This window comes from Agelaius phoeniceus, chromosome 6, assembly GCF_051311805.1.
Source record: "Agelaius phoeniceus isolate bAgePho1 chromosome 6, bAgePho1.hap1, whole genome shotgun sequence".
NCBI classification, from domain to species: domain Eukaryota; kingdom Metazoa; phylum Chordata; class Aves; order Passeriformes; family Icteridae; genus Agelaius; species Agelaius phoeniceus.
The window spans coordinates 588,837-649,784 of record NC_135270.1 but is presented as its reverse complement, the minus strand read 5'-3'; the positions used below and the strand labels follow the sequence as shown (position 1 = coordinate 649,784).

Below are 60,948 nucleotides of genomic sequence, written 5' to 3'. Positions count from 1 at the left end.
CAGGAGGACGACGCTTCCCCGGAGCAGCCTCTGGATCGCGGCTGGCAGCGGGAAGGACACCGAGACCGCCCGTACCGGCCCCGGGACCCCATGGGCATCGCCGCTCGCTCAGCGCCGCCGCCCGCCCCGCGGGGCGCCCCCTGGCGGACACGGCGCCGCCCCGCAGCCCCCCCGGCCCGGTAACGCCACGAGCGCCGCGCTCCCCTACGAGCCCCAGCGCCCGCAGCCCCTGCTCCGTGCCCGCAGCCCCTGCTGGGGGCTGCAGCTTCCCAGCCACGAGCAGCCGCTCTGGGACGGCCGCTGGGGCCGAGGCGTTGCTGCTCCCGCTGCCATTGTGCCTGGGGTGGGACTGGAGCCCCAGGGAAACGCTAGGAAAAACCCCATGGGTTAAAAAACCAGTGCAAACGATTTGTTCTTTATTTCCAGAGCCGTGGGAATCATCAAGTCAAATGTGAGAAGTGACTGGCCCAGCTGTGTATCAAACCCAGAATTTTGGCCTTCTCAGCACCCTGCTCCAAACACCTGGGCCAATCCCAGGGCTGTTCCAAAGGCCCTGTGTGGGATGGCAATGACTGCTGCCACTAAGAGAACTCCTCTGCAAATGCAGCTCCTTCCCTTCTGCTACTGCTGCTTTGCACAGCAGCCCCTGCAATGGCTGTGGGGCAGAACTGGCTGGCACTCAACATGGCAGCACCAAACTCTTCCCCATAGCCCTGATTGTTCTGCCCTTGCCAGGATTTCCCCAGCAGCTGTAAATGTGCTCCCACAATGTCCCTTTGTTTCCCCAGGAAGAAGCCAACAAGACAAGCCCTGAGGGTTACCTTGCTCCATGGCCAAAGCTCTTCTGGAGAGTGCCGGGGGGCGTTGCCTGCAGGTGAGTGTTGCCAGCTCCAAACGATGCTGGCTGCTGAGGCCAGGGCTGTTTTTCTGGCCCAGGGGCCTCGGTGTCTCCTGCTGGCTGCCAGCCATGCTCCTTGGTGTTCCCTGGCTGTGTCCCAGCTGGCTGGGAGCGCAGGGCAGGAGGAGGCCAGGAGCTCCTGAAAGGCAGCAGCACCTCGTGTCTTTGGCATCTGCAGGGGAGGAGCTGTGCCTGCACCGTGGCTCCTGGGCCAGGGGCTGCTCTGAGCAGGCCCCTGGAAATGCTTCAGCCCGGACAGAGACCACCAGCAGCCCAGCAGGACCCCAAGGAGCAGCTGGCATTGCTGGGAATGGAGGCACGGGCCCTTTGCAGAGGGGCTCAGCAGCAACTCCTGGCTCAGAGCTCCCACACAGCTGCCAGCTGTGGCCCAGCCACCCCAAATCCCTTCCCTCCTCCCCAGCCTGAGGCCATCGGCCATCAGCAGCATCAAAGCCAAGGCCATCTTCCCCCACAGATGTTCAATCCCAGGCAGCAGCCCTCAGAAGTACCTGAAAATCAGTGGGATGGAGTTCAGAGTTTTCCAGGGATCCAGCTGGAAGTGCAGAAGTGATGGAAAGCTTTCCCAGGTAGGTGCCACTGGAGGTGTGCTGAAGACAAAGCTGTGCATCCCTTTCCTGAGAGAAAAGAATTTGTAGAGGCCCCTGCTGAGGCTCTGAAAGGAGCTGAGCTTCTGCAGGGAGAGATGTCCCCCCCTGGGCACAGGGGCTGCCTCAGCTCAGGCTGGGAGCACATCTGGCCACTGCCTTCTCCTGCTCTAAACCATCCACTGGATCTTCTCCATCCTGGAGCTCAGGGGGGTGAAATGGGCTCCATTCCAGGCAGCTCTGGCCAGTGAGCCCAGGGACACCACTGGGCTGAGGGTTCTCAACAGCCACTTCTATGGAATAGAACCCTGGCCTTGGCCCTGTGCTGCTGAGCTTCCTTGGAAGCTCTGCTGGCTCCTGACACAGCTGCTGTCCAAGGCAGCAGCTCTGCATGGGAATGCCCACACTCCATGGGGCACTGGGAGGTTACTGCAGCGGGAATGGAGCAGGGAATTTGGGGCTATGGGTAGAATTCATCAGAACTGGCACAGCTGACAGGGAACCCCAAATCTGGGCACCACACAGAGAACAATCTTTGTCCTGCCCTGTCAGCTCCAACCCCTGGGCTGAGAAGTTTTGGGAATTAAATGGATGGAATGATACAAACCACAGCAAGTGGCATCACCCAGAGGGACAATCCGGGTCCCAGACAATTGCTCCACAATCCACTATGGGGGAAAACACCCTGTGCCTGCCAGGAGCTCTGACTCTGCTTCTCTACCAGCTCCTGAGCAGTGTCAGGGCCACCATGAGGGCTTTAAAATCCAAACAAACCCCCTATCCCACACAGTGAATAATCCAAATAAAGAAATGCATTCTTGGCATCAAAGCTCCAAACTGTGTCAAGAGCTCTGCCAACAAGTTAATGGGATTCCCAAGAATCTCATTAATGCTCTTGGTTTCAGTTTTATGTATTTTTAATCCCTCAGTGGGCAGCCTGTACATCTTATCCTGGGATTTAGAGGCTGAGCAGGGCTGGCTTTGGGTTGACCCCCACCTCTGGCCCCAGCCTGTGCAAACACACCTTGTGCCAGGCTGGGTGAACTCCTCACCTCAGCGTTTCCCTCCTAAATATCCCCTCCTTATCTCTCTGGAGATTCACTGACATTTTGCCCAAACCATGCACTCCTCACCTCCATGTGGCCTCCAAGTGTCCATTCTGTTCCTCACAGGTGCCCTGGTGCCACCGTGTTGGTCCCTTGGCCTTTCTCCAGCCCGAGGCTGCTCCTCTGCTCGCTCTCTGCAGTCTCATCCCACAGGGATCCTCTTCTCCCTTCCCTGCTGGCTGCTGCCAAGGAAGGAGGCCACAGGGAGTCTCCAGTGCTGCCCCCTCAGCCCTGGAGAGTCCTGGCTGTGGGCCCGAGGGGCCTGGGATTTCCCAGGGAAATTGTCTGCTCGTCTCCCTTCAATGACCTCAGCAATTCCCTCCAAAATGCCACCTCACTGCCCCTGACATCCCCTCACATTCCATTGCCCTACACAAACAGTTCTTGGATCCCCTCTAGATCACACCAGGTTTTCAGCCACATGAATGGCATCACCTGTGCCCACTGCTCGTTATTCACCCAACCAAAAGCAAGAGCAAATGTTGGTTGGGCTTTAATAACAACTTGAAAGAACTTTACAGCACAATAAATCACCTTTTTCTTCTGTGGGTTTTTTTTCCCTTCAGCTGCTGGGCTTCCCTGTGAGGATGTGTGCTGAGCTCTGGGTGGAGGGGACTGTCAGGCTGAAGGGCTGTGGGTTTGTGTTCTTCTCCCTGGGCATCAGCTACTGCCCCAATCCCTTTGCCCAGGCTGTTCCCTGTGCCTGTGCTCAGGCTGGGGCAGCACAGGCAGATGCAGCTCTCAGCACTCCCTGCTCCAAACACAGCTCTGGCCTCCGCTGCAATCTGGCTCTGCTGGGAGGTTTGCTCCTAGAGAAATCCAAGAATTGCTCATGGCAATGTGGAGAATCAATCTCCACAAAGGGAGGTAAGGAATAAAATCCTGCTCTGGGAGCCCTTGGGATCTGCAGGGCTGCTGAGGGAAGGGGACATTCCCTGCCTGCAGTGCACACAGCCCCACCTGCAGCAGCCAGCCCAGCCTGCCAGCTGGGCTCTGCCAGCCCCTCTCTGAGCACCCTCCCTGTGCTGCTCCCTCTCGGTGCCTTTGGCAATCCCAGCCTGAGCCTGAGCAGCCCAAAGCTCTGGCTGGCAGCCCAGGGACAAAGGGACGCTCCCAGGGATGGGGCACATTCCCAGCAAACGCTCCCAGCAGGGCCCAGAGGCACCCCTGGAGCTCCTGGCTGGGGCTGGCAGGAGGGCACAGCCCCCAGCTGGGCTGGCAGTGACAGCAGTGACAGCAGCCAAGTGCCACGCTCTGGTGGCACAGCACAGACACCCAGGCCAGCACTGCCCGTGGGAGGGGCACAATGAATGCTGCTCCCTGTGCTGCCCCATGCCAGCAGGAAAGCTCCAGGGGCATGGCAACTCCTGCCCCTTCCCCCCAGCCCAGATGAGCACTCCTCAGCTCCCAACACCCAGTTCTCACCTCCAGCCTGCTCCCGGGGCTGCTGCCACCTTCCTGACAAGGTGCCAAAGGCCCCTGGGCACAGGGCTCCCTCTGTGTCTCAGGGCTTGGGCACGGCAGGGACCAGGCTGCTCCAGCAAGGACAGCCTGGAAGCAGAGCAGATGTCCCAGGGCTGGCAACGGGCTGGGGACAGCAGTTCTGAAACCCAGAGTGCTGAAAACAGCCCCCAAAGTGTTCTATGGTCACACCTTGAACATGGCTCCAAAGGGCAGCAGCTCTGGTGCCAGAGCAGCACCTGCACCATTCCCTGTGCCAGCCCTGGCTCACTGAAAAACAAAACAAATCAACCACACCCAGGCCTTGTTTGCACAATTCCTGATCCAAACCCTCACCTTTCCTGCCCAGCACTGAGGCAAATCTGACACAGCATTGAGAAGTGACCTTTGCTGAGAGCAGCCATCATCCCAGTCCTCCAGCCTTGGCAAGATTGTGCAGTGAATGGACCTCAGCTCTACTCCTAAACCTCAATTTCTGTCAGTTTTTGTTAGAAAGATACTGGACAGTAAATCATGCAGCAGAATTTGCAAATTGCACAAGGAATAACAAGGCCCAGAGCAAAGCCAACCACCCCCATCACTGCTGCAGCCCAATTCTGGGAGAAATGCTGATCTCATTTCTAAATACTGCCCTTCCCTCCCACTCAGTCCTTCCCTGCACATCCCTGCAGAGCATGGACTCCATCTTTTGCTGCCAACAGCACCTCTCCAGCCCAGAGCCCACTGCTCACAGACACAAACTGAGCAAGCCTAAGGCAATGTTCCCAGCAGCAGATGCAATTCCTGAACTCCCTTTTCCCTGGATTCTGAGCCCTTGCAGGAAACTCAGCTCAGCCCAGAGTCTGTTCTGCTTTCCCAGAGGGAAATACAGCCTGATGGGCCCCAGCTCTGGCACCACATTGCCCTTGTTCCTGCTGCCCTGGAAAGGCACAGGCAAAGCCAGTCCCTCAGAGCCCATCCCTGGGCCCCAGGAGAGCTGGAGCTGCTCCCAGATGCCAGGGCCCTGCAGGGCTGTGCTGACACCAGCACAGGCTGACCCCTGTGCCCAGCACCACCCCTCACTCTGCTCCCACGGCTCCCAAATGCTGCCAGCCCTGCCCCTGCCCCTGTGCCAGGGCCGTGCCTGCCCCCAGCCCCAGCAGAGGCTGTCACCCAGCCCTGCACCGGCTGCCAGCCCTGGCAGAGCTGGGCATGCACTGAGAGCTCCCCAAGGAAGGCCCAGAGCAGCCCTGGGCTGCACAGACAATGCCCAAGCTGCCCTCAGGGCACAGCCAGCACCACAGCTCCAGCAGCCCCAGGGAACTCTGGCACTGCCTCTGCACCTCTGCCCTTCTCCAGCAGGCACAGCTGGGGCTGGGCTGGCAGCAATGGCATTGCCATGGCAGCTCATGCCAGCAGAGAGGAAAAGGGGAGCCCTGTGTCCCTCTGACTCACCCCACAGCGTGGGCAGGACCAGAGCCCTCCAGCGCAGAGCCCTGCTGCTGAAGCCTCTTGCCTTTGGCTGCTCCAACACCAAAGCTTCGGGCAAACATGGGAGGAGTTGGATGATTTTTCCTGCCCTGAAAGAGAGGAGAAAAGAAAATTAAGTCCACTGTGGAAGTCCAAGGATCCCAGCTCTCCTAGCTCTGCTCTGCTGGCTCACTATGGGGTTTTACCCAGGAGAGGTGACACCAATTCAAACACAAACGTGTCCTTTGCCAGCACTTTTATTCCTGACTATTTCAGACAATGAAAGGATGCTCATTTTTCATCTTGCATTCTCTGCCTCATTTGAACAGAACCATTTTTATCCCAGAGCCCACGTGGCAGCCATTCCATCCTTTCCCATTGGACTTGGCACAAAGGAAGGGACACCCGGGATGCTGCACCACAAGAAATCCCAAAGAGAATCCCCTCCAAAACCTCCCAGGGAAAGGGTTTTTGCTTTTGGGACACAAGAAAGGCCTTGGGCCATTTGCACCCACATGGAAAGCCCACACTGAGCACTTGCTTTTAAAGATGTTGCACTTGAAGTTACAGACATGGATTTGCTCTGGGATTTGGCATTTCCTGCACCCACACAAACACATTCAAGGAATTAAGCACAGAGTCCTGAAGTTTGGTTATTCCAATGCTGTTTTGGTAGTGCCACTTGACACACCAAAATCCACAGCAACACTTCAAAAAATGCAAAGCAACTTTCACCCCCACAGCCCCCTTCCTTTCCATTTTGCAGTTTTGGGCTCCTCTTAAGAACAGCTTAAAGAAAAGAAGAGAAAAGGCCAGGACCTGCTCCCAGCCAGTGCCCCAGCCACCTGTTTGCCAGAGATTCTCCTTACAGCTGATGGCTTTTCTAAGAAAGCTCCAGCTCAGCCTTATCACAATCCCCTGGCAGCCCTCACCACGAGCCCCAAAGGCCAGGGCACATCTGTGTGCTGCCTCAGGAAGCTCAGGGGCTCTCTGGGCGACAAAGCCTGGTTTGGGCCCAGAGCTGACTCTGCTCCCTGCTGGCTGAACTGTGCAGCTGTGGGATGCAGCTGGGTGCTGCAGGGCAGAGTGTGTCACCCTCTGTGCCAGCCAGGCTCCAAAGGCAGCCCTTGGTGCCCCAGCAGCGCTGCTGGAAGCGCTGGCAGCGCTTGGCACAGATGGGATGGAGCCTTCCCACAGCTCTGTGCCCTGGCACCGAGGCTGGCACAGCAGAGAGGCCGATGGCAGCAGAACAAACCCAGCTGGCTTTCCATGGGCACTGATGGCACTGAGAGCCCCAGGCCAGAGCTGCTCCCTGCCCAGCCCAGGAGCTCCCAGTGCTGCTGCAGGGCACGGGCTCTGAGGGAACCCTGCAGCTGGGACAGGAACGCAGCAGCGACAATTCCCAGGCACAAAGAGATCCCCACCTGCTCCAGCAACTGAACCTCTGGGGCTCAGCCCCACGGGCTGTCCCTGCTCCAGGCAGGAGGAGCCACACAGCCCCCGAGGCTGGGCTCACCCCCTGCCCTGCCAGCAGGAAACAAGGGCTTCATGAAGCTTGGGGACACCTTCTGTCCCCAGAGGGCTCTGACACAACATCCAGCAGTGTGGATCTTTAATAAAGACAGCCCGGACCTATCCTTGCCACAGACTCGCCTTTGTTATTGCCTCACAGTCTCTGCTTTAAAATGTTTTGCTATTGTTTAAACAAGACTGACCGTGAGCCCTGCACCCTTGCCGTGCTCCAAGCCCGAAGGCAGAGCTGGATATCCTCACACTCATCCAGCCTGAGGGAGCTGCTGCAGCATTTAAAACATTTACAAACCACCCCTGCCCTGAGGCTGTGCAGCCCTGGGAGGTGCCTGGGTGCCAGCCCAGCATTAGAGATGGGACATCAGGAGAGCGAGCAGACAACGCCCACTGCAGCCTCTGCACTCTCCGCGCTGCAGCTGCACGATCCTCACTGCTCAGCGACTCTCAGCTCTGATTCCAGGACTCCCGCCAGGAAACTGAGGGCCCTTTCCAGATGCAAATCCCCACAGAGCCACTGCTCTCCTCTCCACCCACCCTCCTGCTCCACCTTTTACCCCTTTGGTAGCCACCACCCCACCCAGGACACAGAGGAGGCTCTCGGGTGCCAACTGAGACCCAAATCGATCCAGGTGCCTCAGGAAATAAATACAAACCAACTCCTCCCTTCTAGGCTAACAAAATGTCCTGGTGCCCAGTTCCTGTTTCCTAAGGCAAAACCCACGGATCAGGGGAAAATGGCAAGTCCCAAACCCAACCAAACCCGGTTTGGCATCGGTTTCCATCAGGACCGTTCAGGTTTCCCAGTGCCCCTCAGCTGCAGCCACAGGAGCAGCTTCTCTCTGGGACCCAGGGGGGTGGGCACAGGGACACCCATCCCGCTGCTTCCCGGCAAACAGAGCTCAGCCCAGCCCAGAATGGAACAGAACAAATGCAGTTCTTGCCCTTGCCATTTATGTCTGAGCTCTGGCACGGTGTTATTGAGCACAAAACTCCCAAGAGGGGACAGTCTGTAACTACTGCTCTGGATCAAGGATAATCTGTCAGTTCGTGTATGCACTGCACAGCTTTCATAAACAGCACTGTAACAGACACTAGTTTAGACTGTAATACTATAATAGAGACTGTGAAATGTTCAAATGCTTTTACACGTAAGGAACTCAGAAAATGGTCTCAGATAATGAGGTGATTTCCCACAGCTGGGGACAATCTTATCTGAAACACAAGATAACAGAAACAGAAACCAGAGCACTGAAAAAAAAAGGAAAAATTTACTGACCCTCGTTATCAAATAACGAGGGACTGAAAATAAAACAGGATGGCACCACAGGAAGAAATAAAGTATATCGGTTGAATCCACAAGATGGCGCGAAGGTTCCAACCAAGCAAAAGAACATCTAAACTGAAAAGGACTCTTGGAATATGTATAAACTCTAATGAATATGCACACCCCACTGCAATGGAACAGAATCTAGAGAACACGGTTTAAGGGAACCGGGTGCTCCTGGCAAACAGCCAAGCACCCCAGCGCTGCCTTTTATCCCTTAACAAACGTCTAAAAATTCTAGAGAGTGAACTCTGTTTCTCACCCAAGAAAACGCTGTTCCCGCAGCTGGGACGAGCCCCACCTTCATTCCACGGCACACGATCCCAGAGAGCCGCAAGGCCCGGGACAGAGCCGTGCCACCCGCAGCGGGTCCCACGCAGCAGCGCCCAAAGCAGCCCCGGCCCCCTGTGGGTGCCCCCGGCCCCGGTGCCCCCGGCCCAGCTCCCTCCCCTCCGGCCGCTCACCTGAGGGCACCGCCCGCTGCCTCCCGGCGCTGCTGCCGAGCCGAGGGCATTGTCCCCGCTCCTGGCCCAAAGGCCGCGTTCTGCGCTGCAGGGCGCGCTCCGGGGGACGCGGGGCCGGGCAGGGACAGGGTGAGCCGGGCTGCGGCGGCTGTCCCAGCGCTCTGTCCCCTCCCGGGGCTCAGGCCGGGGAGCGGGGCCCTGCCAGCGGCCGCCATTGCAGCGCGGAGCAGAGTCAGGTAGGGCCGAAGAGCCGAGTGTGGCCGAGTGGAGCCGACAACAGCCGAGTGTGGCCGAGTGGAGCCGACAACAGCCGAGTGTGGCCGAGTGGAGCCGACAACAGCCGAGTGCGGCCGAGTGGAGCCGACAACAGCCGAGTGCGGCCGAGTGGAGCCGACAACAGCCGAGTGTGGCCGACAGCAGCCGACAACAGCCGAGCCTACCCGAACGGCCGACTCTGGCCGCGATTTGCCGAATCCATCCGAGTTTAGCTGAGGTGAACTGAACGGAACGCGACGGAACCGCGTTCAGCCCAACCGAACTAGATAAGCCCGACCGAACTAAATAAACCGAACCAACCTGAACATTACGGCGTCGCTCACTCACCCATCTCTCAGTGTGGGCAGGCACCCTCAGCTCTAAGGAGCCGTGCAGAGCGAGTGCTCCGTCCCTTGGGAAGCACGGAGTGATCAGCCCCAGGGACAGGAAAGTACAGACAAATGCCGTGGTCAGCCCTGAGGATTCAGGAGGATTCCGAGCCAGTGGCCTAGAACCTGCCACAATTCTATCTACAATTGCAATGTAATTACGGTGGGACAGTGCAAGGCTGGAGTTCAGAGAGCTCAGCCGTTCCACCGGGGCTGGGGACATGACTGAGGGGGTTTTGTGTCAGTCTGATGGCCCTGAGCAGCATCAAGAACCAAAAGGAAATTTTACAGAAATGTTTTGAGATGGACTGCCCCAAAAACTTGGGCTGCTTCTAGGGGGACAAAAGATTGAAAAAGCTTTCTGTTGAATTCCTGTCAGAAAGTCCAGACCCACTGGTTCAGCTATGGAAGGGATGGATATGATGCACCACAGAAAGAGACAAAAGCAGAAATGTTAAAAGGTCTATCTCCCATCCTTCCCCAAGACTGTTGGATCAGTCTTTTTTAAGTGCTCTCTAATCTGATGTTTCTAACTCCCTCTGTCTTCTGCCATCTCTACCTGTTTCTACTTTACTCCAATTCTCTCCACCTGTTTTCCTATGTTTCTCTCTCCCCTATTGCTCTACCCACCTACCTCTCTCCCTTCTCTTCCTCCATTTCTCTCTCTCCCTCTCTCTATCCCTCTCCATCCCTTTATCTCCCCCATTTCTCCCTCTCTCCATCCCCCTCTCTCCATTTCTCTCTCTCTCTCTTAATTTCAGTTCCACGTGTCCAGAAGGAACTGTGCTCCTCCCCAAGGCCTGTACTATGTGGAGTTACACAGCGCTCTGAACTGTGTGCTGTAATACAGAAGACTGTTACAAACACCAGGGTAGACCATAGCTAAGGGTGTCATCACAGCACTTCCATGGGATGGAAAAGCCATAGGAAGAAATTGCTGAGTGTTATGCAAAGAGACCAATGTCATGCCCAAGATGTCTTCATACATCAGCAGCACTGGTCAGACAGGGGTCATGCATCTCCCCTCACTGGCACCAGGAAAAAAAAAAAGAAACTGAGCAAACCCACCTTTGTATCGAGAGCCTTTTTTATGCTGAGTCGTCTCTGAATTCTAGCTTCTCCTCTTTCAATCTGAGCCATGATCTTCTCTATGTCTTGGAGTTCATTGCATCTTTCCCAGAACACAGCTAAGAAAAGAACAACTTCTTAGTATCTTATCATGCATTGTAAAAGTCAGAGGTTTAACCTTAAAAAAAGGATGTTAGCTGTTCCTTCCTTTTACCAGAGCTTACTGCTGTGTAACAACAGACATGCCTTGAGCTGGTAAGAAACCTTCCCTTCCAGCTACCATGTGCTGCAGTAGTACAAATGCTGTTTTGAAGAGGGTAGATATAGGAATCTTCAGTTTAAGTGAGGTACAATACAGGCCAGTAAGACTTTTGTGTGTCAGTCTCCTCAAAGGAAACAAAGCTTCTTCAAATGAAAACAGATGTAACAGAATACAGTTTTATCAATAGAAGCAAGAGGGCAACTGAGTGCCTGAAGACAAGCAAGTGCCTGAAAGACCATTAGGTGTTTAAATAAGGGGTTTTTGTACAAGATTTTTGCACATTTTCAACTTGCTCTATACCTTTAGAAATGTAGTGCCAGGACTTTGCAGCTACACTACAGTGGAAAAAAATCTCTTCTAATGCGAGGTTAAGACTCAGGTTACCAGTGGTGGCTGTAGGTTCAATCGTGATGTATTTACTGAGTTCTGCTCTCGAGGAGGAGGTAAAGGTTAACTTCTCATTAATGAATACAAGGAAAAGGGAAATCTCTTCAGCTAAGCAGTGTTTCTTAGCATTTCCCTTTGCAAAAATTAACAAGAACTGAAGACAGTGCTACCCAGTTAGATTCAGGATACAGTGAAGTGGCTCAGCAGGAGTTTAGGTGTGCATTTTAGTACAGCCTTAGTTGTGCAGGCAGTAATGATGGTAAAAGACAGAGCAGCAGATCCAAAATACATCAATATAATTCTACCCCAAAAATCTTAGAACAGCAGTGTAAGAAATTCTCAGCAGTAGGATGTTACCATGTTCTTAGGCAGTTCAAATGAGCCAAGCAGAGTTAGATACTCTCAGAGCTGAGTACAGAATTAAGTTACCTGAATACTCAATTGTAGTAAACCCCATAGATTTAGGAAAAGCACCATGGAGGATATGAACAATAGGAATGCTGAAACAGCAAAAGAAAATTCCTGTTTTTCTGTCCTCCACCCCCTAACCTACCTCTGTAACCCTATAAGGCAATGTCATGTTAACCCCTTACCCATTGGTCAAGCTTGGATCCTTTCCAACCCTATAAAAGAAGCGTACTGTACCCCATTAGGGGAGAAAGAAGAAGAGCAGAGACCCTTCACGGACCTCCCCAAATAAAGCCATCTCCGTGGAACAGCCTGCGCCTTCTCCTTCTCCTCTCTCTCCGTCTGCTGCAGCCTCAAGCCCAGGGCACCACTACCTAGCAAGCAGAGCTGAAACCCTAAGAGCTTGCAATCACTATAGAGCTGATAATCACCATGCTTGCTAGATGGTAGCCCTGCGGCCTTGGCATGAGCGAGCTAGCTTCGGGCACCCGGTCCCTACCCAGGGACTGAGCTCCTGAGCCCTAGTGCTCTGCTTTATGATAAGGCCAAATAAGAGGCTTTATTAAAGTGGCGCCCAACGACTTCGGACAACGGACTCCCTCAGAGGCGATATCCGTCGGTTGAGCAACGAAGCCCCCCTGGGGTTTTCTGTGATTGCCTGTTTGGGAAGCCGCTCCTTCTGTGAAGGGACTCTTCGTTTTAGAAAATCCTTTCCCCAGGAGGGTCAGTTCGACACTCAAAACTTACATCTGAACGACAGAAAGTTCCGAGAAGAACTGACGACAGCAGACCCCTTCCACAGATCTCGGACCCCAGGAATTGTAAGTATTAACTAATATTGCGCGCATAACTTCGGGGCTCTAAAACTTTTTGGTTTTGGGTTTTTTTTTCTTTTTTTTCACGTTTTTTCTGCTGGAAGGGCTAACCATTAACATGGGTACAATTTTTAGTACATTAAAACTAAGTAAAACCGAGAGAGAGATATATTCAACTATTTTAGAAATCTTATCTGCTAACAACTTCTCCTTTTCTAAAGGCAAGCTCTCGAAAACTAACCTTAAAAAATTCGTAACTTGGATTATTTCGCAATACCCTGATACTGATAAGAAAGCAGTCATTGAAAATTCGTTTTGGGATATGATCGGGAACACAATATATATCTCCCAAACAAACCAGGATTTCTCTGTAACTAATTATTTGCCTTTATTCCATATAATAACTAAAACCGTTGAAAGATGTAACAGAGAAAAAATCTTGCAGGGCTTAACAGACACTTCCTCTTCAAATACTAAAGAGATCGATAAGGACTCAGAGGAATGTCACTTGCATATCTCACACCACCCCTTAGGTCCTAAAGTCCCCCTCGCCTCCGTTACTCCTAAAGCAGAGGTTACGCTGCCCACCCTAGTTCCCCCCCCCACATACTCCACCCCTGCGGGACCTGCGCTGCCCAACTCCGCGAGTCCTATCTTATCTGTAACTCCACACATCCCCCCTACCCCTGGCTCGGCTTCCTCCTTGCTTCCGGTCCCGGGGGTCCCTTTTCCTGCCTCTGCCGCCCCCTCCACCCCTGCGTCGGCTCTGCCCCCCTCCGCTGCGTACCCCCCCATCCCCGCGCTGGTGTCCCCCACCGTCCCTCCCGCTGCCGCGCCCGCCGCCCCCGCTCCCCTCGCCCCGGCTCTGACCGGCCCGGCCCCTCCCAACGGCTGCCCGAGCCACACCCCTGCCGCTCCTGAGCCCGTGTCCATCCCCGCTGCCTCCCCCTGCTCCCTGCCTGCCACAGCAGGGACACCTCACACAAGCACAGTCCCACCACACCACCCCGTAACTGCGGCACCCCAGACCGGTACCACTGCCGGCTCACCCTCACTCCCCCCATGCCCGCACCCCCACCCCGCCCAGCCCCCCTGCCCCCACCACGCATGCCCCCAACCCCCCACCCACCCTCAATGCCACCCGAACGGAATCCCAGACACCCCCCACGGTGCTACCCCCCCCACCCGGTCCTGTGCGTGCTGTGCTGCCATCCCAGCTCCATTGGCGCCTCCCCCTACCCAGGTCATGCCATGTCTCCCCCCCCAGCCATTGAAACCTTTGAAAAACGCTTCTAAACGAAAAAAGCATAAGTCACGGATAGCAACCCCCCCTCAGTCCTCCTCAGAGGACCAGAGCTCTTGCAGTGAATCTGATTCTGATACGATCCACACGGATCCATGGGCTCTTATTAAAGTAGAAGCGACAAAGGCTGGGGACTGGGAGCTGGCACAGAAAATTAATGCTTTCCCAGTAGAATATAAGCAAGGACGGAATGGTGGCGAGTCCGCTATAAAGACGTGGAAAGCTAACTCGAACAAGGAACTAGTGCAATTAAGAAATATAGCCAAAGAACATGGGCGAAGCTCACATATTTTTAGAAATTTCTTAGAAGCCATGTTCTCAGCACATGTCTTCCTTCCCCACGATGTAAAAAATATTTCACACTGCCTCCTGTCCCCAGCAGAATATTTGTTATGGGACAGGCATTGGAAAAGACATTTAAAAACATTATCAGATTCATATTCTGCGGATGCTACTAAGACGAATTTTACAGTAGCCCAACTAGCTGGTGAAGGTGACTTACAGAAACCAGCAGACCAATTGGAAACCTTGAATAAAGAGGCACTGCAGGACATTGCTCTCGCAGCAAAAACCTCTTTACTTCTCGTGCATGATGAGTCGACGCCAACAATGCATTTTTCTACTATTAAACAAGGGACAGATGAAAGTTTTATCAAATTTGTGGACAGACTTAGAGATGCTCTGGAGAAACAGATAGAGAGCACAGAGGCAAAGAAGGAACTCTTATGTAAACTTGCCTTGTGTAACTCTAATGAAAAATGCAAAGCCATTTTGAGGTCTCTACCCATGGATACAGACCCCACCATAGAGCAAATGCTAGAATGCTGTACACGCCACATGTCCACTGAAAATACAGTGGCCCAAGCAGTTGCTAAAGGTATTGCTGAAGGAGTTTCTGGTGCATATGCAGTAATAGCTTCTAAAGACCAAGCTAAATGCTATCACTGTGGAGATCTTGGACATTATATAAAGGACTGCCCAGAGAGATCACACCCCCGATACCACCGCAACAATTACCAAAGACCCCAGACTCAGCAGCGCTACCAGCAGCATTCGGGAAACTTCTTGCGCCGCCCGGTCGAGCCCCGGGCGCTGACAACAAATCAAAGGCCACCCAGACCCAACCACGCACCAACCCAGGAGGTTCCGGACCACAAGAAGAGGATCCAACCCACGGGGCAACCCAGATGGGAACCCGCCGTCAACTGGTAACTGCTTTGTCCATTGACTTTAATAATGAGAATGTTCACCATGTTCCCACAGGCAAATATGGGCCAAAAGGTGGTCCTTCGCACATTTTAATTATAGGTGACTCTCTTAATAGCCCAAAGGAGATCTTCGTTGTTCCAAAAGTGCTGACAGTGCAGCCAGGACAAGAGATTCTCGTCCAGGTATACTGCATAGACTCACCATTTTTTCTTTCAAAGGGAACTCCAATAGCACAAGCCTTTTTACTCCCAAAGGATCACAGGGAACAGATTCCTCTCAACCCTACAGCTATGTGGGCACAAGTTGTGGGACCATCCAAGCCTACCATCGAGTGCGGCCTCACCTGCAAAGGTGAGAAGACCCACCTGCCAGGGATGCTGGACACCGGTGCTGATGTGACCATCATCGCCCGCTCAGAATGGCCAGCACACTGGGATCTACAACCTGTTGCAGGCATGATTTCAGGGATTGGTGGAGCCACAGTGTCCATGAGAAGCAAGAACAACATCCTTGTGGAAGGGCCTGAAGGCAAGCTGGCAACCATTCGTCCATTCGTGGTAAGGGCCCCCATCACCCTTTGGGGCAGAGATGTTCTATCCCAGTGGGGAGCTTCCCTCCGTATTCCCACTCAGGATTTCTAATCGGGGCCACTGAGGTAAGCGCGCTGCCAGAAACACCTCGTCTCACCTGGAAAAGTCACAAGCCACTCTGGATTGAACAGTGGCCCCTCAATAAAGCCAAACTGCGCTCCCTAAACACCCTCGTGGAAGAACAGCTCGCAAAAGGCCACATAGTAGAGTCCAATAGCCCTTGGAACTCTCCAGTCTTCGTTCTACCAAAGCCTGGGACAAACAGGTGGAGGCTCCTCCACGACCTTCGCAGAATCAACGAGGTCATCGAGGACATGGGCCCCCTCCAGCCTGGCCTACCCTCCCCATCGATGCTGCCTAGAGACTGGACACTTGCTATCATAGACATTAAGGACTGTTTCTTCAGCATTCCTCTGCACCCTGAGGATGCTCCACGGTTTGCTTTTTCCGTTCCCTCTCTTAACAAGGAGGCCCCACTCAAAAGATATCATTGGCGTTATCTTCCTCAAGGACTAAAAAACAGCCCAACCATTTGCCAGTGGTATGTGGCTCACATTCTGTCTCCCATTCGGAAATCATTCCCCGATGCTATCATCCATCACTACATGGATGACATCCTGGTGTGTGCTTCAGACAAAGCTTACTTGGACAATACAGTTAAAAAGACTATTGAAACCATAGAAAAGGCAGGAATGGAGATTCGTGAGGACAAAATCCAGTACACCAAGCCATGGACTTACCTTGGAGTCCAGATCCGGGAAAGAACCATCGTACCTCAGCAGCTCACCATAAATGACGACCCAAAAACCCTCAGGGACTTACACAGCCTTTGCGGATCCATCAACTGGGTACGTCCACTGCTAGGAATTACAACAGAGGACCTTGCTCCATTGTTCAACCTTCTTTGTGGACCTAAGGACCTGGACTCTCCCTGCACTCTCACAGAAGAAGCCAGAAGTGCCATCACCAAAGTCCAGGAAGCCTTGTCTTCACGCAAAGCCCATCGCTTCGAGCCCAGTCTGCCTTTCAAGTTCATCATCCTGGGAAAAGCACCTCGATTCCATGGACTGATTTTCCAATGGGACTCACAGCTTCGAGACCCTTTGTTGATACTGGAATGGGTCTTTACAAATAGCCAGCCCACAAAGACACTTACCACCTACCAGGAGGTTATAGCACATTTAATAAAAAAGGCAAGGACTCGCCTTCGCTCTCTTTCAGGTTGTGAGTTCGAATGCATATACTTACCAATAACTCTTACAGACTTTGAGGATTTGATCCAGACCAATGAAAGCCTCCAGTTTGCCCTGGATAGCTACACGGGCCAAATTTCAGTTAGGATCCCAAAACACAAACTTTTTAACCCTGATGTAACCTTCCATTTGATTCCAAAACAAATCCAAAGTAGAAAACCTCTCAAGGCTCTAACCCTCTTTACAGATGGCTCAGGGTCTTCCCACAAGTCGGTGGTTACATGGAGAGACCCCCAAACACAAGATTGGCACTCTGACATACAAATAGTGGAGGGATCTCCACAGATCGCAGAATTAGCAGCTGTTGTCAGAGCCTTTGAAAAGTTTAAAAACGAGCCTTTCAATCTGGTTACAGATTCAGCGTATGTCGCTGGGATAGCGATGAGAGCAGAACATGCTCTTCTCAAAGAGGTCTCTAATCCAAAGTTGTACCAACTGCTCTCTAAATTAATATACCTAATCTCCCACAGAAAGCAACCTTACCATATAATGCATGTGAGGTCACACACAGACCTCCCAGGTTTTGTTGCAGAAGGCAACAGGAAAGCGGATGCATTAGCAATGGCAGCAGAAACTGCTAATGTTCCTAACATCTTTGCCCAGGCAAAGTTGTCACACGCGTTTTTTCATCAAAATATACCTGCCCTTATGAGAATGTTTAAGCTCTCAAAGGATCAGGCAAAGGCTATCGTGGCTACATGTCCGAACTGTCAGAACTATCAGATACCATCCATGGGGTTGGGAGTCAATCCCCGAGGTCTGAATAGCTGCCAGCTGTGGCAGACAGATGTAACTCACTTCGCACCTTTTGGAAGGTCAAAATACGTGCATGTATCGGTCGACACATTTTCAGGAGCAGTATTTGCATCATCACATGCAGGAGAAAATACCATGCACACAATAAAACACTTTCTCCTCGCTTTTGCCACCCTGGGTGTACCAAAAGAGATTAAAACAGATAATGGACCAGCCTACACTTCCCGCAAGTTAAAGGAGTTCTTCAATGAATGGGGAATAGCACACAAGACCGGCATACCTGTAAACCCCACAGGACAATCCATCGTGGAAAGGACACATCAAACCCTCAAAAGAGTCCTCGATCGACAGAACAGAGACACGAGAATCACATCTCCAGTGGAAAGACTTTGCAAGGCTCTCTACGTCATCAACTTCCTGAACTGTACAGCATCAGAGCCTGACCCACCAATACTTCGCCACTTTGCAAATACCACCCAAGCAAAGCTCACTGAGAAACCACCTGTGCTCGTGAAGGACCCTGAAACACACCAAATTTCTGGGCCTCACCAGTTGATTACCTGGGGTAGAGGATATGCGTGCGTGCTACTACCATCTGGTCCAAGGTGGTACCCAGGAAAAAACATAAAGCCATACCTAGGCACTGAGAACACTACTTCTGTAAACGGGGACAAGAACGCTCCTGAGGCAAACACAAGACCACCTCAAAACCAAACCAGCTCTGCCTGGAGACGAAGACGTCGCCGAATACCCACAAACACAAGAACAGACCGCCCCATTACAAGACAGCAGACAAAACTGAAAAGCTAAGCAACAGTCTGCTGCATCAGACCATAGATAGCCTTAACACAAAAGTGTTCTCTGAACTATATGTTGTTACACTGGGTTTTTTTTGTATTTAAAGAATGAAAAAAGAAAAAAAAAAAACAAAAAACAAAAAAAAACCACTGTTATTCCCTCTCCCTAACTTTTAAAACCCCTTAACCCTCTACCCACTCCTCCTCCCATAGTGTAGCTTAGAAATTAAAAGAAAAAGGGGGGGAGGAGGGGAACAAGAAAAGAACAAGGCAGAAAACCCTCTCATCATAAAGATAACAAATTCTGCTCATATTCCCTATCAGAAGCCCTATTCCTGCCCAAAGATGAAAAATATCTCCGTTGCTGCTGTCCTCACTGCTGCCTGGATGTTCTTCACCGTACCGCGTGCCTTCGGCTGGATTAGCCCACAGCCCAGCCATAATGTTTGGGTAACCTTAGCAAAAACATTAAAACAGGACAACATGTGCTTGTCCATGGGAAGCATTGATAACCCACTTTCCACATGTCTAGTAGGAATTCCCTTTGTAGCAGATGACTGGCCTGTCTATAACTCAGAGATCCTCCGCACCACAGGTAAGAGACCAAATGCGGTTGATACTTGGGACGAGTGGACAAAAATTCTGCCAGATGCTCGAGAGGAACCCCAAGAATTAGATCTGTTGGGGTCCTCCAAGGCCACATACTGCGTAAAATTTTACTTTAGACGTCCAAAAAACAATTGGCCAGAAATTGACCAGAACAAAAACACATATCGAAAAGAGATATCACCAATTAACAAAGCCTATAACTCTCACGATTGGTGCAATTACACGGCTCGTGTGATTTCTGTGTCCTCTCTCCATCCCAAAGTATTACCCAAGGGAATGTTTCTCATCTGTGGTGACAGAGTATGGGCTGGGATCCCCTCCCGACTCCAGGGAGGTCCCTGTACCCTTGGAAAACTTTCTACCCTTACCCCAAACATCACCCTGTTACATAATTGGAAAAAAGAAAGCGAATCAAAACGACAAAAAAGGTCCTACACTGAATTTGATGAAAATTGCGATCCTAAATTATACGATTGGAACAAACCAAAAAAGATTGCTGTCTCCCTGTTTTTACCCTGGGTAGCTGCAGCTAAGGCCCTCGGTGAAATCAATCACCTTGGGTGCTGGCTCAGTAAACAAGCTAACGCTACATCTGCAGCCTTGAGTGATCTCTTAAAGGAAGAAGAAACCACAAGACAGGCTTCTCTCCAAAATCGAGCAGCAATCGACTTCCTGCTGCTTGCCCATGGACACGGTTGTGAAGACTTCGAAGGGATGTGCTGCTTCAACCTCTCTTCACGCTCGGAATCCATCCATGCGAACATCCAGAAACTGAAAGATCTCGTGAAGGACTTGAAAGTAGAAAGAATCCCAGACTGGGTCAATGAACTTTTCGGGCAATGGGGATTAACAGGATGGGCTGCATCCTTGGTTAAGGGAATGTTGTTGATTCTCCTTGTAGTTGTTATTGTGTTAGCTATGTTCTCGTGCCTTGTTCACTGTTTCAAAAGAACTATAACGAACGCCTTTTTTGTAAAAACAGAAAGTGGAGTTGTAGTAAACCCCATAGATTTAGGAAAAGCACCATGGAGGATATGAACAATAGGAATGCTGAAACAGCAAAAGAAAATTCCTGTTTTTCTGTCCTCCACCCCCTAACCTACCTCTGTAACCCTATAAGGCAATGTCATGTTAACCCCTTACCCATTGGTCAAGCTTGGATCCTTTCCAACCCTATAAAAGAAGCGTACTGTACCCCATTAGGGGAGAAAGAAGAAGAGCAGAGACCCTTCACGGACCTCCCCAAATAAAGCCATCTCCGTGGAACAGCCTGCGCCTTCTCCTTCTCCTCTCTCTCCGTCTGCTGCAGCCTCAAGCCCAGGGCACCACTACCTAGCAAGCAGAGCTGAAACCCTAAGAGCTTGCAATCACTATAGAGCTGATAATCACCATGCTTGCTAGATGGTAGCCCTGCGGCCTTGGCATGAGCGAGCTAGCTTCGGGCACCCGGTCCCTACCCAGGGACTGAGCTCCTGAGCCCTAGTGCTCTGCTTTATGATAAGGCCAAATAAGAGGCTTTATTACTCAATGACTTCCTCTGGGGTTTTTCCTTCGACTTCTCGTGCTATATTTTCAATGTCATCACGGCCCCACTTCTCATTGGCTTTGAGGAACTGGTTGAAATCTCTCTTATTCCAGTTAGTGAAGCCCTATACAGCAATCAAGAGGAAACATTGCACAGAGGTTCAGGATTTGTCCATCTCCAAATTTGATTCAACTGGTTTCTTGAAATTGCCTGTAACACTTCCATCATTCCACAGTGTTAAACCTTTTCTTTCTCTGCAGTTTAATTTAGTAGAACTCTTTTTATACTGCAGTCACTGTAGTCTCTCTATTTAAATACTGCAAAATGACTAGCACTAGTTCTTTATTTACCTAGTAATTTCTGGTAAGTTTTCAGCTGAAAAATTAATCCCTCCTCCTAATAGTCTCTCTGTGGGATTACTTTCTAAGAAAAAAAAATTGCTCAAGTGAAAGTAGTGTAATGGCTTTTGTTTTGTCAAAAAGGCCCCCCAAGTGCCTCACAGACACCCTCAGCCATTGCATCATTGCAGTGACCACTGCACGGTCACTCTCCCTCAGAAGGACTAAAGCCACCTTGTGATGGTGATTTTCAGCAGAGACACAAGTAGCACTGCTGAAGTCATGAGCTAAAGTAGGTTCATTTCATATTACCAGTAGCTTTTACAAGTAGTGGGAAGTAGCAAGTTCTGCCAGCCATGTTGTGATTTAGCCACAGCTTACTGGACTGTACTGATTCCTGACCTCTGTGATTCTGGTGTCTCCACAGTGAGCAGTTCCAGCTCATTACTACGCAAGCAAGAAATCCTGTCCTGTAATTCCGATCCCCTGCCAAAATACAACGTGTAAATAAAATATCCAAATAAGGCATATCAAGCATTCACCTGGTTTTAAATTATTTAAATATACAGGCTTCCTAATTATATACTTATTCAGCTCACACCCTCTTTTAGTGAGGGGAACTATCCACTACCAGATGTGGTTTAGGAAAACTGACTGTTCAGACCCCAGGATTCACTTCCATAAGGGTGTGAAACTGAGGCAGAATATGTGCATTAAATAATGTGGAATGCAGCACACCCAGCTCTGCAGCCATTCTGCAAGGTTTCATGGAAAGACATCACAGTCTATAGTGAATGCCAGACTAGGATTCAGGAGAATCCTTGGTGCACATTCCTCAAAGATATCCTATGACATAGGCCTATGACAAACCTAATGCTGGAAACTCTTTTCAGTCTGAACCAAACTGTGCAGATGTGTTAACTACGGCACATGCCGATCAGTGACCAAGAAATGCTCCCATAATGCTGTGAAACACAAAACAAGCTTTGGCTGATTTCAGTCTCACTGAAGAACCGACAATACCTGGGTTAGAAGTTTCTCTTTTTCTTCTAGTTCTTCATCATTAAGAGGTTCAGCCTCATCAATCTTAAGCTGCTCTTCCTTTTGTGCTTGGGCTGCATTTGGGAGATCAGGATTACGAGGTACCTGAAAGGTTTTGCACTTTATAAAACTGAATTAATTTTTCACAGATAATTACTAATTGTCACCTTTTTGTTAATATAACCTAATAGCTTCGACAGCTGAACATGATTTTATTTCATTTAAATTACTGTGAAAGGCTGGAAAAGTACTTATTCTCCTACTGTTGCATTAAACTGTTCCATTGCAAGAATTTAGAGAATAACACAGAAGGGACTGGACCTTAAAGATCACCTCTTTTCCAAGCCCCTGCTATGGGCAGGGCCACCTTCTGCTTAGACAAGGATGCTCAAAGGCTCGTCCAACGTGGCCTTGAACACTTCCAAGCAAGTGGAATGTGGGTCATCCACAGCTTCTCTGGGCAAATTGTGCCAGTGCCTCACCACACTCACAGTGAAGAATTTCCTTCCAATATCCAACCCAAACCTGCCCTCTGTCAGTTTAAAGCTGCTCCCTTGTAAAAAGTCCCTTTTCAGCTTTCCTGCAAGCCCCCTCTAGGTACTGAAAGGCTGCAATTTGGTTGCTCCAGAGCCTTTGCTTCTCCAGACTGAACAATCCCAACTCTCAGCCTTTCCTCCTAAGAGAGGTGCTCCAGCCCTCTGGTCAAGGAAATTCTTCAGTTACCTTGTAACCAATTGTTTTCCTGTCATAGAGAATCTCTTTTTCCAACAGTTCAAACAGGCGAGGAGGAAAGAACTGGAAGTCCTGTACATTTGGCTGTTTTGGAGGCCGTGGAGCCTGAAACACAAAGCTTGCATTTGCTCCCTTTCACATCCAGAATCTGCTTGCTTGTAAGAAGTAATTTAAGTTTATGAGCAAACAAAAAGCATTATTGTTACAAAAATGCACTGTCTTAACTTGGGGGGAAAAAAGTCACACCATGCAAGACACACCAACCACCACAAAGAATTCTAAAAGTAAAAGAGCAGTGAGAGAAGGGGAAGAGAGGTCTTTTGGGAGGAGGTGGCTGGTGAAAAAGTCACACGTGTTTAAAGCATTAATCTTCCACAGGAAAATTTACAGCTGCTTAAATAAGAACTAGAAAAAACTTGATCTTAGCCTCCCTAACGTCTTACAAGTTTCATACTGTTCTTATTTTTTCTCACAGAAGTTTGTCTCAAGTCTTTTGGAAATTTTTTCTAAATTTAGATAGTCCCTCCACTTTATAAAAGTGAACAGAGCAGTTTTTATGACTCAAGACCTATTTGTTGCTTAGAGCTTCAGCCATTTACCATACATATTGAAAAAATTTATTTCTTTTGATTAGTCAACTCACCTTGGGTGCTTTTGGTTCACTGACTCGAAGAGCCTCTCTGAAGTAAGCATCCACAGCATAATTGGCTTTTCTTTCTCTTTTAGGGGGTTCAATCCACTCTGTAAATGCCAACTATAAAAACAAAACCCATCACCCCCAAAACCAAAAATTAAGTCTTGCAAGATCATGAGACCAGCTACAAGTTTTATGTAAAATTAGATCTACATCTACTTCATTATAAGTGTTATAAGTGTTATTTAAACTATTTTCATAGATGACACTGTATTTTACCCAATACCTCTTAAATAAGTATGACTAAAACATGCAATTCAGGGCATTCCTCCAAAAGAAACTTAAAACATTACCTTCTGTTTTTCTCTGTAGTCTTCCCCTTCAAAATTATACACGCTAGATTCAGTATCCATAGTAAAATTCCTAAGGGAGCTTTCACCCATCTTTGAAAGTTTTTCATTCATTTCCGCAGTCTTGGACAGGGGATACAGAAAAGAATAGTAGCCATTTGGATGGTACTTCATTATTTAACATCTCATTCCCAGATAGAACGGGAGCCATTTTGGAAGGCACGTCATTATTAAACACCTCATTCCAGAAAGGAGCCACTCTGAAAGGTACTTCATTTTAAAACATCCCATTGCCAGAAAGAAGAGGAGCCATTCTAGAAGGTACTTGACTATAAAACATCTTATTGACAACATCAGAAAAAACAGACACGATTGAGTAACACAAAAACCCTCTACAGCAAAAACCCCTTTTCTCTCCAGCTTGGAACCAAGTTATCATCCAGAGACTCACTATCTTGCCATCACATTCAAATCTACAGGTGAGCTTCCCCTTTACAAACCTTCTCACCTTCTTTGCCCCTCTTTCCAAAATGTGATCAATATCTTCATCTGTAATCTCACTATCCTTTGAAGCAAACACGTGTGTTGCTCCATGTCTGATCATTTGCAGCATTTCATCCTTTCCAAGTTTATTCAGGTTTTGATCCACCAATCTTCCTAAAGATAAAAATGCTTGAGGATAGCAACTCACTGAAGAGTTTATGTTATGGAAGGAGCAATACAGGATTTTCTCCCCCTTATATTTCCACATACAAACTACATATTACTGATTCCAAGCAAGTCAACTAAGGTTACCTTACTTTTCTCTGTCTATTAGAAAAAGGAAAGGCATTCATTTAAATTTAAAGTGAAAGAAGAAACTGAGTGCTTTAAAAAGTCAAATATGACTATATCCCACCGGGCAGGTAAGCAAAAAGTTAGTGAGGAAATGCCTACTCCTACAGTAAAACAAATTTCCAAGTGGATGAGGCCTTTGCACATGAACTCCCTTCAGAGTTCAGATGAGGCAAAAGCAACACTCCCACTGGTTCTTACTGGCTGATTCCACCATGATTTACAATGGGAGAAGAAGGGAATTTCATCCTAGATCCGAAGTGCCTTCATATAATACTTGCCTTGCTGGATGACTATGGAATCCAGGCGCAGTTTCATTTCTGCACGCTCCACTATCCTTTCCTCCACGGTATTGTCTGTAATAAACCTGAACACACGGACAGTCTTGGTCTGCCCAATTCTGTGCGCTCAATCCTGCCCAAAACAGTAACAAAAAAGTCAGCACTTGCCTTCCAGCATGACTACATAATGAGGTTTAAGATTTTCATTATTTACAGCACACAAATTTACAAAACAGAACAGCACAGGTTACTAAAATGTTTACAGCTATCCATGGCTACCCAAGATATTACATTTTTATCTACATTGCAGGTTTGGGGTTTTTTTTTTTCAATAACACTGACAGTGAGTGTGTCTCTATGTGTCATAGCTAAAAAACAGCAGGATTTGGGGTTTTTCATTAAATCACACACAGAGGAGAAGATTTGGATGCTTCTGACCTTAAGCAACCTTCTGTAGAATCAAAGCATGAAGAAATCATCTCTCTGCTGACCAAAAGCTGCCTTTCTCAAAATCCTTCAGTAGTGCCATGAATAGTTCAAGAAAAATACAATAACCCTGCCTCTCCTGACTAGTGAAACATGAACCACTGTGAGAATCAGTATTCTCAACACACACCTGTAGTGGTAGCTGGTACTGCCTCATTTGAGCTATTAGACACCAGTTCCTTCATTCTTTTGAAGTGATTTTTGCTAGAGTACTTGAGACCCACAGGTTAACTGAAATAATTTAAGACATTTCCAAGACTTCTCTCTGAAAGGCCTCATTTGTCAAAAAAAAAAAACAACCAAAAAAAAACCAACCAAAAATCCAAAAATCCACTGGCAGTTTTTAGATAGCTTTGCTTTCTTAGGTGGTCACTAATGTCCTTGACATGTATCCAGGATGGAGATGCATCCACATCTACTTAAAAAAACCCCTAAGGATAGTTACTAAAATGAGATCCTTTCATTACCATCACCATAAAAGCAGTTTTTGAAAACTTTAATTCAACTTTTCTTTATCTCATTTTCAAGATCGCAGGAAAAACAGTGAAAACACATTCACCTCCACTCCCCACAACAGCTTTATAGTTTTGGGATTAACAACCTAGATTTAATTCATTTTTACTTACTCAAGTAGGCTATTTGCATTAAACAATACTATGAGGTGTAGCACACACCCAGCATTTCCCACTACATAAAACACTGTATAACCCAAATGTGACTGAGGACTAATGGTTCCACACAGTGGAAGCTGCACTTGAACTGAAAATTAGTCTTACAAATCCTGCTCCTGTGCTAAAATGGGAAAATACCAATTTATTTTGGAAGTACACATTTCTAGCAAAGTACTGTGAGAAAAAGAAAAACAAAACCCCATAATTTCCATCTGGAATCTTACCATAGCCTGGAGATCTACTTGTGGATTCCAGTCTGAATCAAAGAGAATTACAACATCAGCAGTAGCCAGATTGATTCCAAGACCTCCTGCTCGTGTACTCAACATGAACACAAATTTTGAGCTGTCAGGATCATTGAATGCATTAATGGAAGCCTAAATCAATGAAAAGAATGTATCAGTTAAACAAAATGTTTTACAAGTACTATTTTTACATAAATACAATCCCTGAAGTTGTAAATACCTGTCGCTCATTGTGAGGAGTTTGTCCATCCAGTCTGCAATATTCGTAATTTCTCCACATACAGTAATCTTCCAAAATATCTAGAACTCTTGTCATCTGCCTGAAGATTAGAACCCTTGAGCCTGTTTGGGTAAAAAGGTTTCTTATGCTTTCACCAAAATGTAAGATTAAACAAACTCTCCAAGTCTGCACTACCAGAAAAGGAAGGAGGGCAATTCCATGTACTAAGAAGAAAAGTCGTTTGAATTTCAGACCCAAACTACAATGCAGGGCTGCAGCTGCTGCTGCCACAGCACATCCATGCCATAGGACACGTTTGTCTTACCCTGATATGTCACTGTCTAATTAATGGCTGGCTTCTCCTTTTCATTTTGTGTTGTACTCCTCAAGAAAAAGTTCCCAGACATGGCAGAGTAAGATGGTAGCACAAATATAAAAACATTATCAAGTATAAATAATAAAATTTTGAAGTATTTGATTGTTTTGGATTTAAGATCTCTAGAAATAAAGTGAATTCTTCTTAAGTACTTGTCAGTTTACTGCCAAGAACAACTTAAATAAAAAAAAAAGAAAAGGTTCAGTACTTTATGCATATACACTCAGCCATTTCCAGTCTACTGGAGAAATTTAAGTAAAACACAGGATATAACAAAGTTTCTACTTCCTTTTGTCCTTTGGACTCAAGGGTTAATACTGAACTCTCTTGTTTAAGATGCTAATTTGATTTGAGACCAGTCCAGTATTAATTACAACACCTCATCAATAAACCTGATATCAGGAAGAAACCAAGATCAAAAAAGCACAGTTACCACTGAATTGCTTGGTTTTCAGTCTTGAGTTATACAGTCACAGCTGCTTGGATGATACCTAGATACAAAGTACAGTTTACTTCTATACTACAGAAGGTTGAGGTTTGGACGTGGTTTTGTTTTCCTGCAAAGTGTCCCCACTCACAAACCTACATCCAACTTCTTTAGCAAAGTTACTACTGTAAGCATACTCAAAAAATAGTGAGCTAAAAATTTATTCCAGTGTCAAAAACTCTGTTGCAAGTGACTTTTACAGTAATCCATTTCAAAGCTCAAATAACTTTAAAACAACTCAAGAGTTCCCCCATGTCTGAGTGTTTATAGAATACACAGAAAAACCTCAGGTACTGTTCAAAATCACATCCAGCAAGAAAGACCAACATTTCACACAGGATTTGACTTGAGCTATGTATGAGGACTCTGAATCTGAAATGGTCCTTCATGGCAAATCAAAGGCGTGGCTAAAATACTACATAATTATATTTCAGATAGCTAAGAAAACTATGAAAGAAAATCTAAAGCCCCAATCAAATGATGTTTTTATGGTGTGAACTTAGCTGCGATGAAAAAGTGGGAAAAAAAAAGAAATCAAAACACTTCAACACAAAAAGCCATAATGGACTATTGATCCAAGCTGGTATCATACTAGAAACCAACAGTAATCCTGGCTAAAGTCCGCTGGGTTTTGCTCAGAATACACAAAAATATTACTGAACCAAAAAACTCTCAAAACCCCAGAAAGGAGATGCATACCTTGTTCTTTCAACTTAGGCAGCAATTTGTCTAGAAGTACCATTTTGCCACTGTTAGTGACCAAATGCATGTCTGTTGTGTAAGGTGGGCCAGGCTCTGCTCCATCAAAGAGGTACGGGTGATTGCAGCATTTCCGCAGCTGCATCAGGATGTTCAGCAGTCTCATCTTGTCCAGCTTCCCAGCTGAGTTCAGGATATCTATATCCTTCATCAGGATTCGGGTATACCTACAGCACGGAAAGAAAAAAACCCTTCTGTTCACTCTAAAATGAAGCTGGGGGATGACTTACAAGCTGCATCTTTTGCTGGTGCAGAGGGAGGAGGAGGAAAGGTTTGAATACATGTAAGCCAGGAAAAGCCTGTGGGAGACAGAACCTGCCCTCAGCATCATGGCAGCCATGGGACATGGTTTGGGTGTCATTCTTTTGCCTCTGGGCAAGTCAGAAATGTAGCACAGACTCACAGAATCGATTGGGTTGCAAGAGAACTCTGAGATCATCAGTTCCAACCTTAGGCTAAACACCACCATCCACTGGGTGCCACATCCAGCTGTTTCCTCAATACCTCCAGAGATGGTGAATCCACCACCTGTCTGAGCAGTCTATTCCAATGCTTGACAACCCTTTCCATTAAGAGATTCCTCCTGATGCTTGACCTGAACCTCCCTTGGTGTAGTTTGAGGCCATTTCTTCTTGTTCTGTTGCCTGGGAGAAGAGGCTGATGACCCCCTCGGCTGCACCCTCCCATCCAGGAGTCGTGCAGAGCAAAAAGGTTCCTCCTGAACCTCCTCTCCTTTAAGCAAGAAGTTAAGCAAGTTTTCATAAGTCTTTAGGCTACAAATACTGTCTAAAGCTCACCCTTCTCTTCATTTAATCAGGTAAATCTCCCTGACATGCATGGTTCTGTCATAGCAGTGTCAGAAAGAAACAGGAATAAACTGGGAGTATACCAGAGAGAATAAATTGAGTTCTACACAACCTCCAAGTCACAGACAGCACATTCCTTCTGAGCCTGAACCACAGCCCAGTCAAGCACATGCATTAATTACCATTCTCGCTGCATTTTGCTGAGGCCCACATAAATTTTAACTTCCTTCTTTGGAGGCAAGCTTTTCTCCACATCAGCCTTGATGCGACGGAGAAGGAATGGTCGTAGCACCTGAAAGAGGTTCACCATTAAATGCATTTTGGAAACTGAAACACTGATCAGGTCAATGGATGAAGCAAAGAGCAGATATTCTCTATCACAGATACATGATCTAGTGTTAGACAATCTGAAAAAAAAAAAGCAACCTCTATGGAGAAATTATTTGCTATACATAGGATATACATGTGCTTTATTTGAAAGACTCAAAGATTAGGTCAAAATGATCTTTGACATGGTTCTGTGTCCTTGGACTTAATTTTGCTTGACTGAAAAGTTGTGGAATAATCTCTCTCATCCTAATAGTCTATCATAAGAAGTATTAGAAGAACTGTTTGGGATTTAACTTAGGTAAATGTAACCCTTGTATAAAAGGCAAAAGGACTCACCATAGGAAGGCGCTCCACCAGTTTTTGATCCCCTAGACAGTTGTTGGTATCAAATCACGAATCAAAATCCTGTATCAACAAAATCATTGGTTTATAAGAGGCTTCCTTTCAAGGTACAATAGCATCACAATGGTGAACAAATACAACTCTCATATGGCCAGGAAGTAAAAGAACAAATGACCTTATTTGGCCTATTTTATGAAAAGCTTTATAACAAACATTTCCAACTCAATCTATCACTTATCAGTAACTGACACCACTAACTATACATATCCAGGTCTACTTTCAAATTGGGAAAACCAGCAAAATTAATTTGATTCAGAAACAAAAGACTTACTTCAGCTGAGTTAAAGACATCTGGCAAAAGGAAGTTGAGAAGTGCCCAGAGTTCATGTAATTTTGTATGTAAAATGTTGTATGTAAAATCATGTAAATAAAATTGTTCTGAAGTGGAGTTCCAGTTAATAGCAGTCGGTTGGTAGTCTTGAATTCCCTTACAATTTCTGATAACTGAAGGACAGTGAGACATGTCCAAATATCAAACATATATATTTAAACATTACTAGTCCCTACACCATCAACTAAATAACCCACACAGATCTCTTGCTTAGTGTAAAATAAATTACCTTTGATTTTTCATTTTTAATCCTGTGGGCCTCATCTATAACAAGGTATCTCCAGTTGAACTTTTTGAATACTGACTTCTCTTTGATAAGCATTTCATATGATGTTACACAGACATCCCATTCTCCAGGCAGCAACACATCTCTCACAAAGGCAGCCTAGGTAACAAGGTGACAGCTGGTAACTGAGGCTTTGTCAAATTTAAAGGGAGTTAAGTTCCACTTTTTCCACAGGGAAAAGTCTAAGTACATGATATGATGTCCTCTGCCCTATGCAGGTCCATGATGCTCAATAAATAAGGGGAATTTCCTCAGTCAGAGACATAAAATCAGAGTGTTGCACCTATGCAAGGAGCAAATGATGTTTTGAAAAATGGGGCTCTTACACTGTATTATGTATAACACTTCTCCCCATCGCCGTTCATCCATCCAGATAAAATGGAACCTCTTTCCTCTTCAAATGTCAAATATGTAATAGATATTTGGAAATGGAAAGGATACCTTAGGGTACATGCTAATGTACTTCCTTCAATTAGGTTTTATGATTATGACCTTTATTCCAACAATAATTTAATGTTTTAATTAAATTTGCAACCATTTTCATTGCTGCAAGATGTCCTTCATCTCCCTCTACTGTAATTCAATGAAGTGGTTTTCAATCACAATCAGCAATATCTAACAAGAAATTTTAATACCTCTTTTCAGGAATCTAAAATGGATCTTTCATGTTTTAAAACAAACTTCATACCAGTGCTATGGCAAGGAATAATTCCCACCTCTACTGTAAGCAAATAATACACATTTTCCATTTTGGCAACCAGATGTGGAATATTAAATGTTAGTTACAAAAAGAAAATGAAAAGACTTAAACTCCTTTAAGTAAGAATGAGCAAAGTTGAAAAAATTAAAAATTAAACTAATAATCGCACCTTGGTAAAGAATATCCATTGGTAATTACAATGTCTCTTGACTTATGACATGTTTCTGACTAAACATCAAAATCTGAATGCAGGTTACTGGGTTCAGTCTTCATATATCTTTAACATCTCTGATTTTCAAGAATTCATTTGCTCAGAAAATATCCATTACATTTGAAATAATAATCATATTTGAACACCTTTTGACAATATTGTGATCTGCCCAGCCACAGACATTCAAAGGAGTGACTTACACAATGCAAAAGATTTCTGGAAATAGGTTACAGCAGAATATTACTTGTGCACTTACCAAAAATGCCAAAAATAGCATTTATTCTTTTGAAAACATCAGTCTAGCATTTCTTCTTTGCAGCAATTTCTTCCCAAATCCACTCTTCTTGTTTCTGTACAGATGATTTCTTTTCAACCAGGGTTATGTTGCCTACAATAACAGCAACAAGGATGTTCAGGAAAGGGGAAAAAAACACCAGAAAAAAAATGTACAGAATATTTAATTTGCAAGAAGAAAATAAACTACTGCTTTGCATTCTTTATGTAACAGCAGCAACTCTGCACACATTTGCACAGAAGGGGGAAGCACAGCAGCAGAAACAGGAAAACAGTTAATATTAACTCATCACCTTAGAAAAATAAAAAAATAGACAGTATTTTCCTCTTTCTTGCACATAGATTTAAAATTTCCTGGAAGGACATCCTAGACTTGCACCTCTTCTTTGGGTATTTTACTACAAGTCTACAGCTTGGCCTGCTCATCTTGCCCAATGACATGAGATACATGTGCTGCTTTTGACAGAACAGCGGGACATTTTTCTGAACAAACTCAACCACTGCTCCACTGCTTTGCCTGGCCATGTGCATATTTGGATTATTTTTGTGCCAACAATGCAAAATATTTTTTCCTTAATGACAGGTTTTATTTTTTATTTCTGCTGCCTCTAGTTATGAAATTCTCCAGAGAACCATTTACATGAGACAAAACTGATTCTCAGAAAATATATCAGAAATACCAAAGTAAGGAGAATGCATAATCTAGTGGATGAAAAAGATAAAATACCTTATCTACTTTGTGTCATATTCTGGCAATCAAATTATTGCACTTGCAGTATCCATCTCTGTCAATAGGATGGGTCACTGGCTTCTGCATTAAAAGCTCAGTTTAGCAAAATCATCACTATTTCTCAAAAAAAAAAGTTATGATCTCATTGAAGTCATGTAGGACAAATGAAATCACTGTTTTTTCAGGGAATTATTTGTCTCTCCCTCTTGGCGTGGTGTTGCCCCTTTTGAAGAAATGTATCTTAAATACAGTTTATTTTCTTTCTCTTTAAACTTGCTGTTAAGGCATATGCTTGCATCCCAGACACTCTTCATTAAACATTCCTGTGCTGATGCACAAGCATCATTACTCCCAGAAGAGTGGAGAAGTTTGAACTACCTCAAACATCACAGCAATTAAGGAGATCCACAGCTAGAGGAGATCCAGAAAAGCTTTTCATTTTGAACATCAAGTCTCATTATTCATATGCAACCAGCAAACCAGGTCATTGTTGCATTTATCCAACCAAGTTCTTGTCAAAGGGTGGGAAGGAAACTTGGAAAGGCTGAACTTGGGGCTCAGGAATCTGCTCCCAGCCTGCCTTCTGCTCCAAGTCAAGCTTGAACACCAGACAGCCACCGGTTACCCTTCAAAAGGAAGGTCAAGCTAATTAGTTGAGAGGATCTATAGAAGCATTTTATAACAACCAAATTAATACTAAATGAGTTCACAATGATTCATATTATTCCTGAACAATTAAAAATGACAGGGCCATTATTTTAAGTCTTGGTCCAGTTTACAGCTACCTATCCCACACCAGGAGATGTGCTGCTGAGCTAAAAATACATTTCATCATTGGGAGCAATGAATCTTGGGAGGAGTGGTATTTAAACCATCAGATATTTATGTGCAGCAAAAAGTGAAGCTCAATAAGTTTTCTGCCCTTTGTAGTTTTCTGCCCTTTCTAACAGATAAACTTGAAAATCCTAATCCCAGTCTCTTCTGTATAAGTCTCTTACAACTGAAATTTATTTATTGATTTTTGTTGTTTCTCACCAAACTGGGAATTGTAAAAATTTCATGGTTTGCATTTAAAGTCTGAATACATTGGACTTCATCTCCTAGCCACTGAATCTGGTTTGATAACCAGAGATAATTAGTAGCTTACATATTTAAAACAGAATTAGTGAAATCAGCAATGTAAAAAACATTCACTAGAAATTGATCTATTTTTCAGACAATTTTTTTGTTTTATTTTGGGTCTGCTTGTTCATTTGTTTGTTTGTTCCATAAGGGATAATAGATTTTGTAAGAAATTGAGACCCATATCATATATTTCTCTTCAATGCAACATAACTCAGTAATTCTAAGTTATATTCTATCCATTGCTGGTTCCGACTTTGACAATTTTTTGCAGCTCTGAATAATAATTTTAAATACAATTCTGGTGTCTCTTTCTAAAGAACACCTTTATTCTTTCAGGCAGGTGGAAGGTTAGTGCAGCCTGCCTGAACAGCAGATGGCCAGCAGCAAAGCTTTTCCCTGCTGACATGATTATAAAGGGAGCACACTGCTTTGAAACTGAGTTTGCTACTGCTCATAATCATAATCTACTGATTGATTTATAAAGCTCCACCTGAACATTTGCAGAATTTTACATCAAAGACATTTTTTCTTTCATATAAAAATACAGGAATTATTCTGAAAAAAGCATGATCCTGCAACATAGACCTTCCAAAGCATCCAAAGTCAAATCTCAAATGTTCCTGGTTTCCATCAGTAAAAATTTTTATTTTTCAGTAATATCTATCACGAAGCTGCCATTAGTTTTACCAGTCCTGATACTGATTTTCACGGCATTTTAAATAAAACTGAAACATTGTCCTCTAATTTTGCTTCTCTCAAGTAGTAGGATTAAAAACCATATGATTGTACATGTGAAAAAATTATGTTCAACTCTCAGTCACCCATTGTCCTTTCTCAGGTTGCTGTTATATGACGTGGTATTTTGCTACCATGGAATATCTCAAATTGGAAGGGACACAGAAGGATCAAGTCCAGTTCTGTGCTCCTCACAGGACCACCTAAAGTTAAGCAGCATGACTGGAGCATTGTCTGGATGCCCCTTGAATTCTGACAGGCTTGATGCCTATTATATTATAGAATATATATTTTAATGTAATTTGCATCAATGTATACTACAGGCCGATCTCTAAGTCTGACCTAATTGTCAAATATGGTATTAATAATCTTCTGACTTATTATAAGAAACATTTTGCAGATGTTTCCCACAAAAATTTAAAGGCAATGTTAGAGATTCCAATAAAGCTTATTCAAAGCAGCTATGTCTCATATTTAATTTCATATTCTTCTAAAGCACCAAGTGCCCTGGCCTATTCTGTTTTCTTAGGAATCTGTGGAACACTATATTATTTATAAAATGTAATTAATTTTCGTTCAATCTATCCATTCATGGTGGCTTAAAAGAAAAAGCTATAATCCACCTTACTGCTTTTGTTGCATGCTCACTATTTACATTTTTGTGTAAAATCTCATTATTCAGACTGCTGATTGAATAACTTTGAAGTGTTTTGTGTCTCATTAGCAATGCTGCTCATTATGCAGAGTATGATGACTAATGGAAAAGCCTTTGCCTCACGGCTCCAGGTGATGGAGATTTTTTTTATCATAAGCTACTGTTCAGACATGAAATGATTATAGAAGTAATAATAAATAATTAAAAACTTAATTACAATTTCCTTTCAAGGATTGTCACCACTTTGCTGGTGTTTAGGTTTTGTTGTGATGCTGAATGCGGGTGTTCCCTTCTAAATGCACATAGTCTGGTATGACAAATATCAACTCCAAAAATGATACATTTCTATCAGTGACACAAAGTAAACAAGGGGGAGAAACCTCTGACAAAGGTTTTGAAAATGCTACAGTCCCTAATCCTTTAGATCAACACAGGCCAATTGCCTCAAAGTGGGAATCCTAACCCTAATAATGCTTCCTTTAAACCAAATAATGCTCCAGATAGCCTCAAGAGATGGAAAACTTGCATTCCTTACATTAAAAAACATAATATTATATTTTTTCTTTTTCTGCATGGAAAAATACATCCCAACAAGGTGATCTATGCAATAGTACCAATAAAGGGAAAACCTCAGCCCAAGCAGAAATAGGTACAGTTACACACGGTCTTCATCAGAAGTCATGTGTATGATTTCTTCACACCAGATAAATAAGGAATCCAGTAGGGACATAATAAATGCTCTGGAAAAAAACATCTGATTTGCTTTCCCCGAAAGGTCAACCATGACTTTGTTATCCATCAAGTTTGTAATAGATTATGAAAACAAGAATTTCCAGTTGGGTTTCACGGCATTTAGTGCATTTTCCAGGGTTTCAGCTCTGTGATAGAGAGCATTCAATTTTGCTAAAGTATCTCTAATTTCCATCATTAGGAACAGCTCTTTTTTAAGAAAAGAGGTGAATCCAATTTTGTTTTGCTTTGTTTGTTACATATTGTAGGTTTTGATTAATAGCTACTTTACACACAAAACATTCAGTGCCGTCCCTCTACAAAAATTGCATCATTAAATGTTTTTAAAAATCATGGTCCCTGGAAGAATTTGTCTACTTGTATTTTATGAACTATTTCCTAAGTTAAAATGAAAACCAGAGTTAAGCTGTCAAAGAAAAATAAAAGACATCCTGAAAAGACACAGAACTAAAAGGAGCCTATTTTTAGTTTAAAGGAAGTACAAATGTACCACACTTGAATCATTATCCTCATCAGGATGACAGGTGATGCCAGGGTAATAAATAAAGTCTCTGATTAGAAATGAAATTGCTACGACAGAATCCAACGGCCACAAAGCCTTCAGATTCCCCTCTCTGTCGTCTGCATACATTCTTCCTCTTCCTCCACAATAAACTGTCTATTGATTCTAATTCAAGGATACACTGCAGGGAAGAATCAGCAAAGATCAACATGAGAAAACAAAGCAAACAAAAATAAGACATACAGCTGTCAGTATAAAATTTTCTAGCCACAAAGCGAGCCTAAGGAGGAGACACCAACTGTACCAGTGAGAACACAGGAAAGCCTTTTGGCAACAGTTAGTTCTGGTTTACCAAAACACCAAAGTGAGAAGATTGCCACTCTGTGCTACAGATCTCCACTCTAAATCAGGAAATGCAATAATAACTTCAAACACACACTGCAGATTCCCTTCTCAGGAAAGGAGAGCAGCCCTGCTGCTATGCTGGTACTACAGCCACAAAAGGACCTACCCATGTAGGTCCCATTTTCAGGAAGCAAAATGCAATTGCAGGGATATTCCAATAGCAGCAAGCCCAAGCAAATGTGTCTCAAATTATTCTTCCTTGGCTGTGTTGTTTATGACTAAACTGCATCACAAGTAGCAGTAAGTGCACTTTGAACAATCATGTGACATTTAATTAATTAACCATAACCATTGTTTACATGTAAATCAGGTACTCATTAGAGAATTAGAAAATCATTTCTTTTGAAGTGGGATTATTTTTATCCATTTGACTGATAAACTTAACTCTTCATTATATTACTCTTTGCCATCGAAATTAGTATCAGTAGGATTTGATATGACCACATACACAGATGGCTGCAGAAGCTGAGAACAGAGACCACCTTCTTATTTAAACTGAAGTAAGTGAAAATACTTCTTCCATTTCTCAGATTTTGCCTTCAGGAAACACAAATCTGCAAGTTCCAATGGGTTAGATGAGATTGAAAGTATATTGAGCATCTTTGACCTAAGGTGTGGGCTTTTCCACCTATACTGCAGGGTGGCTTTTCTTATTAATTGCATTTACAGCCCTTTGTAAATGTGTTTGAGGATTGCTCATTTCCACAGTCTAGGGCTGGAGAAATGAAATCACAATAAACTGATCTTTTGTGCCCCACCAATCAATAATGACAAACCACAGAAGTCCTTGTACTACTGGAATGCACCAAGGACAGTCCTGAGCACTCAGCCAGGCTGCAGCATGGTTTAAATGGCTGCCCTGGTAAGATCTTTGTGCATTCCTTTATTTTCCTAATAGAGACTCCTATAATATCTGAAGCTAATTTGTCATAAAATACTTGTCTTCTGTCTCAGTGTGTCTTACAGTACCCTCTTCTCTCCTAAGTATTTACACAAGTAATGACTTGAGGGGCAGAAGGAGGCAGAGATTTTCCAATGCCTTTCTTCTTCTCCGCCTGGGTTACAGTTTCAGCCAGCAAAGCAAGGCTTGTAACAAAGAAAATTCATATGAATTCAGTTCCATTGTACTCCACGTATCAAAGCTCAGGTCCCAAAAAAATTCAACCTAATTTTTAAATATTCTCTTCAAAGCTCACAAAGCTCAGGGTGCAACTTTCTTCATTCCTCAGTTCTCAGAGTAATAAAATTCAGTGGTATTTATTGGCTCGCCTGGAGCTGCTCAACTTTTTCTGCTTTGGTTGCTGTGGGACTTGATATTTAAAAAGTTTTCATTGACTTGAGTGCAGAGTTGTTACCTTTACTGGCAATAGCAATCTACAGCCAAATTTATATAGCTATGATGGTAATTTCAATAGCTAGCCTGTTTTCTCAGTTTCATAATATTACTCTGTTATTAAACTTTTCTAGCAGAAACTCTTAAATAAGTATCTCCAGCATTTCTACACACCTTAGAAAAATGGCTCTCATAACTGGATACTCAATACTGTCACCTATCAGAAGGTGGTCTTATTATTTCTGTTTGGTTCTGTTCCATTTTGCTCTTTCTTTGTACATTTACGTATTCTACAGCTACACAAAATATTATTATTACCACCCCTCCCAATGTTGTGAATCTAGGCATTCAGTCCAATACCACATCAGGTTGCTCCTTTCATGACCTGCCCATTAGAATGTAATTTGCTGTGCAATGCTGGTAAGAACGTTAAGAGTTAATAATTTGTCCAGCCCTCTTTAACAGCCTAGAAATATGGACGGTACAGATATGACTTCTATGTGTGACTTATATGTATGGTCACAAGGGTTTTCAGGATGAAGAAGAGATGAGAATGTTGACTCCATGATCAGAAGGCTTGATTTATTATTTTATGATATACGTTACATTAAGGCTATACTAAAAAGAAATAGAAAGGAAAAGGTTTCTTCAGAAGCTAGCTAAGCTAAGAATAGAAAAGAAGGACTAACAAAGATCTGTGTCTCAGACAGAGAGCAAGAGCCAGCTCTGCCATGAGTGGTCAGTAAATCCAAACATCCACAGGAGACCAATCACGGGTCTACCTGTTGCATTGCACAGCAGCAGATAACCATTGGTTACTTTTGGTTGCTGAAACTGCAGCTTCTCACAAGGAAAAATCCTAAGAAAGGATTTTTCATGAAAGATGTCTGCGACATATACGCACTTGTTGACTGCTGAAAAAAAATGAATTATTGTCCTTAATACAATTATTAAGGACAATACAATTGGAATTAAGGGAGGAATCTGACTTGGACCTGAGGCCACTGCCCTTTGTGTTCAATGATTTGGTTTGATTTTACACTGGATGTCTAAGAGTCAGGAGCCCAATGGTGGCAGCTGAGCCAATGGCTTTTTTTTCAGCTGAGTGGGTTAACAGCATGTGTATTTTTTTTTTTATTTCAAAAAACGAGGCTAAAGCATTTCTATTTTGTAGCCAACCTGCAGAAGAAGACCTTGTCCAGGAGCAGCAGAGATTCCCAGGCAGCAAACTGAGAGCCAGTGCCTTGCCACAAAGGTGTACTTGGCACAGATGTGTCATTCTGTGCACTGCTGGCTGCGTTAATTTGCTGTGACTTTACAGCCCCGTATTACAAAGACATTTTACTTTTCACACAGCATCCACTTTGAATTAGTGGAGAGCAGGTCTCTGAAACTTGGAACATTTCCCAGACAAAACACAATGCACAAAGCTGTAACTTGTTCAAGAAATGATAGCAGAAGTTAGAATATGTTCCTGATGAAGCTGTAAACTTCAGCTGGTAGACTTCTCAAAATAAGGCTCAATGCTCCTGCTTAGTGATGAGTGGGGTGAAAAGCACTTCCATCTGTTGTATTGTGCAGAAATAACATCAACTTCAGAGAGAAAGCTCTTAACCTGTTTGCTTTTGCTGGAATGAAAAAACCAATTCAGCAATTGATATTTTGGAAACAAGTCCCCAGTAATCATAATATTTTTTTGGATGCCAGATGGCCTGGCCTGCTCTCCTAGTCTGTGCATCAGAATAACTAAATGCTTGTATTTCTTGATGTGTCCTTTTAGGGGTGAAAATGAATATATAAACTCATGAAAATTAGAAGCTCTGAGATGAAACCTCCGTCCTGCTGAACTCATGGACAATTCTGCCATTGATTCAGCACTGTTACATTTTCATCACTGCTACATCCCAGAGTTGAAAATATGTCTGGTTTATTTTGACAATGGCATTTCCAGACAGATAGATTGTTTCCTCATATTATTGCTTCAACAGACAATCCTTAGGAACTGAGAGTGCTCTAAAAATCATTTTATGACAGTTGGCAAAGGCATGTCCAAAGTGGCAACATCAATCTTTTTTGGACTATTATTTTGAGTGACATATTTTATAATGCTTTCTTTGTTAAACTGTAAACATACAAACTGCATTGCTCATATTTACAGGTCAGTACCTATGCAATATACAATTGATAACCTGTAAAAAAACAGGTGCTTTAAAAGCTTCCTGAAACAAAAGTTGGATTTCAAATGTTTCTCTTCACAATTTCTTGCAAATGAGCATCATAATCAACTCATCTGAAAAAAATGTAGTGTTTTGGAGGTGTTTACAAATGTACCCAGATTTCACCTAAATTTTAAGTTCCCTAAAGACTGGGGCAATGAAAATAAATTTGAGAGTTTCATAGGCACTCAGCAGAGTAAGATAGAAATGTCTTTGAAAACTCCTTGCTGTCTGTTCACTGTAGAGTACTCTGGAAATTCCTGGGCTTGAAGAAAGTTAGCTACTACATTAGTTAAAAAGGTTCTTTCTTCAGTACCTTGAGTAAACCAGTACATCTTTCCTCTTCTTTGAATTCATGTAGCGACAGTAACCGCTAAATGGCTACCAATTTCTAGTGGTAAATTGCTGTTGGGTTTAATTTCAGCCAAGCCCATCTTTCCTCAGTGTAATTTCATTGGCCTGAATGGACGCACCTTTCCCTCACCTTGTATATGACACAAAGACTGTGTGGAAGTATTTCTAGATCAGAATGGTCTTACCCATGGTTCCTGCCTGACAGGACATGTTTGGACTCACAGCGTGTGACGCGTGCCAAAACACAAAGACCTCCACCAGACCAGTGCTCCCAGTACAGCGCTAACCATTATCCAGGGTGTGCCTGTGAAAAGCAAATACTCTTTCCAAACAACAAGCATTTTAATGCTGATTCCAAAGGGACTGGAAACTGGACTAAGGAATTATACAATGAACTGCTGTCATTTTTGCCTATTCTTTCAGCTAATAAGACAGTGCTAGAGAAGGATTGTGCACATTTTCTTGTCGTGCTGCACTGTTACCATCTGGGTTGTGGTGCTGATGTAGCATTGAAGATGAGCTGAAGAGTGACTGTTGGATATTTATAAAGAATTCTGTGGCTAACTTTGCTCTAAATTGGGCATGTAATGAATGCATTACTGCAAAGCAGGGAAATAACACCTATTAGCGGCTAGACATGAATCATCACAATGGAAAATCATTTTTTAAGCTGCAGTATTTTCTCTGTTATTGCTTTGCTTTAAACTTTAGTGAAAAGCAATTACTTTATTCTTTCTCTTTACTTTTATTGCTGGTGATTCTTATGCTAATTTTTCCTTCTATGTTTGATTTGATTTTGAACAGGCTTTTAGAATTCAAGATTAAATTGAATTGGTGATACTGCCCTACCATCTTCACCTCCTACCTTTCTTATCCTCGACCCTCACTCTGGGTTATCAAGAATTCTTAAGAAATCAGACTGAGCAAACCAAAGCTATAACATTTTAAAATGTTTCTTGTTCTAAATAAATTAGACAAATCAGCACCCTCTAGTCATGAAAATAATAAAAGTTTGGGGGGGTTATATTTAGCTTATTAATTATTTAATAGTTAAAAGAAGCAAAAGTTCCCTGCATTTGAAGTGTTAGCTATTTGAATTTTTCCCCTCAAAGAATCACACATCTCCTGCCATTAAGTGAAATATATATTCACTTGTGGTACCTTGTTTGTTCTATGCCAGTGACTTAGGTCTGTATAAAACACGTAAATTTTTCCCTTCCAGTGAATTTAGTCAACAGAATGTGCTGGTTTTCAGAGGCGTCAATAATTGCTTCAAGTAAACAAAAGAACCTGAAAATTAACAACTTACCTTTGTATCCACAAACCTAGAGGTAATTTTTTGATCATCCTTTTTTTCTTAGGCTACAGTATTTTAGAAAAAAAAGAATGTTTATTTATTATCAAAAGTCACTATCAAGACACAGAACTAGTGAAGATTCACTTTGTTGAACACTTAGAGCAGAAATTAAGGAAGGAGCTGTCCAAGGTCCCCTGTGATCAAAAGAGAGAAACTCTAAGTGCAAATCTAGAAAATCATCTGTATTTGTGATCTTTGTATTAGTTATAGTTAGGGGAGATTAAACTTCAGCTTCTTTTTAACCAAATGAATTCATCAGTAGCATTCCTGGAAGAAACCTGCGTAGTGTGCCTACAATGACTGCAAGAGTGCTTTCAATTTCCTTACCTCAGGAAGATCAAATGATGCAGAACCAGAAATGGAAATTATTCTTTCCCTAATGCTGGATCAAACATAAAGGCAATATTTTTTAGAAACCAAAAAATGTTACAAGCAAGTAATGAAATTCCTTCCTGCAGGCTTGGGGGCAATCTTTGATGTAAGCAAACCTGAAAATGTATGAAAAAAAAAACTTTGAAAAAGGCTCCCTGTTTTTCTCCCCTTTCCTGAACTCTGCCCTAAGACACCATGTTCTATTTACAGCTGTAATGTCAGCAAACACTGGGCTTCCATTCAATTTATTTTGGAAAATTTAGAACAAAAGACATATTCAGACTCCTTGCATAGGCCTCAGGCAATCGTGTCTATTTCATTATTTCAGAGCAGACATTGCAGGTTAGCTGGAAAATTGCAGTAAAAATGATTGTCCCAGTCACAAAGGCGGCAGTACCATATCTTTTCTTTCTTTCCAAACAAACCCAGGTGATTTAAAAACATTAAAAAATCCTTTAAAATTATTTATCTAACAAAGTCCAGGGACATAGGTAAGGCTTTCATTTTTTATGCCTTTGAAAGCTCAGAAAACACAGCAATACCCACATAACAGCCGTGGTGAAAAAGAGAAATATGCACTTAACATTTCAAGAACTTCTGTCGAGTAAAAATCAGACAGTATTTTTTCATTTCTATTAACAGAAATTTCTTTAAATCCTCACTGCTAGTTTTAAGATCAAAGAAAAGACATTCTGACTGCCGATGAGCCAGGAGATGAATGATTTAAAATAACTTGCTATTCTTACTGCTGATTCAATGAATTTGAGCATGGTACATGGAATAACTAATTCCCAGCTTGTCTGGCCTAACAAATGAGTCACAGTTTTAGAAAACAGCAGAGTCATTTAAAGCTGTGATTCTGACTTAATGTTTCTTAAACTGATTAAACCCTGAGCATTGAGCAGTGGTGCTCAATGCATTGTCACATGTATTGATTCCACACAGACCTACTGAAACCCTATGTTTAAAGTTACACTAAAGCAGGCATTGCAGCAGGTAAGGAGTTCATGTGCAAAACATTAAGAGCCCTAAAATTCCTTTCTGTCAACAACATATAGGCTGTCCTTTTGAAACCTTCCAGTTGTAAATAGCAGGTCTGACAGGAAGGGGAATGCAGCCCAGGCATCTCGCACTGTCTCTTCTGTGGGCTTGAAGTCTTTGAAGGCTGGAGGCTGTACAGGGAACTGGCAGAGATTACAGGACAATTTTTCAAAGGCATGAAGAGTTCTCAGGGACCCAGCTCCTCTTCCAAATCCATGAGTGCTGGACACCTAATTAGCAAGGGTACTTTGAAAATCTCCCCCTCCTTCTCTTTTATGCAAGTTCTTTGCTATAGAAACTGTACTGAAATAGAAATCTAATTGGGAAACACTGTGACCAGGAAAGAGAGGTGAGGACGTGGATTAACTGCACATAGCAGTACAAAAACTTTTTCCTCAGGGATGTTTATTGCACTTTCTGGTTGAAATCACAATCAACATCTTGACCAGTGTGCAAATCCTTTTATTTTTCTCCTTCAATTTCAACATTTGGTGTGTTATTTTTCAGCAATATTACTTTGCTTTCTGTTATGTTGATATTAGTGTTGTTTTCACTAATAATAATAATTTGAAATAACACAAAGGCCCAGATCTGTGATTAGAGGGCAGGACACGTTCAGCTTGTCTGTGCTAGGCCTGATGAAATCCTTCTTGGATGAGCACAAGTCCTGCCTGATTTGACATTACAAGGTAGCAGCTACAAGCAGGTGGATGATCACTGCATTCCCACCACCCTCCCTTCTCTCCCAGGTTTGTACCAAGGTCAAGGAATGATTGGCCAACCACAAAATTGCATCTCCATTACCTTTCAAAATGTAAACTCAAGTGCCAGCTAAAAGCAGTGTGAACTGGGAGCTGGAAGCTGGCAATAAGGAGAATGGAGAACCCCAAGATGGTTTGGCAAGACCTGGTGTGTGTGTCTGTCTGCATTATTGTATTACCTGCAGTGATAAACCAATCCTCTGCAGAGTTTTACATACTGCTGGCCTTGGAACAGTCATTTTTTCATTTCCATTATTATTTTCCTAACCCTTCTCCTGTGCTACTTCCTACATGACATTGCAGGTGATTACTCCAAAGCAATGCATGTTGTGTGCCACCTAAGTCAGCTTGGACCACTACAATAAATCATTTGAGTCTAACTTCTCCAAGTTTTGCTCATTTTCAGGTCAGGTACTCCCTTACTGAGGCTCTGATTTCTGAAGTGACCTACATCCTTGGTGACAGTACGTCTTTGTATAACCACTTACAAGTGCTGAAAATATTTTATTTCTATTATTTCGTGCTCTCCTGATAAATGAGGATCAGCAGGTCACCTGACAGTAATGAGGCTTGCCAAAATATTACATCCTTTTAGTGTCATATGCTTTGAGAAAGGACTCAATTTTCTCCCTTGGGGAGTGGAAATTGAATAGAAGTGAAAACAGATCAGGCACATGGACTACAGAATGGTTATTAAGAGTTTAGAAATGTTTATGCACAAATAGAATATTTCAGAAAAGAACCAGGAATGGTCATTCTCATGGAAATGATTAGAGAACTAAGGCTGTTTTGATGAGAAGGACAGAGGCCACAGCGGCACGTATGACTCCACAGCAGAAGAAGCTGTTACAGCCGCACCAGACGTGCTGGTAGCTGAGAGCAGAGATGGGCCTTCACATCTCCTTGGCAATAGCTATTTCTCTTGCCAGAAATCATTTTGATCCTTCATCCAAGAGAAACTTTACTTCTTTCCCTTCAACGTAATTCTGCTTTTTGTCATTCTGCCAGCTGATTCCAAGTCTCTGGCTTAGTGCCTCGATATGACACATTTTCAACTTGCCAAAAAGAAAACTCCTCTATAGATCCATTTTGGCAAATAGTTAGCGTCGTGAAGCAGGAAAACCAAGGTTTCACTTGACATATGTAACTGATTTTAATCAATGTATTAGACTCTAATATTGATAAATTGGCCAGGAATGGCTCCAACAGTGACTACTGCCACACTGCCTGGGTAACAATTAGCTTAATGACACGAATTACTGTGATTCAGCATGCCAATTTCCCCTTTGTCTTTGCAAAAAGAAAACGAAGTAGGCAATACCTAAACCTTTGTTAAATAACTTTAAAACTTCTGAAATGCTTTAAAATACTTTTTGTTTACATTCCATACAATTCTTCCTCTCATCACTTAAATATTGTACAACAATTAATTAGGACATCTTTCATAAGGGGAGTCATCCTGAAATTATTCCTTTCATTCAGCTAAGTTTTCCTTGTTTTACATCATTGTTTTCTCACAGAAACATTTGAAGATAGAGAAATGTCAGTAGCATAATCCAGCATGGATTTATTAATTTCTTTCACTTGGAATCTATTTTCACACCATGAGTTATGGTTCTGATGGCAATCTTGCATCTTTCAATGCATGCAACTAATTGTACCCTATGAAACAGGTAAGTATGTCAAAGTCATCTGACCGTTTCGATTATTTTTTAAAAGAATAATGGAAATTAAAAGGGTACTGGCTTGCCAAAAAAGCTTTTATCTTTAACAGAAGGATTGAATATGTGAAATTTGGAGGGAAATGCTTGCAGATCCCAGCGTTCCCAACACAAGCATAATTCTGATATGTGTAACTCTAACACTTAGGAAGGTCCCTACTACTGAGTGTGATTATCTCACCTATGCATTATCAGCACAAAGCCTTCAGGGCAGGCTTCAACCGCTCCTTTGCCTTAGACAGGCCAGCAGAATTTTGATCAGTGAATTCCATTAGGAATTACTTGTCATGGTGATATGCAGCTAGATTTCATTTACCATCCTTTTATTACAGCCTCCTGCAGCTCAGTTCCTTTTGTTATAGTTCTGTATGCTGCTACATTTTGCCTTGTAAGCTGGTGGGTAGCCGAGTGTACTCCCCACAATCCATTAATGTAGTCAAACTTCTGTTTCTCCCACTCCACATTAGTGAGGGAAAAAATGTCTGGCATGTGCACTCTCCGCAATACAATAGATGTTAATGGCTCTAATTTAAGAATACTTCTTGCCAGGAGGAAGAAAAAGGAAAAAAATTGAACTGCTTTGTATAAGTTCGGTTTCTTACAAAAATTCTGTTCAAGAACTGAACCATTAAAACAGCAGACACATGGAAAGTAGATCCAAAGGAACAGGGGGTCAGATCTGAATCCATTTTTACTTACACCAAGTGTTTATGCAGCCAAGGCACTTAAGCAGCTGCTGTTAGAGACTAACACAGGCCAAGTTCTCTGTTTCTCACATAAGATGTTTAGCTTTAGACAGAGGGAAGAGGTGGTGTCTGTCACTTCTTTATGCTGAGAAGGTTTGAGGATCTGCACTATGCTGCTATACAGGCCAATTTTTCAGAACATGTCAGATGGCAGAACTCCATCTCCTAATATTAGTGACCAATTCTGAACTGTAAAAATGCTCAGACCATCAAGAACTAAGACCTTTCAGTTGAGGCAAGCAAAAAGAATTCAAATACTTTCCTTTTCTACACTTGCAATTGGATTTTGGTGTTCCAACTACAAGAAAACGCTGTTCTCTGATGTGCTGCACACAGAGACTACAATTTATAACTTCAATGCCTATAAATAGTTTGTCTTGTCATCCTTCCAGTTTCCCCTCTCCCTCCACTCTCATTGAAAACGGTACTTACAGGAGCTAAGCCAGGAGTCCTTCCAGGAGCCTTTTCAATCCATTAATTTACCTTTCTGATGTGAGGCTGTGGTCTAGGTCCAACATGGCAGGTCAGGGTGGTACTTGAGGAAATAGAAGAGAAATACACTGAAAAGAATGATTCTCTGCAAATGGCAATCCTCAGAGGGAAGACAGTGTTTCATCTGTGAAATAATAAGCCCATTAACACATGTAGAACACATGGAAATGTGTAGGAGTAATTTAAACAAACAAGGGAATGGTAGAGCAAACACACAGCCCCCTAAGGTGAAGGCTTTAGCTGAGATAAACCACTTAGAGTGTACTCTGCACTCCTTGCAACAAAACAAAGATAAACTCAGGCACCCTGCACTTTCCAGATCTTAATACTAAACTCAAAACCACTGAAATTCATCAGTCACTCACTTGAACCAGTTTTGAATGAGTCCCTTAAGGAGAAAAAGTGTATCCATGAGGATATTCCCCACCTTCAAGCAGTTTGAACATTTGCCTTGACAGAGAGCGTAACCCATCCAATCACCCACGCAACGCTGTACATGAATAATTATCAGTTTATGCTGATAATTAGAGTCCCAGAGAGTCCCTGCTCTGGCCTCTGGTAATGACACTGTCAGCAAGCAGAGCTCATCTGTCACTCCCCAGCCCTGTCTGCAGGTTGGGGAATAAGAGTTTTGCTTACCTCTCCTGGAGTTACTGGACAAGTACAGAGCACATCTGCAGCATTCTTTAAATTAAAACTGTTGGCTCCCAAACTCCACTTCTTAGGTAGTGAGAAAAGTTGAAGAGTTGAACAGGATGTATCTTTGGCACCCTGAATATTTCTCCTTCAAGTGTTTCTGTCATTCTCAATCATTAACACAGACCTACTTGAATACAGAGCTGTTTAAATACTTTTAAATGTTAGTTGCTGTCGTTTCTCTGTTAGCTTTTGGCAATGTAGGAAAGAACAAGAGAACAAAGGTCTGGAGAACTTTGATCCCCTCGAATACTACAGGCTTGAAACACGGCATGAACCTCCTGATACACTCACTTCAGCTAAGATTGTCTCCTCTGTTTACTTGCCAGAATATTGTGTTCAGCTTTACATTTTATATTTCACACTGTCATAACAGAGAGTGCTATTTTTATTTGTGCTTGGCCTGTAAAAGCATATAGAGATCATACTGTTTGATATTATTTTCTCCTCATATTTCACTGAAATCTCAGCTGGCAGCTTCCTGGCACTGAGTACATTACCTATGAAGCTCAGTGTACCTTCTAACAATCTCTTATTCCAAAGCTTACACTTCCAGTCATAACTCAAACTTGCTTTTTTCCCTGCGGTGCTCTCCCTCAGCAGATTATGGAAGCTGAGTTCTATTAGAGGATTAAAGCATTGATAATATTTATTTACATCTGCATTGATATAATTTCTGGGCAGCTTTACTGAGAATACAGAAAAGTACCTTTTGATTGAAAGGAACACTCAGGAATTGAACTTTGAAGGGCTGTGGAGTTATTTGGTGCCGTTATCCCTAATCTGATGTGTGATGCAGGAAGGTTTCTACTTTCATATTTCTACAAGTAAAATCACTTAAAAGTACTAGCATTTTTGGGTTTTTAGGACCTAAGTTCATCCTGATCAGCATTTGCCAGTAACAAGAACCCATCTGAGAAAATATCAAGGTCAATCACAACACACAAAGGAGGGATTTCCCACAGACAAGAATTTAAAATCACACTTCTCCTGAGAATCCCAGAAATCGTGGGTCTCCTAGAAAATATTACTTACTACTTTCCCTTGATTTTACTTTTGCTTACCACACATTCCCCGGTAAATCACTCACTGACATGTCAGATTTGATACATCAAGTCTGTCAGCACTGTTCACATGACACAGAAATCTGTAACAAGTATTCACTTGGTAACCTCAGGAATAAAGGGAAAACTTGCAGTTTAACCATCTCAGCAATACCCCATGAGCTTTTTCTGTCTTTGGTGTACTCAGTGAGCCTCAGACCACCATTGAAACAACCCTGGGTATTTCTGGGAGGCCATAGCACCTTCTTATTTCTGCTAAGGATCTAATCATGTGTATAGAAAAGGTTATTAAAAATCCCTACTGTGGTAAATGAGAATCACTTTATTAGCTTGGTAAGGCTCCATAGCCTCAATTTGGTTTTCTTAACATTCCATACTACAACACTGAATTTTATTTTTTTCCCCTAGTTCGTTTCCAACTTAGGCTATTTAAAAACTGGCATTAAAAAAATTAATAAATTTCCAGAAATTGCTCTCAGGACTCAAAAAAGAAGCACAGACAGCATTTTCTCCCCATCACAAGCCATATTTGTCTTCCTGTCCAGGATGCTATCCAGAATAAAGGAGGGTGGTCAGAAGGGGAAGAAGGACAGCAACTCCATACTAAAGGAAAATTACAATGCAAAGTGAGGGAAAGGCAACAGATGGAGACAACTGCTGTTATAGATCTACACTGCTTCCTCTACTCTAAAAGAATATTTATTGACCATCTGCTGGCTAAAAAGGTGAGCATTTCCTTCAGAACCTAAAATGACGAGGAAAAAAAATTAAATGGGTTTTTCCCAGTGCTCCAAAACCAACATGAAGCACACATTGAAGTTTATTTCTTTTGTTCCTTCCTTTTTTTCCTACTCTTTCAGTGAGGAGCAAAAATGGACCTACCTGGCTTTGCCCATTAGAGTTATCACACACCCATCATTTTAGGGCAAATAATGCATTTCAGCCGGTATAGGAGCAAAGGAATAAATGAAAGAATCAATCTTTCTCAAAGCAACACCAACCAAGATAGTGTTGACTTAACCCTTGTTTTCAGGATGAAATTCAGCCTGAAGAAACTCGGTTTATAAAGACAAACTACTAATGAAACACAAACCCATTACTTGAATCTTGACTCCAGGAGGATGAAGCCCGGCTGAATTTGTTCCTCCTTGGATACCAGCCCAGCCTCCGGTTTTGTACTTCCAGAGCTGGGGAGGAGAAGCAAAGGTATGGAAGAAAATTGCTACCCAGTTTAATTGGATTTCATCAACTACAACTGCTTACCACCTATGCATGTTACCATTCTCCAATGTCTCACTGGCTGCTCTGGAGAGGATAAAGTATCACAGGCATTGGGAAAATGGTTTCCCTGCTCAAAACCTGGAAACATCCAACAAAAGGTATCATTCAAGTTCTCGGAATACTTTTGCCCACCTAAGTAACTTATGATCTGGAGGGAGTTCTACTCAGACTGAGCTACTGATACTCTGATACTGAGCTACAGAATATCAGAACTGCTCAATGGAACTGGAAGGAAGATCAAGAGCTTCAGAGACCTGAATCCTTGAAAGTCCTTTTTCTACTGAGAATACCATCTCAAGACTGAAAAAACTGTCCAGAAGGAAATGAAGACCTAAAACCATCTGCCAATAATATTCTGATTTTTCAAGCCTCTGTGACATTTCTGCATGACTACATTTTAGGAATCTTTCTTCAAAGTCACTTTTTGGCTACAACATCTTGTAGTGGCCTCAGTTTCACACAATATTAATTATTTAAATAGAATCTCAACAAAGTGATTTACCTGCCATTAAAAGTCAAGTCCATGCAAAATGAGTTTCTCAACTGCTCATCCTGGCCTTCCAGGCATAAAACACAAGACAAATGGAGAATATAGAACCAATTCCAGCATAACAGGAAAAAACAGATTTCTTAAAACATTTTTGTATGTATAAAATGCATGCACTTCTGTAAAGTGACACAATAACATCTACAGAAAAAAATAGACACCTGCTTATGTTAATTAGATGAGAGTGACATAAAACCCAACAGGTTTGGGTTTTTCCTTTCAAATTCACCCATAGGTCTTCCACAGCTTGTAAGAAATGATTCGGGGAAATAGCAGATGTTTCAAATGGTTAGTCTGTTATTACAGTTCAAAGAGCAATAATCTTTATTAGATGATTTTCAAGACACCAGTAGAGCTGCATTAGGAATATTTCAAAATGCAATATTGGTATACTGTCAGTGATTTTAATTTTATAGAGACCATTTTCTGTATTTGCATCATCTGCATCATTTGCAATGCTAACACTGCTTGTTCACAAATTAATGCAAAATTGCCTATTTGCTTCCAGCTAACTACCCAGGTAACGCGATGAACGTGGACCATCACTGGATGTGAAAGATATTTAAAAATATTTTGATAATTTCTACTCATCCACAAAAACAGATTAACAACTCTAGAATATAATTCATTCTATCAACTTCAGAAATAATGGAAATATGTATAGCCTTACAAAATCATTCTCTGTAAATGGAATTAAAAGAATTTAATGGAATTAAAAGGATTGGAAAATTTCTCCAAACCTTTAGTAGCTTCTTCTGCAATTTTGAGAATACCTTAATACACAAGTGAGTTTTGATTTTTGGAATTCTATCAGAATAAGCAAGATAAAATTAAAACAGAATAAGCAAGATGAGATTAGAAAGATTTTTAGACTGACTATTACTTAGACTTTTTTCTATTATTGCAAAATAATGAAAAGAATAATGCACGTGCTTAGATTGATGACACAACACATTCTCTGGACAATAAACCTCAGTAAGGAATCAAAGAAAAGTTATCAAGATGAAAATTCAGATCTAAAACCTTAACACACTGGAAAGCAGAAACAGATTCCATTAAGTGGCAAATACTGTTTTGCAACTCCCTGATTTCATATTCTGATTTCAAGAAATGAAATGATCCCATTCCAAACCCAGACACTTGTGCTGGAATAAGTACTGATTCCTCAGAAAACCATAACTGTTCATGAGCACTGAACACTGGCAAGAGATTTTTTTTTAATGAGTAACATTGAAAATAAACTCAGGTGAGTGTGTGCATACTTAGATAAGGAAATATTTAAATGTTCTTTTCTTAAAGCCAAGTGGTTGCAATATATCAGCATTGTGAATTAATTTATTGATTCCTATCTCAGATGTGACATCTTGAGAAAGACTTAAGAGATAAATAAATTTTGATATCAAACTTAGTTTTCCATGACCTTAATTAAGGTGAGGGTTAACTTCAATAAATTCACTAAAGAATTGATTCAGGGATCATTATAACATAGCTTGAGAATATCTGTCTACCTGAAAGTTACCATGTTAGTACACTATCTAACTTTTTAAACACTAATCTATGCCTTATTGTCTTTTGAGTTTTAGAAGAAAAGGTGAATTCATTAATGTGTGACAGACAGCTGAACCTTCTCACAACTGATGGTCCTCTTGGCAAGGGCTAATATCAGGGGAAGAGAACTGGAACATGCAGACCATGACACACAGCAGGAAACAGCACAAAGCAAGGCTCAATCACTCCAGCAATAGTTCCAGCACACTTTTTATAGTTTAGGTACCACAGAGGACAATTTCTTGTCTGTCAAGTCCTTATTGGAGAGAATAGAAAGGAAGAACAGGCTGCTCACTTATCCAAGTGATGGATCATCCAGTGCTGTCTACAATAACTGCTACACCTTTCCTTCTATCTATCTTGCGGTGCTGTAAATGGCCCTGCTAAATCCTGTGATCCACGGTTAGGGCCTACACAGGGCAAAAAGGAAGAAGGATGATGGTTTCCCTGATGGAAGCTCATCATCTACCTCCAAGCAAACTGTGATGTGAGTAGTGAAGAAATTTCTTCTTGCTCCCATGCCTTTCATAAGCAAGTAGCTTTTACTCTTGAAAATGAGAGCATGCTCCTTATTTCAGTTTACATAACCTCAAGTGTTGATTATCAGTTATAAAATTGCCCTTTTTAAATATTACACATAACTATTTCATACTATAAACTTCTGCAGCTCTGATTTCAACAGACAGATGTTGAGTTACGCAGCATCCTATTTATTTTTAGATGTTGTAGCTTTATTTTTGAAAATTTCAGTCTTGCATTTAAGGATCAAATACGTCTATCTGTGTCTATGTCAGTATTAGTGGCATAAGAACAGCAGGTCAGCTCTTAGCTAACACAGGGATAATTTCTATAGTCCTGCCACTGCAGAAGTCTGGAAAACACAAGTGTACTGCTGCTCTGAATTGTCTCTGATTGTGTTCCCAAATCACAGAACCTTACCTGAGCACCATCAGACTGCTCTACAGCTCCTTTAAGCCCTGTCTGTATACAAATATTTTCAACTGGCTGCTACCATACAGGGCAGAGCACTGGGTTCCACCATGTGAGCTAAGTTGATAGGGCTGTTTGCACGCCAACGTGCATGGGCAGGGATGGCAGGAGCCTCCTCTCTCAAAGTCAGCAAATCCAGACTAATTTACAGCAGACAGGAGCTGCTTCTTAACATACTTAGCTGCTTATTTACCTAATTTATTTGTCAAAGACTCAATAACTCTATCTGCTGAAAATCAAAGTGCACATCTAAGCATAACAGAACAACTCATTGTTTTTACAGTTGAGATGCCAGATTCAGCAAGATCCAGAATAGGATGTTTGTTAATTAAATACCTGGGCATATGGCTAATTTATGCCTCTCAAGCAACTCCTGTAGCCCAGCTACTGTGACTGTCATGAAATATATAATTGTGCAATTCATCTGGCTAGATTAAAATCATGAGGTCATAGCACATCAAAGACAGCTTTATACTTACACTGTGGGTCTGCACAGCAGAGACAGACAATAGAATTTCACTAACTCTTATTCAATTAAATAAAGGAGAAAGAAAAACAAGTGGAGCTGCTGTAAGGCTATCAATCCCACTTGACTTAGAGAACTGTCAAGTTGAGTCAGATTCAGTGCTAAGCACATCAGAACTTGCTGAGAATCAATTTGGCTCACTGGCATCCCAACGGGCAGAGCAATCTGTGTGAACTCTCCTGTTGAGGAGACACTGCCCAACCCCCTGTAAAATACTCTTTTTCATAGTGTAAGACACCTAAGCAATTTCTATAATTAGAAGTATTTTAATAATCTGTTCCTCAGCTAGAAGGACCTACAGTCAAAATGTCAACTTCAATCTTATTCCAGTAGCAGGCATCTTCTTAAAAAAGATTCTACCTACACTTCTACAGCAATCAATTTGTTTCTGAAGGGAAAGAAAGAGGTAGGGAGATTATTTTAATCACAAAAAGACTAAATGAGATTTTGTTACAGGTCTTGAGCTTACCTCTGAAATCTAATTCAGCAGACAGATACATGCCCGTAATGACCATGAGCAATCACAACCTAGAGAGGACGAACATTTACAGTGAATGAAGAAAGCCAAGTAAACCTTAGCTCAGCCTCACAGGGTCACCGGTGAAATGGGACTGTCTCACCCCAGTAACTTCCAGAATATTTACTCTGGGTGTTCCCCCAGTGCAGCTGTGTTTGTGCCATTATTGCTATCCCAGCATCCCCTTGCAAAGGCTCCTTTCAGCTGCTCTCCACAGTTTATCAGAGTTACTAAGGAGTGTCCATGATCTGTCCTACAGGGAATGGCTCATCAGGCACAGGCAGCCCAGGAGAAAAACACAGCCAGGTGAGGTGTCCTCTGTAGGCTCAGGCAGAGCTGGAGCACGGCTAAGAGCAAATGACAGCAACAGGCTGCTGGCTATTTGCAGGTGCCACTCTGTAACACCTTTGCCCTTTCTCTCGCTGGAGACAAAGGGTTCACTGCAGAGGGTGAAAATAAATGAAAATTTGCATGTTCTGATACAAAAATCTCCAGATTCTCTCAGCAGTGCTTGTATATTTTACATTATGATGACAGAAAATTTCTATCTCAGACTTCAGAGGCCATGGCAGCCCTAGGCAGAGGCAATTCATTCCATCAGTGACACTAATAACATCTGCCCATGTCAGGAAGAGCTGTAAAAGACCTTGCTGAAACTCTGAGGGGCATTAACACTTGGTAATGGCAGAAATTTGAGCTCTGTGACAAGGGGACAGTATAATATATTCTATCCAGCCAATCCATCTGAATGCTGGTGTTTCTCAAAGCACAGTTCCCTTCCTCCAAAAAGGAAGTGAAAAGTTCATAGACCTTCAAGATGGTGGCTTCAAATAAAAGAGTGTGGATTAGACTGCGGTCATTTTGGGATAAACTGCCCAGAATTATACATTCTGGGGACAACCCACCTGCTCAGTGGCACTGGTGCTCTTGTCAGCTTCTCTGCTAATAGCAGCGGTAGCTCTGACAAGAATGGCAACGAAACAGCAGGGGCTGCTTCATTATGTGTTTTTGTGTTTTGGTGGTTTGGAAACAGAACTCTACCTGCTCTCAGTCAATAGGGAAAATTGAAATGGCAACTTTGAGCAGATCTAGACCAAAATTGAAAGGAGTAGAAATCTAAGTTTGCTGTGAAACAGTAATCCTGTTCCTTCCATTGGCTTTATTTTTCAGATCAATAAGATCGGTGGAAACAGCAAGAAAAAATTTCCATATCATCCTGTCATAGGGCTGGGTAGAGTTGCAAGTTGCCATGTCATGTTCTTGTCCCCATGCTGAACAGAACAGAGTTTACCAGTGTCAACAGGAAATCACATTGAAAAGCAAAAGCAAAGAACACACTAAGCTATACCTACTCCTGAAATTTGAGGTCTTTGCATAAATGTTTCTGTAATATGTCATATTTACAGGGCAAACAAATTGTTTGCTTGTTTTGAATCATATTATGCTTAGCTTTTGCTATTAATTAGTACAAGTAGTTGATAAATATAAAGATAACATTCACAAAGCCTCTAAGGGAAAGATTGCAGGAGAGACTCCTGCAATTATTACACACTGCTATTACAGATTACATCCCACACACGCCTGTACAGTAGATTGGGAAACTTAATTTGCCATTCCTCTGGATCAATGGAACCCTGCTCTCTGAATGAGTATTGGCATAAGGAGAATATTACCAGTAAGTGCTACCATGCAGACACTATTTCGCCTGAGAGCCTTTGCAACTTACCCAACGTACACAGATTTTCCACCAGATCACCACAAGGTGTATGGCTTACTTCAGAAATGTCTCCTCAAACAGACATTTCAAATTCTGCTCCCAGAATGCTGAAATGCTGAATAGCTTCAATTTAAATAATATTACCATAGCATTCTCATCCTGTATTTCCAGGTGATGGAATGGTTGAAAATTCCTAGAGCACTGACACTTCTCCCAGGCTGGGGAGACAAGGCTTTGCCACTGGGGCAGCACAAAACCTGCACTAACACCTGGAGCAGCGGGGAAAAGCTCCTCAGTCAGAGCCCATCTAATCCCGCATGGACATGTAGCCTCACTTCCAGCCAGGGCTTCAGCACAGCAAAGCACTTGAGGAAACATTAAAAAAAACTGCTTTGAAAACCATCATGTCAAAGGTTAAAAGAGTCTAAAATGTAGGATTTATAAACAAGTTAATTTTGTTAGGGTTCTTTTACTTATTGGAGAATAATATTGCTCCCAGAGACAGATGGGAGCATCCCAAAGGCAGATGAATGCCTTGCAAAGGAATTCTCATGTCCTATTTGTAGCAGGTAGATTTTAATCATAAAAATAGCAATTTTTTCATGTTGCCTCAAGCCTAAATAGCCAATACCATCTCAAGGAGGTATTTAGAGATGGATAAACTATAGAACCACTGGCATTTGTAAGCTGCACAAATCTCAATCTCTAGAAATTTGTTAAGAGGCCAGTAGTGATGCAAGCACTTCAGATTGGTGTGATCAAGAAAAAAACTTAAAATCATGGTTTAGCATTACGTGCAGGTTTGGATTTTTTAAAAATATATTGTTATTTTGTTAACTTGGTTCTTTTATGGAATTATCATGCCACATAAGAAAAAACATTTATGTGGCTGTCCTTAGCTAGGAGTTACTCTCCTACTGAATTACTCAAAAGCCACCTAGATGTGGCACTTGGGGACATGGTTTAGTGGTGGGCTTGGCAGTGCAGGGTCAGCACACTTGATAACTTTAAACTGATAATCTTAAAGCTCTTTTCAAAAGTAAATGATTCCATGGGCTGGAACGTGGCTGAAATATTAACTTACTCAGCACTGGAAATGCCCCCCTAAAGATTGCGTTCATTGTGCTCCTGTACCACAGTAATGTCACTGTGAATATATAACCTACATACAATGTATGTTTGCACAACATATTTCAGAGATCAGTAGGGGATTCGACATGAAATAGAAATACATAAGCCCTAAAATTTCAAAAAGAAAAGTTATTCATTAGCTACTTGAAGGAAAAAAAAGAAAATACATTGCTGGAGCAAATTTATCATATGTGCATTTTAGGTAGGTCTTAGATCTTTTTTTAGGTCCTTTGTCTCTATTCCAGGGAAAAAAAATTCAATATACAATTTCAGTTTTATTACCTTTGTACTATTCCCATCAAATAAATCTAGCTGTGTGAAGGTCTTGCTCTGTTTTTTAGAAGATGGTTCTTGAAATGAAACTTCCTTTTCATTTCAGTGTAACATATCCTGTTTTAATAAAGAGTTTTGCTTCCTATTGAGAGCATTTTGACAAAATAATAAGGTTGCTTTTGTTTACCATTTAATTTACCAGTGGATCGATAGAGTTAGACATAACTACTTCTGGTATTAAAACTCACAAATTTCAGGGGAGCTGGAGGCTAAATTGTAAACAAAATATTTCATTGGCATTGATCTGAAAAGCAGACTGACAGCATTGCTAAAATTCATCAGCTTACAATTATAAATCTCCCCAAACTGACAAGAGATGGATTTCATTATTTTGCTTTGAAAGGGTCATTCCTTTAAAGCTGCAAGAGTTTATCAATTTATAAAAGATTCAATGAACCGCATTTTCCTTTAGTTCCTGTCACAACTCTTCCTTGTGATTACCCAGGCTAGGTCAGCTCATGAGAATGACTGATCATTTTGCTCTCTATTTTAGGCAACCTCAAATTTACAGGATTTATGACCCATACTAGATCATTTGTGATATCAAGATTACAGGTAACCTGAACTTACTTTATGTACTGTGATACCCTGCCAGAAGTACAGCCACTCATTATGCCACAAGTGTATGAAAAAGTGCCTGAATTTCATCCTCCTTTTGGGCCCCATCCACCAAAGTTACAGTGACAGCTTATTTCTTTAAATAAGCAAGAGTTTTCATGTAGGCTGTAGGTGACAGAAGTACTGCCTTCTTTAGCTAATTCCCCTCCCACACCTCTTTTCTCTCCAAGAAAAATCTGAGTAGGCCAGGTCTTTACACAACCTTAATTGTTCTATTTCCATCACTGACTGTGCACATTTTAATTGCCAGAGAAAATCGAAGATTAGCAAACTCCAAAACAAGCACCAGGCCTTATAAACCTCTGAATGGAAACTCTGGTAAAAGAGAATCCTTCTCTGAAAAGCACCTTTCAGATGTTCATTGCTGGGATTCCCACATTACCAAACAACACATCTGGGATTCTATTTTGACTGCTGGTATCCCTGTCCCTGGATCACGCTGACCCCAGCCCCAGGAGATCAGTCCCTCTGCTCTGCTGATGGCCAAGCTCCCAGCAATGACAGAATTCTCTGCCTGGTGCAAAGAACCCAGGAAGCACAAACTTCCCTCTGGAACCAACCTTCCTCCTGCAGCTCTGACAGCCAGAACAAAGGCAAGGATCTGTGCCAAGCAGGAGACAGTAAGCATGGTGGGATAAGAGCTAAACCCCAGTTCCCTGTGCAGGTGTGGGCAGCCTTCAGACAGCTGTTCATTCCATTGGTGAATTCCTGCAGCGCTTTCCTGGGAGCTCACAGGGCTAGGGAATGTGTGGGGGATTTTTGGTGGTGGTGTGCAGGTAAGCATGAGTAGGAACCAAGTCTGAATACCAGTAAGTAAGAGAAAGCTAATGAAGTAAAACACAAATATTGCTTTTAAAATCATTTTCACCTGTTCCTGCACAAGACAAGTTGGCATGCCTCCAACTCCTGCAGTCTCACTACATCTTAAAAAACCAAGCAGAAAAAATTTTTTTAAGTGCTAACACTTTCACAAAAATTGTAAGGTTGTAAAGGTAACCTGTTTCTTAACCTTGTACCAATCTGCATTACCTACCAAAACGAGAGCTGTGCTCTTTTCACTCAGACTGTATGCACAGTGTGAATTAATTTCTTTTTTTGGCCAGGTTACTATATCATTTAGAATAAGGTACTGCACAATTTTCCCGGGTGTTTGTTACAGCAATAAATAAAGAAGCATAGCTATGGTATATATATATATATACCATATATACAGCAATAAACAGGAATATGGAACAGAAATTATTATTATTGAAGTTATTATTATTGCAAAAAGGAACAAGAGCAACGGTAGGTTGAAAGTGAATACCTCTAAACTTGGTTTAAAGTACTAATGGTCTTTTAAACATATTTTTGTGAATTGAGATTGTTAGTGACTCTTTTTCCTGATCTGGACAAGGTCTGTCAATGAAATATTTTTTAGAAAGATCAGGACAACTTATAGCCATTTCTACCATGAACATCATCTTGCAAATGAAAATTTCAAATTATTTCTCTCACCCACTTCCTAAAAGGAAAGCACTTTTGCTACGCAGACAGTTACCAACATGTGCAGTTCATAACTTGCTAGAGCACTTCAAAGGAACCTTAGTGACTGATTCTGGTTATTTTCTTCTTTACAAGGAGGAACAAAAAATCCTGATAGCTTCAAATCAAAGATGTTCGCTTTTCTCAAACTGTTCACCACTGACATTCTAGTCTCCAAACTTGCATTAAAGCAAAACCCTTCCTCTAAAAATTCCACTTCTACTGTTCAAACTGTCCTTTACTTATACTGAAATAAAAGATGTTGTGCTACAAAATATAGTTTCAGTTACCATTTTGCTTTATTTTTATGCACTAGATGGTTTACAGGAATTCAGTCTACTAAAAGTCAGCTCAGTTAAAATGATAACTTTACCAGCACTTGAATCTGCCTCTTATTTTAAGCTTTATAGCTCCCCTTTTTTCAATCAAATGCCTTCCAGCCATTCTAAACCTTTTTGGGTCAAAGTTTCCTGTACTCTAAAAAGCTACAGATGAAGCTGGTGCTTTATAGCATTATGTTATCAACTCATCAATTTTTTATAATTACTTCCAGTAGTCTGCTCCCATCACTCCATGTCGAACTATTTGCCTGGGGCCACCACTCAGAACACTGTTATTTTAAAGCATATGTGGGCAAGACTTTGCTCTTTCTTAGCCAAATTTTTTTTCACTTGCATTTCAATTTTTTTGCTTAGTCATCCATAAACAGGACACTATTAATAGTACTTCTGAATAACAAGTAAAAATGTACAGTATTGCAATATTGCTAACGTTTCAGCTTCACATTTACAAACATGGCTCAGTGCAATAGGTGCAAGTCAGAAACAAGTAGATTCCCAAAAACAATCCATACTTTTTACTGCAAACTACCCCATACAGGTCTTGTTAAAAGGATCAAGCTTCAGTGGGAAGGCAGAAATCATGAAAAACAGAGCAGTGAAGGCATACGTACTTCAAGCAGTGAAAGTGAAGGAGACTCATGCTTAGCATCAGGAAATAGCAAATAAAAATCAGCATTGATCCAGAAGTCATTACTCACCAGCTCAGCCCTTGCTCACAGAGAAACAGGACAGCAGTTGTTCTTTGTTGACTCCTAAACAGCTAAGTTGTAATTTTTATTCCTAATGCACAGGTTACTAGAGACCTGAACAAAAATATTGCTACTCTGCACAGCCCATTACAGAAGCAAACTTTGACTTCTGCTCTCCAGCCTGACAGTTAGTCATCCCTGCTTTTGAAAATGTGTGTGAACTGGCATCCACCTTCCTACACACACTGTACTGGGATGTATAACGCCATACGCTAAAATCCAAGCGTTTTTGCACTTCTACACCCGCTTCCTGGCACAGGAATTGCAGATATCACCTACATTTTATTCAACAGTTAAATTAGCCAATATAAACCATATTTGATAACCTACGGCTCCTGAACTTCCTAAAAGAGACTGTTGCTCTTGCTCATGTCAAGGCACCCCCAGCCACAGCAATCAGTGAGCCAGCACAAAGGACACACGGCTGTGCAGCCACCCCTCGTGGTGCCAGCAGCACTAAGGGAATGCTGCCACCATCTCATGGCCCTGTGCCACTGGGAGATTTCCCAATATCACTGAAGTTGTGATGGCCCCAAGAACTGAAATTATTTGCTTTCATTCATTAATTCTGATGCTGGCTGAGAATACCTTGGTGCATTTTTGTGCAAAATTACAGTAATCCCATGCTTGAGTTCCATCAATCCGGAAACCATATACATCTTCATTTACGTAAAATCACACTTTAATAACAACTATTAAAGGCACAAATGTGAGATTGGTTAAGGATGGCATTTTGCAGAGTCACCTTCCTTAAGATGCTTTGTTGTCATTATATTACAAAAGTTCCGTATTGC

The 60,948-nt window shown here is 42.9% G+C and overlaps 1 protein-coding gene and 1 long non-coding RNA gene across 2 annotated transcripts; both read right to left on the bottom strand.

Moving 5' to 3' along the window:
• Positions 1–387: 387 nt before the first annotated feature.
• On the bottom strand, positions 388–9,174 carry LOC143694271 (uncharacterized). The gene is made up of 2 exons (XR_013182619.1): positions 8,838–9,174; positions 388–5,629 (listed from the first exon to the last, which is right to left on the bottom strand). It is a non-coding gene; the product is annotated as an uncharacterized LOC143694271 (long non-coding RNA).
• Positions 9,175–10,296: 1,122 nt separating this feature from the next.
• LOC143694237 (SWI/SNF-related matrix-associated actin-dependent regulator of chromatin subfamily A member 5-like) lies at positions 10,297–24,795 on the bottom strand. The gene is made up of 10 exons (XM_077179412.1): positions 24,670–24,795; positions 24,067–24,211; positions 23,562–23,681; positions 23,218–23,328; positions 22,566–22,679; positions 21,825–21,947; positions 20,463–20,587; positions 17,805–17,812; positions 10,550–10,668; positions 10,297–10,320 (listed from the first exon to the last, which is right to left on the bottom strand). Exons 1-10 carry the CDS (start codon positions 24,708–24,710, stop codon positions 10,297–10,299), a joined length of 930 nt encoding a protein of 309 aa, XP_077035527.1. The 5' UTR covers positions 24,711–24,795.
• Positions 24,796–60,948: the final 36,153 nt, after the last annotated feature.

Excerpts from the sequence above, each read along its gene's own strand:
- LOC143694237 (XM_077179412.1), bottom strand. The coding sequence starts at position 24,710 with ATGAAACTGCGCCTGGATTCCATAGTCATCCAGCAAGGCAA. Across the intron at positions 24,212-24,669 it reads ATAGTCATCCAGCAAGGCAA|ATTGGTGGATCAAAACCTGA; the intron begins GTATTATATGAA and ends ATCTTTAGGAAG. Across the intron at positions 23,329-23,561 it reads ACTACAGAGAAAAACAGAAG|TTGGCATTTACAGAGTGGAT; the intron begins GTAATGTTTTAA and ends TTGTTTTTATAG.